The sequence below is a fragment of the Nicotiana tomentosiformis genome, chromosome 2 (genome assembly GCF_000390325.3).
Source record: "Nicotiana tomentosiformis chromosome 2, ASM39032v3, whole genome shotgun sequence".
NCBI classification, from domain to species: Eukaryota; Viridiplantae; Streptophyta; class Magnoliopsida; order Solanales; family Solanaceae; genus Nicotiana; species Nicotiana tomentosiformis.
The window spans coordinates 7,342,647-7,414,735 of NC_090813.1; the positions used below are offsets into that span (position 1 = coordinate 7,342,647).

Below are 72,089 nucleotides of genomic sequence, written 5' to 3' on the forward strand. Positions count from 1 at the left end.
CCAGAGTTGATTTGGGGTTCATTGGTAGGCCTAATTAGGATGTGTATTCTACACCGAGCCGGATTGGTTGGCTCCTTATTGCTACTGTTGAGGGATGTGCCATTCGGCTGTTGTTGAGCTTATTCGTGTTCTGAAATGATCTATGAGCTACTCTTTTATGCTACGAGGAGTTGTGATCCGTTGGTTATAAGCATGCTTGGTGCGGCTCTATTTGGGCTTTATAGCAGAATTTGAGTGAGATGAGTATTTGGGTATTGCGTGATTGATTGCGCGTTGGCTATGTTTTTTCAGATTGTGGTATTGTGTTATCTGCTCTCCGTGGTTACGGTAATGCACTTTGGGTACTTGATGTCGAATTTTGCGTGGTCATTGATTTTGAGCATGGTGGCTGAAGTATTTCATATGGACCAGTGTTTGGGCGGGGTCATGCATTGCAGCAAAGTTATGTTAAGATCTGATCCTTTGTGTTAGATTCGTGTGTGTTGGTTCTACCAGGTATGATGGGTTCGTAGAAATTCGGTTGTGGTGGTACTTGTTGAACTTGCAGGACGATTCTCTCGTTTGAGTCATTTTTCCATGATTTGAGTATATTTGAAATGTTGCTTATTGGTGCACGGATTGCACGGGTTATGGATTTAGATTGTATTGATGTGTCATGTCACTAGAGCATGTCGGGTTGGATGAGATGAGGTCATTTGACCTAGAAACGTTACTATCGGAATTTATTACAAAATAGTTGGAAGGATAATATCGAAAGTCGGCTTAGAAATTTTCTATAGTTCTTGTCGAAGGAGATGGAGCACCATGACTTGTCGATCTGATGAATGGTTATGAGTTCTGCATGTTTCTTTCATCATTGGCAGTGTATGAAGGTTTAGAACGAGGCTTTGTTTGATATGAGGTTGTTACCGATATTGGGTCGATTTGAACAACTACTGTGATTAGAAATCATTACTTCGAGCATTTAAGCTATGTGGTATTTGAGTTTCAATATTTGAGTTATGGTTACGGCTTTTGGTATAGCTTGTTCAGACTTATACAGTATGCAAATGAGAAATTCTGATCTTATAAGAAATTTCAGATGCTGGAAATTGGATTCGAAGGCTTGTGGGCTAGGTTGAATTGAGAAATTTCAGTTATGTTGTGTTATTGGACCTGTATGGGATAGGGTGACGTGGGATCACCCCCAGGTATGTCCATGGTAAGGTTATACAGCGGTTTGATGGCTTCGAGAACAACTCTGGACACGTTCGAGGACAAACGTATGTTTAAGTGGGGGAGGATGTAACGACCCGACCGGTCGTTTTGAGCATTTGCACTTCGCTTGGTAGTTTACGGGTGTGAATAGCTCCGTATGATATATTTTGACTTGTGTGAATTATCGTTTTTGGTTTTCAGGTTATTCGGGACTGATTTGGAAGAATGATTCTCAACTAGGGAGCTTTAAATTTGAAAGAGTTGACCAAGTTTGACTTTTAGCATCTGACCTTAGATTGGAATTTTGATGGTTTAGTTAGCCCCGTTGGATGATTTTGGACTTAGGAGCGCGTCCGGATTGTGATTTTGAGGTCCATGGCTGAATTTGGCTCGAAATGGTGAAAGTTGAACTTTTGGAAAGTGTCATGACCCAAAATCTCAACCTGTCGGAGATTGGAACTTAGAAATTTGGAAATAAGATTTGTAAATTTGAGGGTCGAGTTGAGGTCGGATTTTGGTAAAATTGGTATGGGTAGACTCATGGTTGAATGGGCTTTCTGATTTTATAACTTTTGTCGGGTTCCAAGATGTGGGCCCCACAGGCGAATTTTGAGATAAATTTAGGAATTTTATGAAAAATTAGTATTTTCTTATGAAATTAATTCCAATAAATTTTGTTGACTGAAACGAATTATTTGTGACTAGATTCGAGGCAAAGGCATAGCAGAGTAAAGAATATCACATTTTGAGGTAAGTAATAGTTTTAAATCTTGTCCTAATGGTATGAAACCCCAGAATTTGGTATCATGTGATTACTTTGGAGGTGACGCACATGCTAGGTGACGGACGTATGGGTATGCACCGAGGGGATTGTGACTTGATCCGTCTCGTGAGACTGTAAAGTTGAATAACTTGTTGTTAGCTATGTGCTATCTATGTGTTGTGGAAATTTGACTAGAAACCATGTTTAGGCTATATATTGGTACTGTTGGAACCAACAGAGGTCGTGTACATGTTGAACTATTTTCTTAATTGTTGTTTGTACTCAGTCATAGTTTACTTGATTATTTTATCTCAGTCTCTATTGTTCATTATTGATGCATCGTATCATTGTTGTTTGGGCTGATTTTCATGATTTTTGAGAGCCCGAGATACTGGAGAGATTTATGACTGAGCCAGGCCGAGGGCCTGATTGTGAAATATATTATTATAGCACATGAGTTGTCCGTACGGATCCTTATATTATACTATAGCACGTGAGGTGGCCGTGTAGCACGTGAGGTGGCCGTGCAAATCCATATATTCTACAATAGCACGTGAGTTGGCCGTGTATCACGTGAGTTGGTCGTGCGGATCCAGATATTTATATTATGGCACGTGAGTTGTCCGTGCAGATTATAGCACTTGGGCTGTAGGAGCCCCTCCGGAGTCTGTACACCCCCAGTGAGCGTGGGTACCCATTGAGTGTGAGTGCTGAGGGATGAGAGCCGAGTGGTTGAGCTGTTGTGATGAGTTGAGTGATTGTTGCCTGAGAGGCTATACTTGCTTTGCATTTGTTGTTGCACTTGGTTGCTATCTGTCATTGTTGTGAAATCTCTGAAAGATTTTATATCTGAATTACATGAACTTGAACTGTATAAAATTGATTTGACTTAAACTGCCGGATTTGAAAGCATGTCTATTCCTTGCTGGAATTACTGAAAGTGAACAATAAATGTGTAGCTCGTCATTATCTTCAGTTCCTTATTTATTATTGTTACTTGCTGAGTTGGTTATACTCATACTACATGTCACTCCCCAAACCTGGGGAGGCGTGGCTGGCACTCGGGGCCGTACTGGCCCGAGCGAACCACTCTACAACTATTGTTTTTCTTTGTAACTATCAGGGGCCAACATGGCCACAACTCGTAATGTATAACTATAAGTGGGCAAACACTGTATCAATGAACCATCTTTCATAAAATATGAATACATATGGGCCGTCAAGGCCTCTGACATACTGTACAAAATGAACCTCTGTCTACAAAGCCTCTAAGATTATTTGACATCAAATGGAACAGGGTACCGGCCTACCTATAAGTCTGTAGCAAAACCCTGACACGATGATTTATAGATTCGGCTGCACTCCAAATGAGGTGGAGTCTTTCCGATTCTTCGTTGATGCCAATCTCGTCTACTATGAGGGCTCGTCAAATTGATTATCTATACCTGCAGGCATGAATGCGGCGTCCCTAACAAAAGGACGTCAGTACGAATAATGTACTGACTATGTAAGGCAGAACTGAAACATAACCATAATTCAACATTAATTAAGGACATATAAGAATCAACCTGAATCTCTGAAGTGCCACCGTATATGCGTACTAATTATACTTATATATATATATATATCCACCGTATATGCATACTTATTATACTCATATATATATAATGATTCTCTTTGAGACTATTATCCATATCGTATGATGCATGACTGCCCAACTGATCAGTGGTAACTGCCCGACCGGCCGTAGCGCGGTGGTAAATGCATGACTGCCCGACCGGTCATAACTCGGTGGTAAATGAATATACATGACTGCCTAACCAGTGGTAAATAATGATACATAACTGCCCGACCGGCCGTAGCTCGGTGGTAAATGCATGACTTCCCGACTGGTCGTAGCTCGGTGGTAAAGGAACTAGAAACATACTTAGACATGCTTGAATATCGCTTTACAGGATGAATAACGTAGACATCCTTAACTGCTAAGAGTAGAAACACTTATGAAATAGCATTACGTTTACATCTCGTTACTTGGATCATGCCAAAAGAAAGAAGGATTAGCCTTAACATACCTGAGTCGATTCTCTTGAGAAAGATTACACTGTGCACTCTTAAAATTGCCTATCCCGTTTATATTACGCAATATAACTTCGTATAAAATTTTGTTGAAGCAAAATCATGTTTTCAAACATATATCCTGTAGTTGGGGCTTCTGGAGGAGCAATTCTTAGTCCTTGGCTTAGTATACCCACAACGTTTGCAGCAAAGTAAACTCCCTTCCCAAACTACAAGTAACTAATTTAACTAATTAATTCGAAGCTAAAGCGTGAAATTACGAAAAATGCCCAAAACGTCTCCCTGGGCCCACGACTCAGAATCGGGTAAAAATTACAGATTTTGAACACTCATTCACTCACGAGTCTAACCATATCAAATTTACTAAAATCCGACACCAAATAGTCCTCCAAATCCACATATCAAACTTCCAAATCCCTAGCCTCCAACTTCCAATTTTCCACCTTAAATACACACTAATTAGGTGGGAAAATACATGGCAAGGAAATATTATTGATCCAAAATAAACACAAGGGACTTACCTCAAGAAATGCCTCGAAAATGCTCTCAAACATCGCCCTAAACCGAGTTTGTAAAGTCAAAAATAACAACAATCGCGAAGCCCTTTGGTTTTAACCACTGCCCATGTATTTCCACACCTACAGAACCTGGGCTCGCACCTGCGGGTACACTTGTGTGGAAAAAGTGCGCATCTGCGCAATTCACTTGCCCCTCTACCTTCGCACCTGCGACGAAAGGGCCGCACCTGCGCGTGCGCGCCTGCGGAACTGCCTTCCGCTTCTGCGTAACTTGCGCACTTGCGAACAGTCTTGCGCATTTGTAGGCATCGCAGATGCGGCCTTTTCCCACGCACCTGCGACCCCTGACCAATCCACCCAGCACTGCTTCTGCGCCAATGTTCTCACACCTGTGGGCAGCCTTGAGCAGGTGCGATTACAACAGAACCAGCAAAAGCACCAGATTTTTCCTAAGTCCAAATTCAATCTGTTAAGCATTTGAAAAACACCCGAGGCCCCCGGGACCTCAACCAAACATACAAACCAATCCTAAAACATCATACAAACTTAGTCGAGCCTTCATACCACATCAAACAACAACAAAATCATGAATTAAGCACGGATTCAAGCCTAAGAATTTAAAATTTTCCAAATTCTACAAACGACGCCGAACCACATCAAATCTCGTTCGAATGACCTCAAATTTTACACACAAGTCACAAATGACATTACGAACCTATAGATACTTTCGGAATTCCATTCCGTGCTCGATATCAAAATTTCCACTATCGGCCGAAATTGCCGAAAAAACTAACTTTCTCCAATTCAAGCCTAAATCTACTGCATGCCTCCAAAACATATTCTGGACGCGCTCCTAACCCCAAAGTCACTCAATGGAGCTAAGTGTGTCAACGAAATTCCATTCTGGATTCGTCTTCTCACAGTTCTGACTACGGCCCAAATTCTAAGGCTTAAACTCAAAACTAGGAACTAAGTGTCCCAAAACACTCTGAAACTCAAAACCAATCATCCCGGCATGTCATAATAATAGAAATAGATATGGAGAAAGCAGTTAATACGAGTTCGGGGCTATAACTCTCAAAACGATCTGCCGGGTTGTTACATCCTCCCCCTCTTGAAATAATCGTTCGTCCTCGAACGAGTATAAAGACATACCTGAAACTGTGAAAAGATGAGGGTACTGGCTGCGCATATCCTGCTCGATCTCCCAAGTCGCCTCCTCGACCGGATTACCCCTCCACTGGACCTTTACTGAAGCAATATTCTTTGACCTGAGCTTTTTGATTTGCCTGTCGAAAATGGCTACTGGCTCCTCAACATAAGATAGATCCTTGTCCAACTAGACTGAGATGAAATCTAATACATGAGTCGGATCACCGTGATACTTTCGGAGCATAGACACGTGGAATACTGGGTGAACTCCTGCTTGGCTGGGAGGCAAGGCAAGCTCATAAGAAACCTCCCCAACTCGCCGCAATATCTCAAAGGGACCAATGAACCACAGGCTTAGCTTGCCCTTCTTCCCGAACCTCATGACGACCTTCATAGGAGACACCCGAAGCAAGACCCGCTCACCAACCATAAATGCTAAATCACGAACCTTACGGTCCGCATAACGATTTTGCCTGGACTGGGCTGGGCGAAGTCTATCCTGAATCACTTTCACCTTATCCAGGGCATCCTGAACCAAATCTATACCCAGAAATTGGGCCTTGCCCGGCTCAAACCATCCCACTGGGGACCGGCACTGCCTACCATACAAAGCCTCATACGGTGCCATCTGAATGCTGGACTAGTAACTGTTGTTGTAGGCAAACTCTGCAAGTGGCAAGTATTGGCCCCATGACCCTCCGAACTCTTAGTCGTGCGCTCAGACTGCCCATTCATCTGAGGGTGAAAGGTTGTGCTCAACTCCACCCTAGTACCCAACTCCTGTTGTACGGCTCTCCAAAACCGTGATGTGAACTGTGTATCTCTGTCTGAAATGATGGATACTGAAACACCATGAAGGCGGACAATCTCTATGATATAAATCTTAGCCAACCTCTCAGAATAATAAGTGGTCAATACTGGAATAAAATGAGCTGACTTGGCAAGCCGATCCACGATCACCTAAATAGCATCGAACCTTCTCAAAGTCCGTGGAAGTCCAACTACAAAGTCCATGGTGATCCGCTCCCACTTCCACTCTGGGATCTCTAACCATTGAAGTAATCCACCCAGTCTCTGATGCTCATATTTAACTTGTTGATAGTTGAGACACTTGGCCTCAAACCCAACTATATCCTTTTTCATTCTTCTCCACCAATAGTGTTGTCTCTAATCCTGGTACATCTTCGCGGCACCGGGATGAATGGAGTACCGCTAGATGTGGGCCTCCTCGAGAATCAACTCCTGAAGTACATCTACATTGGGAACATAGATCCGACCCTGCATCCTTATCACACCTTCATCACCAATAGTCACATCTCTAGCATCACCTCGCTGAACCCTATCCTGAAGAACTAGAATATGAGGATCATCATACAAGCGCTCTCTGATACAGTCATTAAGAGAAGACCGAGAAACCACACAAGCTAATACCCGGCTAGGCTCTGAAATATCCAATATCACGAATTGGCTGGCTAAGGCCTGAACATCTAAGGCCAAGGGCCTCTCGGCTACCGGAAGATATGCCAAACTCTCTGCTCGGCGACTCAAGGCGTCGGCCACTACATTGGCCTTCCCCGAGTGGTACAATATAGTGATATCATAGTCTTTATGTAGCTACAAGCACCTACGCTGACGCAAATTAAGGTCCTTCTGCCTGAACAAGTGCTGTAAACTCCGGTGATGAATGTAAATCTCACAAGGAACTCCGTACAAATAATGCCTCCAAATCTTCAAGGCATAAACAATAGCTGCTACCTCAAGGTCATGGACAGGATAGTTCTTTTCATGCACCTTCAGCTGTCTGGAAGCGTAGGCAATCACCCTACAGTCCTGCATCAATACTGCTCCAAGGCCAATCCTCGAAGCATCACAATAGACAGTGTAGGACCCCGAACCTGTAGGCAATACTAGTACTGGGGCTGTAGTCAAAGCTATCTTGAGCTTCTGGAAGCTCTCCTCACACTCCTCGGTTCACCTGAATGGAGAACCCTTCTAGATCAATCTGGTCATAGGTGCCGTAATAGATGGAAACTGCAGATCTCCATAGTTGATGACGGTCTAGACCAACTTTGCACTGCCTCCACCTTCTTCGGATCAACCTTGATCCCATCATGAGACATTATGTGGACAAAGAATGCCACTGAATCAAGCCAGAATTCACACTTAGAAAATTTTGCATACACTTTCTTTTCCCTCAAACTCTGAAGCACGGTCCTCAGGTGCTGCTCATGATCTTCCCAAGACCGGGAATATACCAGGATGTCGTCAATAAACACAATGACGAAGGAATCAAGATAAGGTCGTAACACACTGTGCATCAAATGCATAAAGGTTGTTGGGGCATTGGTCAACCCAAATCACATGACAAGAAACTCATAGTGACCATATCTGGTCCTGAAAGTAGTCTTCGGTATATCCGACTGCGGAATCTTCAACTGATGATAACCTGAACGTAAGTCAATCTTGGAAAACACTCTGGCACCCTGTAACCGATCAAATAATTCATCAATACGAGGCAATGGATACCTGTTCTTCACCGTAACCTTTTTCAACTACCGATAATCAATACACATACGCATAGAACCATCTTTTTTCTTTACAAATAAGACCGGAGCACCCCAAGGTGATACACTGGGCCTGATGAAACCCTTATCAAGCAACTCCTGCAACTGCTCCTTCAACTCAGGAGGAGCCATATGGTAGGGAGGAATAGAAATGGGCAGAGTGCCCGGCAACAAATCAATGCCAAAATCAATATCTCTGTCGGGCGGCACACCCGGAAGATCAGCTGGCAACACTTCTGGAAAGTCCCTCACTACTGGAACCGACTCGACTGTAGGGGTATCAATACTGATATCTCTCACATAGGCCAAATATTCATCACACCCCTTCTCAATCATTCGCTGAGCCTTAAGAAATGAAATGACCCTGAGGGGAGTATACTCTAAGGTACCTCTCCACTCTAATCTCGGCAAGCCTGGCATAGCCAACGTCATGGTTTTAGCGTGACAATCAAGAATAGAATAATGAGGCGACAACTAGTCCATACCTAAGATAACGTCAAATTCTACCATACTGAGTAATAAAAAATTGGATCTGGTCTCAAAACCACTAAGAGAAATCAAACACGACCGATATACGTGCTCCGCAACAAGAGAATCTCCCACGGGAGTAGATACATAAATAGGGGAACTCAAATAATCCTGAGATATCCCTAAATGTGGAGCAAAATAAGAAGACACATATGAATACGTAGAGCTTGGATCAAATAATACTGATGCATCCCTATGACAGACAGAGATGATACCTGTGATGACTGAATCTGAAGCAACGGCCTCTGAACGAGCTGGCTGAGAGGTGGGGTGGCAGCTGGTGCTGGGAGAATGGCCGGAGGTCCTGGTGGAACACGTGGAGGCTGATAAGTCTGTTGAGGTGCACCCCTCCTGGCTCTGGGGCAATCTCTAACCACGTGACGAGTGTCACCACACTCAAAATAATCTCTCGGAGGACCCAACGGTTGAGGCTGACTCGGACCTGGCCTACTAGACTGGCCTGTAATAACACCTCGAATAGGAGGCATGTTGGATACTAGCGGTGCATAATAGGGCTCCTGAGGTCTAGGAGGAGCTGGAACACCGCTGGCTGCTGGAAGAGTTGAATGAATAGGGCAACTCACAAAACCCCTACTATAGCGTGCTGCTGGTGCACGAGCTCCTGAATAATGACCAGTCTCTCGAGACCTCTTGGCCTCTCTCTCCTCTCTGTCCCGGGCAAACATGCCCTCCACTCTCCTGGCAGTGCTCACTGCCTGCTGATAAGTGATGTCGATCTCCAACTCCCTGGCCATGCTGGTCCGAATATTGGGGTGGAGTCTCTCAATGAAGCGATGAACCCTCTCTCTGACTATAGCAACCATAGCCGGTGCATGGCGAGCTAACTCACTGAAACGGAATGCATACTCTGACACAATCATAGCACCCTGACGCAGCAGCTCAAACTCTGAGCGCCAAGTGTCCCTGAGGCTCTAAGGAACATACTCACGCAATAACATCTCTAAAAGCTGAGTCCAAATTGAGTGAGGTTGCCTCGCCCAGACTACTCGGCTCATAGGCACGCCACCACTGATATGCTGCTCCCCTCAGTTGGAAAGCGGTGAAAGAAACCCCACTCGTATCCACAATGCCCATAGTGCGGAGAATGCGATGACACTTCTATAGAAAACCTAGAGCATTATCTGAAGCTAGTCCACTGAAAGTAGGTGGGTGGTACTTCTTGTACCTCTCAAGTCTGAGCTGCTCTGCCTCAGAAGAAGCTACCCTGGTCTCATGCTGAACCGGAGCCACTGGAGGCATAGGAATATACTCTGGGGCCTGATCAACCTGGACCCTCTGCTCAGGAGTGCGGGTTGCGGGAGACTATGCCCCTCCCCCGGCCTGAGATGTAGCGGGAGCTATCGGAAATAGTCCAGCCTGAGCCAGAGTGTTGAACATGCTCAAGAACTGAGCTAAAGTCTTCATGAGGGCTGGAGTAGTAATAGGGATCTCCGGTGCTGGCCCTCCAACTGGAGCTGCTGGGGGCTCCTCTGACGCAGCTCTCGTAGGTGCTCGGGTTGCACCGTGTGATTGTCCTCTACCTCGACCCCGGCCTCTGGCGGCTCTAGCAGGGGGCTCGGGTGCATGATCGTCGGTCCTGCCGGTACGGGTCCTCACCATCTGTGAGAAAGAATAGAATAGAATCTTAGAATTTATTTTTTGATATTAATAACTCGCAAGACAAGGAAATCAAAGAAGTATGATTGTTCTTAATAGTTACATAGCCTCCCGAAGATAAGTACGGACGTCTCCGCACCGATCCGCGAGACTCTAATAAACTGGCTTATGACTCGCGACTCCTATGAACCTAGTGCTCTGATACCAACTTGTCACGACCCAAATTAACCCTCCGTAAGGTGTCGTGATGGCACCTAGTCTTTACGACTAGGTAAGCCTAATATTACAAAAATATAAAGAAAATACAACATTTTAAAGATAAACAACATATTATAAATAGCCAAGAGTAGTACCACTTGGCATATACAAAATAATTTCCCAAGACCCGGAATATCACTAAGTCACAAGTTTCTATAATCTATGTAGCTCTATACAAAAGTCTAAAGATAATAAAGAAAGTCTCTAGGCGAGGGAGTAGAAGGGGACTCCGAAGATCTGTGGACGCAAGCAGTAGTACCTTGAAGTCTCCTAAAAGCAGAAGCACACACTAACCCCTAGGCAAGGGAGTAGAAGGGGACTCCGAAGATCTGCAGACGCAAGATCTGCTGTTTTCGTGTGCACCTAGATCTGCAAATGAAAACATGTGCAGGGAAGGGCATGAGTATACCACAATGGTACCCAGTAAGTGTCAAGCCTAATCTCAGTCGAGTAGTAACGAGGTCAGGTCAAGGCCCTACCGAAGTAAATATATTAAATTAAACAGTAAAAGATATAAGTAAAATTTTTGGTAACACAGTTAAAGAAATTCTCGAAAATTTAATAGTTAAGTGAGCCCTTGGCTCAGAACAAGGTAAATACAGTGGAAAATCTCCCGGGATACCGTCCCGTAGTTCCGAATGAATATGCAGCACAGGGGGATCTCTCGAAATATGCCTGTAGTCCCAAAGTAAATATGCAGTGCTGGGGGATCTCCCGGAATACGTCCGTAGTCCCAAAGTAAATATGCAGTGCTGGGGGATCTCCAGGAATACGTCCGTAGTCCCAATTTAAATATGCAACGCAAGATGAAACGACAGGTATGGCATCGAGTTATACAATTTATACTGAACACAGATAAGGAAAATAGGTATTTAACTAAGCATGGCGCACAGAATGTCAAATAGGCAGTTAAAACACGTAAGCATGCTTTTCTAGTCTAAACTAAACAACTAAACATATTAGTAAAATTTAATAAGAGAAACAATTTATGATTTAAAAAGGATAAATGGGATTTTTGCAATAACAGCCCATGTACGTACTTGTCACCTCACGTACACGGAACCCACACACCAAATAATATCGAAATATCCTAAGGGGAAAGTCCCCAACATAAGGTTAGTCAAGCCACTTACCTCAAACCGCTCAAATCAACTCGATATCACGTTCTAGCCACGAGTATCCGACTCCAAATGGCCCGAATCTATTCAAATTAATTGCATAATGTAAATATAACTACAAGTAACTAATTTAACTAATTAATTCGAAGCTAAAGCGTGAAATTAGGAAAAATGCCCAAAAGGTCTCCCCGGGCCCACATCTCGGAATAGGGTAAAAATTACAAATTTTGAACACCCATTCACTCACAAGTCTAACCATATCAAATTTACTAAAATCCGACACCAAATGGTCCTCCAAATCCACAAATCAAACTTCCAAATCCCTAGCCTCCAACTTCCAATTTTCCACATTAAATACACTCTAACTAGGTGGGAAAATACATGGCAAGGTAAGATTATTGATAAAAAATAAGCAGAAGGGACTTACCTCAAGAAATGCCTCGAAAATGCTCTCAAACATCGCCCTAAACCGAGTTTGCAAAGTCAAAAATGACAAAGCAAAGCCCTTCGGTTTTAACCACTGCCCAGGTATTTTCGCACCTACGAGTGCGCTTGTACGGAAAAAGTGTGCATCTGCGCAATTCACTTGCCCCCTCTGCCTTCACACCTGCGACGAAAGGGCTGCACCTGCGCGTGCACGCCTTCGAAAATGCCTTCCGCTTCTGCGTAACTTGCGCACTTGTGAACAGTCTTACACATTTGCGGGCATCACAGATGCGGCCTTTACCCACGCACATACGACCCCTGACCAATCCACCCAACTCTTCTTCTGCGCCAATTTTCTCGCACCTGCAGGCAGCCTTACACATGTGCGATTACAGCAGAACAAGCAAAAGCACCAGATTTTTCCTAACTCACAACTAGGGACTAAGTGTCCCAAAACACTCTAAAACTCAAAACCAATCATCCCGGCATGTCACAATAACAGAAATATATATGGGGAAAGCAGTTAATACGGGTTCGGGGCTCTTACTCTCAAAACAATCGGCCGGATTGTTACAATAACAACCCTTCTGAGGTCGCGACTGCTCGTACTGAGCCTGTGCTGGATAACTGGAATAACCACTTTGAGAATCTCGTGTCGGTGGTGCACTATAAACTAGAGCACCCCGAGTAATCTGATGTACGGACTGAGCTGACCGACTGCTCGAGCCTCCGCTATAATGGGTTTTAGCTGAAGAGTAAAATTCACTGAATCTTCCAGATCATCGAGACCCTTTGACCTCCTTAGACACCCTTTCCTTGCCTAAAACACCCTCAATCTTCCTTTCAATCTCCACTACTTGTTGAAATGGAGCATCAGTTTGCAACTCTTTAGCCATGCATATTTTAATATCATAATCGACCCCCTCAATGAATCTGCGGACATGTTCTCTGATTGTAGGAATTAAGATAGGTGCATAACGGGCTAACTCACTGAACCTGATAGTATATTCTGACACTGTCATAGTTCCTTGACACAATCGTTCAAACTCCGTGCACCACGCATCTCGGAGAGTCTGGGGAACAAACTCTTTCAAGAATATTTCCGAAAATTGAGTCCAAGTTGGTGGTGTTGCATCGGATGGTCTACCTTCTTCATAGATTTGCCACCACCAATATGCTGCGTCTGACCGTTGAAATGTAGTAAAGGAAACTCTGCTCACTTCCACAATACCCATGGTACGGAGAATACAGTGATAATTTTCTAGAAATCCTTGGGTATCCTCTGTAGCTATGCCACTGAAAGTTGGGGATCATATTTCTTAAACCTTTCAAGTCTCTTTTATTCTTCTTCTGATGCCTCGGGCCTGACCTCAGGCCGAGCCGGAATAACAGGTTGTACCGGTACTACACCCAAAACCTTACCAATGTGAACCTACTGCTCTGGAGTTGTGGTAGGAGTCTGAGCTACTCCCCCAATCTGCGAAATATTTGGTGCAACAGAGATCAATCCCGCCTGAAGTTCGGGGGTAACAACAGGTGCTTCTGGTACCTGTCCCCCAACTGGAGCAACTAGTGGCTCCTCAACTGTTATTCTGACAGGTGCTCTAGTCGCAGCATGTGCCCTTCCTCGATCTCTACCTCAACCACTACCTCGACCTCGGCCTCTTGCAGCCCTAGCAATATGTGTGGATGCCTGCTTAGCTAACCCAGTAGCACGTGTACTTACCATCTGTGAGAGAATGGAGAAACAAAGGTTCAAATTCCAAATTCAACAAATTCCGCACGACAGGAATGAAAGAAATGGAAATTTCCAAACAGTTCTGTAGCCTCTCGAAGATAAGTATAGACGTCTCTGTACCGATCCGCAAGACTCTACTAGACTCGTTCGTGACTCGTAGAACCTATGAACCTAGAGCTCCGATACCAACTTGTCACAACCCAAAATCCCACCACAGGCGTCATGATGGCACCTAGTCTCCAAGACTAGGTAAGCCGATTTCAAGTACATTTTGAAGCTATTTTATTTTTTTGAAACTAACAACGAAAATAATTACAATATACAACCTTCCATGACTGGTAGTACTGAGTCACGAACTCTAACTGAATACATAGAATGATCACGATGACCGAATATACATTACTATTTGATTACAAATTAACAGTACAATGAAGTAAAAAGACTCTAAGGGACTGCGACGACTAAGCAGCTCTATCTTGAATCCTTAAGATCCCGCTTTAACTCTGCTCAAGTCCGATGTATCCAATACCTGGCTCTTTACAAAAATGTGCAGAAGTGTAGTATGAGTACACCACGGTCGGTACCCAGTAAGTATCAAAACTAACCTCAGTGGAGTAGAGACGAGGTACAGTCAAGACACTCACTAGTCTAATAACCTGTGCAATATAATATACAAAATAATAGGAAACAAATAACAATAAGGGCAACATAAAACAACCAGTTATGTGCACAGTAAGACAATTAAATCACCATTAATATCGCTCAACAATTCATAAATACATTTACACCCAGTTAAATCAAGTACTTCAATTAAATATCTTTCACACATATTTCTTACGAATAAAACTCTTTTTCAAATATAATTTCCTCAAATAAACAACTTTCGAATATAAAATTCTTTCAATAAATATCTTCAAATATAATTTCCTTAAATAAATATCTTTCAAATACAATTCTTTCATATAATTCTTTTTGAATAAAAATCCTTCCAAATAAATATTTTGAATATAATTCTTTCAATTAAATGTCACCATGTGACACCTCATTCCAAAATCATAAAAATACGGGTCTCAGCCCATTTTTATATTTTTCGTAAACACGGGTCTCGGCCCATTTTTCATGTTTCCACAGCACCTCGTGCCCATAATTAAATCATCATATTTCTCTGGCACCTCGTGCCCTCATTTCATATCACAACTGCACGGACAACTCACGTGCCAAATATCATTATCATTTCATCACAGCACCTCGTGCCCACATTTCCTATCTCAATTGCACGAAAAATTCACGTGCCAAATATCCTCATTATTTACTCACGGCACCTCGTGCCCACATTTTATTTTATAATCCGCCTGGCCATAGCCACATGCTCTCAATTTCAACATAAATCAGATTGTTATCAATTTACCAACAACGAGACAAATTGCACAAGGTATAAAAATAAACATAAGAAAATCACAACATCACACGAAAATCATCAACACCACAACCCCACATCATCACATATCGTCCCTGACAATAGCCACCCTTATCGCTCCGCCCATACAATATCAATAGCCACCCCTATCGCTCCTATTGCCACCCTTATTGCTCCGCCCAAACAATATTCCAATAATCCAACAACAGTGAAATGCCACCCTTATCTCCTCAAAATAATAATTCACACAGCACAACAATTTACATGGCAAGTTATCACAACAACATAACAAAATCAATTCACATTACAGTTTGCTTAATGGCCAAAACAAATTCCAAGGATATAACAAAATCAATTAATTTCACAACAAATAGCGAAAAGCTCCACACAATGTGTACAACACCCAAAAACAACCTATAGAGATAGAAACTACTCAACATAAAGCAAAGTCTTCATTAAATTCAAATTTTTAATAATTATATAAACACCGCTTCTTAAGCTCATTTAATTAATTATGTGCTGAGGAAAAATCCATAATGAAATTCAATTCCAATAATTATCAAACCAACAAATTCACAGAATTACATAAATAATCAAGTAACAATCACATCAAATTGTCATATAACAACAGATTCAACAACAACAAGGATTTAGGCACGACAAATAGATGATTAAATATATACCAACAACTAACCAATTTACCACACAATATGCTCAAGACTTTAACTCAATAAACATTTATACATATAAGCCAAGTACGTACTCGTCACCTCGCGTACACGGCTTTTCACATTTCACAAATGGCACATAAGACTCGATGCCTAAGGGGTAATTCCCCCACTCGAGGTTAAGCAAGACACTTACCTCTTTGAAGTTATGCCGATATTCCAAAATCGCTTTCTTGCTAGAATTGACCTCTGGACCGCTCAAATCTATCCAAATTAATTGTTTAACTTCATTAAAATTCATTGGAAACAATTCCGGATGATAATACATCGACTTAAAATTTTATTCCAAAAAGTTAAGAAAAGTCAACGCGGGACTCGCATCTTGGAACCCGACATAATTTTCATCAAATCCGAACACCCATTCCGATACAAGTTCAACCATACTAATTTTATCGAATTCCAATAACAAATCGACCTCCAAATCTTAAATTTAAACCAAGAGAGTTTTCTAAATTTTTCAACCCAATTCACTAATTTAGTGATAAAAACAACAATAGATTCATGTAATTTAACCAAAATCAAGTTAGGAATCTTTACCCAAATGTTTTCCTTGAAACACTCTCAAAATATCGCCTCACCCGAGCTTCCTTGGTCCAAAAATGAAAAAATGACACAAATTTGGACTTTATTCTGCTGCCCAAGGGTTTGTTCTTCGCGTTCGCGATGAACAAATTTTTCAAAAGTCATTTTCAAACGCTTCTCAGACAGCCTCTAGTATAATGGTCATAACTTTTTGTACGAAACTCCAAATGATGAGTGGTTTGACTTTTGGAAAACTAGACTCAAATGGCTAAAACTTTTATTTATTTCTCATCTCCAATTCCTTATAGATTATGAGATATAAGCTTCCAATATCAGCCCTGTGCAACAGAGATTTTCAAACTCTTCCCGGACAGCCTATAGTGTATCTACCATAACCTTTTGTACACAACTCCTAATGACAAATGGTTTATCTTTAAGAAAACTAGACACAAAGGACTACAACTTACATTTTTGGATCAGCTCCAAATTCCTTATAGATTGCGAGATATGAGCCTATAAAATCAGACGACGAACAACAAAATTTCCTTCTTCGCGAACGCAAGAACCTCTTCGCGAATGCGAAGAACAAAGTCCTAACAGCAAAATCCTTCTTTGCGAACGCGAGAGGCTCCTCGCGAACGCGAAGAACAACACCAGAACCAGCAACCAGCATCATCAAAACACCCAAACTTGGTCCAGAACCACCCCGAATCAAACCCGAGGCCCCCGGGACCCCGTCCAATCGTACCAACCAGTCCCAATACATAACACGAACCTGCTCGAGGCCTCAAATCACATCAAACAATATCAAAGCCAATAATCATACCCCAATTCAAGCCTAATAAACTTTGAAATTTTAAATTCTATATCTTGTGCCGAAATACATCAAATTAATCTGGAATGACTTCAAATTTTCCACACAAGTCATAATTGACATAACGAAGCTATTCCAATTTCTAAAATCGAATTCTGGCCCCGATATCAAAAAGTCAACCCCCCGGTCAAACTTTTCAAAAATTTATCTTTTGCCATTTCAAGCCAAATTCCTCTACAGACCGGCAAATAATTTTTCGGACACGCTCCTAAGACCATAATCACCATACGCAGCTATTGACATTATCAAAATTTTATTCCGGAGTCGTCTTCACACAGTTTCGACTATGGTAAAAATTCTAAGACTTAAGCTTCTATTTTGGGGACCAAGTGTCCCAAATCACTCATAATCATCCGGTAACTGAATTTAACCACGCACGCAAGTCAATACACATAATAAGAAGCTGCTCAGGGTCTTATGCCGCCAGACGGGACTTAAATTCTTAGAACGACAAGTCGGGTCATTACAATGAGGTTATGGGTAACATTTATCTTCAAAAATTTTCGAAATTTGGGCACGTGGACTCGGCGGTGAATTTTCGCAATCTTCTAATTTAGGTTGGTTAATTACTCTAATAGCTAAATTATGAACTTGTGAGTGTATATTGATTAATTTATATAATATTTGGCTACTTTCAGATTTATTAGCACCAAGTTGAGGCTTTAGAGCGAATTTGTGGACCGAAAGTGAGCTTGAGAACGAGGTAAGTCTCTTACCTAACCTTGTAAGAGGGAACTCATCTCCTTAGGTGTATCTTGTTGTGTATTAGTTGTGTGGGGAGATACGTACGCACTAGGTAACGAAAGTTTATGCGTAGCTACATTCCATGAGATGTCCGGGTAGATTTAGATCCATATCATACCTTTAATTGTACTATTATGTGTATTATGCATATTTATTGTCTTGAAATAGAGCTGAGACTAGGGATTTTAAAGTTGCAAATTTTCGATTTAGATTTCTTATTTTTGGAAGAATTGAGGAATACATAATAACTCTGAGAAATCCACATCTTCTCGCGTCGCAAGTACTTCCGCGAGCGAGGTAAACTTCTCTACTCTCATGGGAGTGGACCATTCGCCTCGACAGTATAATAGATGCATCTATGGTTCGTGCCGTTCGACCCTCAACAGTACACACATTATTTTGGATCGGGTCATACTACCTCGCCATAAATCGCGCGTGATGATACTCGGAGCCCGATTACACTTGATATTATTTTATGGCTTGAGAGGTTATAATTTATTTAATGGCCGAAATTGTGGAAGTTATTAGGTGTCAATTGGAGACTTTTAAGTTGATTATCAGTTAAAGAATCATTTATTTACTACTTGCTATTGTGTTATTATTATTATTATTATTATTATTATTATTATTATTATTATTATTATTATTATTATTATTATTATTATTATTATTATTATTATTCACGTATTCCCTGACTATTTAGAGTTTCTGTATTTTAAATTCGTTGGCCAATAGTAAGTGTCGATGTCGGCGCCTCGTCACTACTTCTTCGAGGTTAGACTGAATACTTACTGTGTACATATTGTTTATGTACTCACGCTACACTTCTGCACTAATTGTGCAGGATCTGAGGTAGGTGCATCTAGCGTTTATTCAGGCGCGCACCTTCGTTACCCCGATGCATAGTGGTGAGCTGCTCTTTGAGGCCGTTCTGCAGCACCCATAATCTCTCTTTCGTATTTACTTTCTGTCTATCTTATTTCAGATAGTAGCATAGGTGTTTGTATATTCTACTAGTTGCTCGTACACTTGTGACACTGAATTTTAATTTGAAAACATGCTAGTAGACACTTTATGGTTTTGAGTATTTATTTCACCGTATTTACTCTTTCATTAGCTTACGCTTTACTTTACTATAAGTTTCCACTTCTCTCCTATTTAATAAATAAGAATCAACCACTTTGAAATTATTAAAAAGTAATAAATACATGACCAGTTCATCGTTGATTGCCTAGAGGCGACGTTGGACGCCATCACGACCTATAGAAAAAATTGGATCGTGACAATAATAGTGTGTATGGAGATCTTCACAAGCTGTTTCGGATAAACTCTCAAGGATTTCAATCTGTGCGTAGGGCCAACAGATCTGGCGCTTGTCTGTATTATATTAACTTCTCCTATAAGGCAGCAACTACCTTATCTTGAGGTGTAAAGGCATATCTGTGGGCCATTTTATGCCGACGTTGAACACACCACGTACGCATGACAAATGATTTGAAATTTTTGAGTAATGTTTCGTAATTGGACAAACTTTTGCCTTTGGACGACAATACTTTGAAGAATCTAAAGAAACAAAAAGTATTTAAAGATGAACTATATGCACAAAAAAATAATTATATTTTCTGATGCATTTTCATACGCTTCTTACGGCATATATAATTAAATACTTAGTTAATTTAAAAGTATTTTTATTGTTTTGTCATGTGTTTGGATCTGGTTTTCCGAATTATGTTTTATCCAACAAGCTAGTTGGTCAAACTTCTGTCTAAAAATGAGTTCCTCAAAACTTAAAATTAATATGAAATAAACCAATATTATGTTCAAAACTAGGATAGAGATACATAAGCGTCCCAGGAAATAGTTATTAATTCATGATTTAATAGATCTTATAATTATTTATTTTCTACTATGGGGGCTTGGGGGAATATAAGTCCCCTGTTCTCTTATGTCACTACAGATATATACATGCGAACATGCATAACCAATATGGATTGTGATAGGGTAGTAAATACTCATTTATCCTTAAATCGAAGGTCGAATTTTGCGTGTGGAGTCGCTTATGTTAGGGAGTACTTTATCCCCAAATGTAATACCGTTTGATGCAAATTCAACTTTTAATAGAGCGTCAATACAATATCGAACATCGTAAGGAAATAATATATATAGAGAGAGAGTTATGCTCCGATACGAATATTGATTGAGTTGAGGTTGCAGTCTAATTATCACAATTTTATTGTGTTTGTTAAGCCTCTCTACCCCAGGGTAGGGGTAAGGTCTGCGTACATACTATCCTCCCAGATTTACTAGTGGGATTATACTGAGTTGTTGTTATTGTTGTTGTTATTGTGTTTGTTAACATTTTACTAAGGATATTACAACAAAGTTGTTTTCTTTGGGAGAGACAACCCCGTTATTTTCAAATTGTCTCCTTTTCATCATTTGAGAATCTTAGATGATAGATGATAGATGCATCATTTTTTATTCAATAATGTGTTATCGTCTTTAGTTTCCTCTTTCTTTTCTTTGTTCCTTTCTCGTCTCAATGGATTACAAAAAACAATCAAGAAACGAACAATATAAAAAGCGGAAGTTACACAATTGATAGGATATGTACGGTCAAACCTCTATGACAACATCCCTATATAATAGTTATTCACTATAAAAGTCGAATTTTTCTCGTAACCTATTATTGTATTATGTTATAATATATGTCCTCTATAACAACACTTCACTATAGGAGCCAAAAACTTTGGAAACAAACGAAACTGTTATAGAAATATTTTGACTGTAATCCTATTCAAGAATGTCGAGAGGCAAAATTCAAACTTATCTTCTACAACTAATTGCAAGTACTCCTGTGATGGTTTCTTCACATTCTCACTTACTTGCTTTGTCACTACAGAAGGCAGTTTTCTCGGAAGAAACAAAGAGTGAAGGCTTGCAATGAGAGGCAGAGTTAGAATTTAAAGTTTATGGGTTTGAAAATCTAGTATGTTTAAGTTACTGGGTTGTATATTAATAATTTGTACATATTCAATAGATTTCTTAAGATAAATATAGGGTTTATATTAAAGTTACTAGGTTTGGCCAAACACGTAACTTGTATTCTAGTTCTGCCCCTGCCTGCAATTGGACATATTGTTGTTGATAAGTAGCATTGAGAAGCCTAACAATATGCCACTCGGATATATTATAGTGTTACGAGAACATAATGCATTTCAGAGGGAAGAGCAATATAATACCACTTTAATATTACAACTTTGTAGTGTCAAGAGACTACTACAATTTTAAAAGAAATAATACTCTTTATTTTAAACACCTCAGTATAATATTAATCACACTCACTATTTATCTCACACACTACAATTTATAAATTACTCTCTCTAACTTCTATTGTTTTTCTCTGTTTTTGGTGAGAGACTCCCTCTTATAGGGAAAGTTGCCGTCCCAAACAGCCAATGAAATTTGGCCTTTGCAATTGCTCACAACTTGTTTCAAGTTAGGCACCCACAATTGCTTTTACTAATTCGACACATAAATATATTTTTGTTTAGAATCATAAAACCATTAGCATAACTAATTCATCACAAAAACAACAAAAGATAATCAGTTTATATGTCTATTGATATTACATAACATCATAATATTACTTAACCAAAAAAATAATTTAACTTGTAATTGTCCTGAAGCATAGTCCTTTTAGCTTTCAGTTTGGACTGTAGATCGGCATCACACCTTTTCCACATGTGTATTAGTTTTTTAATATAGACCAATTGAGGTTCTCGGACTCAAATACCCCCATAATTAAAAATCACGTCCACGTTTTCTTGCATTCTTCAGAGCCAGCACATGCAAGTCAAAAAAAAAAGTAAATATGTACCACATCAGAAACAGATATTAAATACTCTTACCTAATAAAAAGGCAAAACAAAGAAAAACAACAAAGCCAAGAAAATAATGTTTGATCTGATTCCTCTTTTAAATTTGAAGGCCAAATCTCATCATTCAGGAGAAGCAAGAGAACCAACGAAAGAAGAAACGGCCAAACCAAAAAAGGTCATTTTTTTTGCAATTTTCTCGTTATATGCTAAACATATAAATAAAGTATATTCTTTGCTACTTCAAGTTGAATGACATGACACATAGATATATTGTTTGGTCAAGTTTTTTAAAGGCCAAAAATATTTTTTTATTAATTTTTAAAAGCACTTACTATAGAGAATGAAAGTGTTTGGCCAAGTTTATGGCAAATAAATAAGTGTTTTTAAGTAGTAACAAATTCTTCTCTCATTATTGGACACAATATTTTGTGTTGAAAGGCCAAAACAAGATATCACATATAAGATATTTTCAATTATCTATATTATATAATATGAATATTTGATTTAATTCCTCTTATAAATTTGCAGGCAGCTCTCATCATTCAGGAGAAGCAAGAGAACCAACGAAAGAAGAAACAGCCAAACAAAAAAAGGTCATTTTTTTGCAGTTTTCTCGTTATATGCTAAACATATAAATAAAGTATATTCTTTGTTACTTCAAGTTGAATGACATGACACATAGATATATTGTTTCGTCAATTTTTTTAAAAGCCAGAAGTATTTTTTTATTAATTTAAAAAAGCACTTACTTTAGAGAATGAAAGTGTTTGGCCAAGTTTATGACGAATAAATAAGTGTTTTTAAGTAGTAACAAATTGTTTTTAGTTTTTAAGCATAAGCGAAAATAGCTTGTCCAACATAGGTGTTTTTTTTGATTTATTTTTAGAACAAGATTACCCATATGAAAAATACATCATTACTAAATTAATTAGTAGTAACTTCCTTTTTCATAATTTCGGGTTGCACTTTTCCTTTTCATACTTCGACGATTAAAATTACTTTTGAAAATATTGGCCAAACACTTACTACTAATGAAAGTATTTCTAAAATGATTTATCCAAATACAAGCTACTACTCTCAAATCACTTTTTTGACATGCATTTTTGATTAAAAATACTTCTCAAAATAAGTCGATTGGCAGCTTAGTCAAACAAGCCACTAATAGATATATTTCAGTCTAATAATTTTATTTTTGGATTTGAGACTCTTATTCATTGTTATTCATCAATCGATTTGAGACTTCCTGATGTTTTTTATTTCATAGAACAGTTAAGGGCCCGTTTGGCCATAAGAAAGTTTTTACTTTTTTCGAATTGTTTTTACTTTTTTCAGAATTAGTTAGTGTTTGGCCATAAAAATTTTATATTTCAGGGCACATCACTGTAAAACATGATAAACTATCTTAAAATATGTTCACAAAATACCATATTTTAAACATTGGATACTATTTAAAAAGAATTAAAAAGTGGGTACATATTAAATAAGGAGGACCAAATAGGACGCTCCGTAAAATTTTTACGTACGAATTACATGTCAAGAACGTTAAGTAAGAGGGATGCCACACTTTATTGAGATTACCCCCCAATAAATCACCGAACTCCACTGCTTCATCAAACTACAGAACGTGGTTTTTCTCTCTCTCTCTCTCTCCCTCCCTTCCTCACTCTCTCTCTCTCCAACTCTATCTCCCTCTCTCTCCCTCAACACGTACAAGCAATACCTTTTCATTTTACTTTATATTTGTGAAGGAAAATCTTGAAACAATTGTAAAGTTATCTCTATGTGACATGTCACAGGTTCGAGTTATGAAAGTAGCCACTAAGACTAGCGTTAGGGTAGGTTGTCTATATCACACTCCTTAGGGTGCGGCCATTTACCGCACCAGCATGAGTTTGGAATACCTTGTGCACCGAGCTGCCCTTTTTATTTTTGTCTGTTTTTTCGAACAAAAAGAAACAAAGGTAGGAAGTGTTTAGGAATTTTATTTTTTACGGATAATGCATAAAATCCTCCCCGGTCTATTACCATATTACCAACTCTCTTAAGGGCAAGTGAAAGTTACAAAAATAATTTTAAAATTAATTAACATGTACAAGTGTCATCTTTTGATTGGACATTACACAATTAATTATATCTAATTAATTAGTCTTCTAAATCACTTCTCGCACGAACAAGGGGGACATCGTTTCAACGGCGAAATGCCTGAGCTAAAATCCAATACAATGCAAATCAACCCAAAAATCAAAAGCAGATATGTTTAATAACAAAAACAGAGCTACAACTAGAAGGAGCAACGAGCATGATTCAGTGAAGAACCTACGAATAGTCAAAACGGTCAACAACAATGGAGTTTCGCCGGAGCAAGGGTCTTCGTCGGAGTTTCGTTCTCCGTCCAGATCTGACAATATCAAATAAGTATATATAAAACCCATCAAAAACTCAGTTCACCGGAGAATAAAGATCTCGTTGTATACGGCAAGTCGTGATAAAAACATAGATCGGGATGGACATCTAGCGTTTAACAAGTTCTGCCCATTGAAATAAAAAATGATTGAGAAATTAGGAAAGAGAAAAAAAGAATGTTTTAAGAAATACTTTATGTTAGACATATCGAAGTCCATGTCTAGCGAGATGTGTTGATACCATGAGTGGAAGGACTACACATATTTTGGTTTAATCATTAGTTGTTCCATTAGCAAAGTTACTGAATTTACAATTCATACTTAACAAAAAGCCATAATGCAAAGAAAAACTGGTGACGTCCAGACTGTCAATCTTTTGGAGTTGCAGCTCAGATGAGGCTTCTGCCTTTTGGCCGGATATGTTAATGAAGGTTTGCAAATAGGAAAATAAGGAAGAAGGAGATAAAAGGTGAAAAACGTTTTTAAGTAAGAAATACACGTTTTAGGCGCGTGTATTTCACCACTTCGCACATATCTGGTTGTAGCTTTTCAAGGGGTAAATAATTTTACTTTAAAATAGTTTAGGGGATAATAGGACCCCCGAAAATAAAAGGTGTGCAGTTGGTAATATGGTCATAGGTCGAGAAGAATTTTATGCATTATCCCATTTTTTTAATTTTGATTTGGTTTATAGATATAGCCAACAAACATAATACGTTGGTTTGATAAATGAAAAAACATCACCAAACCGACTTATGTACGCCCTCCTCTATCCTATTGTTATCATGAAGTTTTGCTTATACTTACTTTTCAACCAGTTTCATAGCCTGTTTGGCCAAGCGGTAAAAATCAGCTTATTTTGAAAAGTATTTTTTCTCAAAAGTACTTTTGGTGAGAAGCAGTTGGTGTTTGATTAATTAATTTGAAAAACACTTCTGAGCAACAATTAGTGTTTGGCCAAGCTTTTAAAATTGCTTCAAGTATATTTTTCTCAAAAGTATTTTTCAAAAAAGTGATTTTGGAGAGAAACTACTTTTTTTTTTTTTTTCTGTTTCTCCAAAACTGTTTCTGCTTCTGCTTCTCCTCAAAAGTACTTTTTTTCTTCCAAAAGCTTGGTCAAACACTTCAATTTTGAAAAAGAAAGTACTTCTAGGATTAAAGAAGCTTGGGCAAATAGGCTATCAGCCTCAAACTTTTGTAATTTAGCTTGAAACTCCTATTGCAAACAATTATGGCTCTTTTTCATTAATTACAGATAGAAGAAGGGAGGAATGTAGATCAATTAATCGAGACAAATCAAATTCTTGATTAAATATAGTTAGATTTGTACCATTCATCTACCAAATCTTGTACCATATTTAGAGTAAGTGTCACGACCCAAAATCCCACCACATGTGTCGTGATGGCACCTAATTTCTAAGACTAGGTAAGCCGATTTCTATTACATTTTAAAGCTATTTTTAAAATAAAAAAATAAATAAGTAACCAAAACTAACAGCGGAATAAATATGAGTATACAACCTCCCAAGACTGGTAGTACTGAGTCACGAACTCTAACTGAATACATAGAATGATCATGAGGACCGAATATACAATACTATTTGATTACAAGTTAATAGTACAATGAAATGAAAGGACTCCAAGGGACTGCGACGACCAAGCAGCTCTACCTTGAATCCTTACAATCCCGATTTAACTCTGCTCAAGTTCGTTATCTTTAATACCTGGCTCTGCACAAAATGTGCAGAAGTATAGAGTGAGCACACCACAGCGGTTCCCAGTAAGTATCAAGACTAACCTCAATGGAGTAGAGACGAGGTACAGTCAAGACACTCACTAGTCTAATAACCTGTGCAATATAATATACAAAAATAATAGAAAATAAATAATAATAAAGGTAGGATAAAACAACTAGTGATATGCACAACAGAAAATAAGAATACCATTAATATCACTCAACAATTAATAAACACAATTACACCCAATTAAATCAATCCCTTCAAATAAATGTCTTTCACATAGTTCTTTCAGATAACTCTCTTTCAAATATAATTTTCTCAAATAATTATTTTTCAAATATAATTCTTTCAATAAATCTTTTCAAATACAATTTTCTCAAATAAATATCATTCAAAATACAATTCTTTTATATAATACTTTCTAAGTAAAAATCCTTCCAAATAAATATTTGAATATAATTCTTTCAATTAAAAAGTCACCATATGACAACTCATTTCAAAATCATAAAAATATGGGTCTCGCCCCTTTTTCATATTTCCACGGCACCTCGTGCCCATAATTAAATCATCATATTTCCCCGGTAGCTCATGCCCTCATTTCATATCACAACTGCACGGACAACTCACATGCCAAATATCATTATCATTTCATCACAGCACCTCGTGCCCACATTTCCTATCTCAATTGCACGGAAAATTCACATGCCAAATATCCTCATTATTTACTCACGGCACCTCGTGCACACATTTTATTTTATAATCCGCCTAGCCATAGCCAAAGGCTCTCAATTTCAACATAAATCAGATTGTTATCAATTTACCAACAACAAGATAAATTTCACAAGGTATAAAAATAAACACAAGAAAATCGCAACATCACACGAAAATCATCAACACCACAACCCCACATCATCACACATCGTCCATGACAATAGCCATCCTTATCGCTCCTATTACCACCCTTATCGTTCTGCCCATACAATATCAATAGCCACCCCTATCGCTCCTATTACTACCCTTATCACTCTGCCCATACAATATTCCAACAACACAACAACAGTGAAAGGCCACTCTTATACCCACATAATATCAACAGTGAAATGCCACCCTTATGTAACGACCCGGCCAGTCGTTCCGATAGTTGTAGCCCAGTTTTCCCCATTTTTACTTATTTATGTGTTGTTCAGCTGTGTTGAGTTGTATCGAGTTGGTAGGTTTGGGTTCAGAGTAGTTTTGGAGTGAAATGAGACACTTAGTCTCTTAGTTAGAAAATTAAGTTAGAAAAGTCAACCAAAAGTTGACTTATGAGTAAACAAGTTCGGACTTGGATTTTTATGATTTGGTTAGCTTCGTTGAGTGATTTTAGACTTAGGAGTGTGTACGGATTGTGATTTGGAGGTCCATGGTAAAATTAGGCTTGAATTGGCAAAATTAAAAATTTGGCGATTTCGGTCGGCAGTTGAAAATTTTGATATCGGGGTCGGAATGAAATTCTAAAAGTTGGAGTAGGTTCGTACTGTCATTTGTGATGTGTTTAAAAAATTTGAGGTCATTTGGACGTGGTTTGGTTGGTTTCGGCATCGGGTGCCGAATTTGAAAATTTAGAAGTTCTTAGGCTTGAACTCGAGGGTAATTTGATGTCTGGATGTTGTTTTGAGTGATTCAAAGGTTCTACTAAGTTTATATGTTGATATATGACTTTTGGGAAATATTGGTTGAGGCCCCGAGGGGCTCGAGATAATTTTGGATGGTTAACGAGAGGTTTGGAAGTTGGAAATTTCATAATAGACTAAAGTTCGAGTGAGTTCGCACTAGACCTAATTTCAAATGAGTATAACTATCATGATACTAAGTGTTATATGGTGTATTATCTATCAAATGAAAGATATTTGAGTCTAGTTTCTAACCCTTCAAACCGTTCACCATTTGGACATTCCTACAAAAGGTTATGACCAAATTCACAAAGGCTGGAAAAAAGCAATTCTGCGACCAATTATGCGAACGCAAAACAGTTATGCGATCGCAAAACTGCTTCTGCGACCGCAAAACAGGTCGCAGAATGGACCAGAAGAGCCTAGTTTTGGGCACCAATTTTGCGATCAGTTTTGCGGCCCGCATACCCATTCTGCGGTCCGTTATGCGACCGCAGTCCTGCTTTCGGAGGGTTAATTTTTTTATTTTTATCACCCGACCCCATTTTGATAAATGGGCTTTGGGACTCATTTTGGAGCAAATATCTGACATTTTTTAGAGAGAAGGGAGAGTGTTCTAGAGAGAGGAAGAAGCTCAAGTATTTTGTTCATCAAGATCTTGTTCAAGCTTTGAAATCCAACAAGGAAATATCACAAGATCTTCACCCAAGACTACGGTTCTAACCCCTAGTCTTCAATTTCGAGTTTGGGTAAAGATGGGTGATTAAGAGTATAATTCTTGGGTGTAATAGTATCATTTATACATATCAATAAGATTTATGGAAAGATTGTTGAGTTCAAATGGGTATAGATTGGGTTGAAAATGGTAGAAATCTTCAAAGACTTTAATTGAAGATTTGAGGGTCGAGTTGATGTCGGAATTTGGTGAAATTTATATGGTTAGACTCGGGAGAGGAAGAGGATTATTATTCTGCCATTTTTGACTGGTTTCGAGACGTGGCCCCGGGGGCCGGGTTTTGGCCGATTTCGGAATTTGGCCTATTTATGTAGTTTTTCCGTTGGAATTCGATTCTTTAGCCTATGTTGATAGTATTATTCTGATTGTGGATAGCTTCGGAGCTTTTGAAGACTGAGTCCAGAGACGAGGGCATCCCGGAGTAGAATTTTTACGCTGTTAAGGTAAGTAACAGTTTTAACTCTATCTTTGAGGATATAAACCCGGAGATTTGACATCACGTGATTGTTTGGAAGTGATACCCACACTAGGTGACGAGCGTGTGGGTGTACACCACAAGGGATTGAGACTTGGTCCGTTCTGTAAGGCCTAATGACTATTATCTATGGTTATGTGTTTATTTGTTGATTGAACTTGTTTGCCTTCATGTTAGAGATCATGCTTAGGCTTTATTCATGCTCACATTATTTGTACTCAGTCGTAGAAATTATTATACATGTTTACCTCAGTCTCTATTAATTGCTAATATGCGGTGATACTTGATGTGGGATGTGTTCCTTTATTGTTGATTTTGGTGAGGCTAATGAGGTACATGATTGAGTGAGGCCGAGAGCCTGGTTGTGAGGATATTAATACCATAGCGCGTAAGTTGTCCGCGTAGCACGTGAGTTGACCGTGCGGCTCCAGGTTTTGATACCATAGCGCATGAGTTGTCCGCGTAGCACGTGAGTTGACCGTGCGGATCCGGGTATTGATATTGATTGAGTGAGGCCGAGGGCCTGGTTGGGAGCATATTAATACCATAGCGCGTGAGTTGTCCGCGTAGCACGTGAGTTGACCATGCAGATCCAGGTTTTGATACCATAGCGCATGAGTTATCCGCGTAGCACGTGAGTTCACCGTGCAGATCCAAGTATTGATATGATGGAACGTGATTTGTCCGTGCTTAGCTCTTGGGCTTTGGGAGCCCCTCCGGAGTCTGTACATACCCCTAGTGAGCGCTGAGTGTTGAGTGTTTTGAGTATTGAGTGCTGAGTACAAGTGATGAGTGATGGAGTGACACTGCTGTGAGGTTGTATTTATTTGTGTTGTTGCATTTATTTTTTAAACTTCTTTGTGGAATTTACTCAGTTATGGAATTTACCTATTTATTTCTGTTTATTTTTAAATTGGGAAAAATAAATAATTGGACTGGTTTACTTAGCTCGTCACTATTGCTCAGTTCCTTAGTTATTTCTGTTACTTGCTGAGGTGGTTGTACTCATACTACACCCTACACTTTATGTGCAGATTCAGGTGAGTTAGAGTGCGGTGATCGTTGAGTTCAGACCGGCTATCTGTGGAGATTGCAAGGTAGCTGCTAGCGTCCGCAGGACCTTGTTACTCCTTTTATCGTTTCTTCTTTTGGATTGTATTGACAGTTAGACAGTTTCATTTCTTAGTTCATAGATTTAGATGCTCATGACTTAGTGACACCCCGATGTTTGGGGCTCGTTTCCGTATTTCAAAAATTATATTTAAAGTTTATTTAGTTTATGAGAAACTCAAATGTTGGAATGTTTTATTAAATTCTTATAATCAGTTTAGTAGAAATATTTTGGGAAGTAGGCTTGCCTTGTAACACGATAGGCGTCATCACGACCATGGTCAGATTTTGGGTCGTGACAAGTTAGTATCAAATATCTAGGTTACATAGGTCTCACGAGTCATGAGCGGGTTTAGTAGAGTCTTGCGGATAGGTACAGAGACGTCTGTACTTATCTTCGAGAGGCTGCAGAACTTTTAGGAAAATTTCACATTCTTACATTCCTTTCGTGCGGTATTAATTCAGCTTGAAGTGTAACTCTTTGATTGCTTTCCACGCATTCGTATGTGCACATGGGCGCTCGGTATCAGTTGTGCATCGATGTCTTGTGATTCCCTGGATGAAGTGCGGGATGTGATTTTTGTGTGTTGATATCGAGCCAGTCTGGAGGACATGAGGCCGGGTTTTGACTGTAGCTTGAGCACTGAGGTGTTGATTGTGTGAGTGCGTGCTTGTGGTACTTTTGGGGATATTTAAGAGAGTATTCAGCGGCTTATGAGCCTTAGGGCGGTGTGGTTTTATGCTTGGGTCTCGTGTGGTGAGTCTGGGTTGAGGATTGTGGTGTTATGGTGGGGAAAAGTATCAATTGGAAGGTAATTCAGAAGGAACTCGGATATATAGGACATCTTAGTAGTAGGTTGGATCGGCATGGCAATGAGTATGATTAGTTCTTTGGGTGTGTATGAGGTAATGAGTTCTACATGTGTTTTGTGGCAATGTCCTTGGATTTTTAGTGGTCTGCGTAGCTTGGTTGAGTTAGAAGGATTCAGTCCTGACGGATTGGTTTTGATCCATTGGGGTTCAGAGAGAGTTCTTGATGGTTTTGAGAATAACTTTTGGCACGTTCGAGGACGAACGTTTATTTAAGAGGAGAAGGATGTAACGACCCGGCCAGTCGTTCCGAGAGTTGTAGCCCCGTTTTCTCCATTTTTGCTTATTTATGTGTTGTTCAGCTGTGTTGAGTTGTATCGAGTTGGTAGGTTCTGCTTCAGAGTAATTTTGGAGTGAAATGAGACACTTAGTCTCTTAGTTAGAAAGTTAAGTTAGAAAAGTCAACCGGAAGTTGACTTATGAGTAAACGAGTTCAGACTTGGATTTTTATGATTCGGTTAGCTTTGTTGAGTGATTTTAGACTTAGGAGTATGTCCGGATTGTAATTTGGAGGTCCGTGGTAAAATTAGGCTTGAATTGGCGAAATTGAAAATTTGGCGATTTCGGTCGGCAGTGAAAAATTTGATATCGGGGTCGGAATGGAATTCTGGAAGTTGGAGTAGGTTCATAGTATCATTTGTGATGTGTGTGCACAATTTGAGGTCATTTGGACTTGGTTTGGTTGGTTTCGGCATCGGTGCCGAATTTGAAAATTTAGAAGTTCTTAGGCTTGAACTCGAGGGTAATTTGGTGTTTGGATGTTGTTTTGAGTGATTCGAAGGTTCAACTAAGTTTGTATGTTGATATATGACTTGAGGGAAATATTGGTTGAGGTCCCGAGGGGCTCGGGATGATTTTGGATGATTAACAAGATGTTTGGAAGTTGGAAATTTCATAATAGACTAAAGTTCGAGTGAGTTCGCACTAGACCTAACTTCAAATGAGTATAACTATCATGATACGAAGTGTTTTATGGTGTATTATCTATCAAATGAAAGATCTTTGAGTCTATTTACAAACTCTTTAAACCGTTCGTCATTTGGACATTCCTACAAAAGGTTATGACCAAATTACCAAAGGCTGGAAAAATGGAATTCTGCGACCAATTATGCGATCGCAAAACAGTTATGCGATCGCAAAACTGCTTCTGCGACCGCAAAACTGGTTGCAGAATGGACCAGAAGAGCCCAGTTTTGGGCGCCGATTTTGCGGCCGGCATACCCATTCTGTGGTCCATTTTGCGACCGCATACCTACTTTCGGAGGGTTATTTTTTCTATTTTCATAACCCGACCCCATTTTGATAAATAGGCTTTGGGACTCATTTTGGAGCAAATATCTGACATTTTTTAGAGAGAAGGGAGAGTGTTCTAGAGAGAGGAAGAAGGGAGAGTTTTTTTTTCATCAAGATCTTGTTCAAGCTTTGAAATCCAATAAGGAAATATCACAAGATCTTCACCCAAGAGGTAAGGTTCTAACCCCTAGTCTTCGATTTCGAGTTTGGGTAAAGATGGGTGATTAAGAGTATAATTCTTGGGTGTAATAGTATCATTTATAGATATCAATAAGGTTTATGGAAAGACTGTTGAGTTCAAATGGGTATAGATTGGGTTGAAAATGGTAGAAATCCTAAAAGACTTTAATTGAAGATTTGAGGGTCGAGTTGATGTCAAAATTTGGTGAAATTTATATGGTTAGACTCGGGAGAGGACGAGGATTATTATTCTGTCATTTTTGATTGGTTTCGAGACGTGGGCCTGGGGCCCGGGTTTTGGCCGATTTAGGAATTTGGCCTATTTATGTAGTTTTTCCGTTGGAATTCGATTCTTTAACCTATGTTGATAGTATTATTCTGATTATGGATAGATTCGGAGCTTTTGGAGACTGAGTCCAGAGACGAGGGCATCCCGGAGTAGGTTATTTACGCTGTTAAGGTAAGTAACAGTTTTAACTCTGGCTTTGAGGATATAAACCCGGAGATTTGACATCACGTGATTGTTTGTAAGTGATACCCATGCTAGGTGACGAGTGTGTGAGTGTGCACCGTGAGGGATTGAGACTTGGTCCGTCCTATGAGGCTGTGAGGCCTAATAACTATTATCTGTGGTTACGTGTTTATTTGTTGATTGAACTTGTTTGCCTTCATGTTAAACATAATGCTTAGGCTTTATTCATGCTCATATTATTTGTACTCAGTCATAAAAATTATTGTACATGTTTACCTCAGTCTCTATTAATTGCTAATATGCGGTGATATTTTATGTGGGCTGTATTCCCTTATTGTTGATGATGGTGAGGCTAGTGAGGTACATGATTGAGTGAGGCCAAGGGCCTGGTTGTGAGGATATTAATACCATAGCGCATGAGTTATCCGTGTAGCACGTGAGTTGACCGTGCGGATCCAGGTATTGATACCATAGCGCGTGAGTTGTCCACGTAGCACGTGAGTTGACCGTGCGGATCCAGGTATTTATATTGATTGAGTGAGGCCGAGGGCCTTGTTGTGAGGATATTAATACCATAGCGCGTGAGTTATCCGCGTAGCACGTGAGTTGACCGTGCGGGTCCAGGTATTGATATAATGGCATGTGAGTTGTCCGTGCTTAGCGCTTGGGCTTTGGGAGCCCCTCCGGAGTCTGTACACACCCTAGTGAGCGCAGAGTGTTGAGTGTTGAGTACGAGTGATGAGTGATGGAGTGACACTGCTGTGAGGTTGTATTTATTTGTGTTGTTGCTGCATTTATCTGTTAAACTTCTTTGTGGCATTTATTGAGTTATGAAATTTACCCGTTTATTTCTGTTTAATTTTAAATTGTGTAAAATAAATAATTGGACTGTTTTACTTAGCTCGTCACTATTGCTTAGTTCCTTAGTTATTTCTGTTACTTGCTGAGGTGGTTGTACTCATGCTACACCCCGCACTTTATGTGCAGATTCAGATGAGTTAGAGTGCGGCGATCGTTGAGTTCAAGCCGGCTATCTGTGGAGATTGCAAGGTAGTTGCTAGCGTCCGCAGGACCTTGTTACTCCTTTTATCGTTTCTTCTTTTGGATTGTATTGACAGTTAGACAGTTTCATTTTTTAGTTCATAGATTTAGACGTTCATGACTTAGTGACACCCTGATATTTGGGGCTCGTTTCCGTATTTCAAAAATTATATTTAAAGTTTATTTAGTTTATGAGAAACTCAAATGTTGAAAAGTTTTATTAAATTCTTATAATCGGTTTAGTAGAAATATTTTGGGAAGTAGACTTGCCTTGTAACACGATAGGCGCCATCACGACCATGGTCAGATTTTGGGTCGTGACACCTTATCTCCCCAAATTAATTACTCACACAATAATTTACACGGAAAATTATCACAGCAACATAATAAAATCAATTCATATCATAATTTGCCCAATGGCCACAACCAAATTCCAAAGATATAACAAAATTAATTAATTTCACAACAAATAGCCCAAGGCTCCACACAATATATATAACACCCAAAAATAATCAATAGAGATAGAAATTACTCAACATAAAACAAAGTCTTCAATAAATTCAAATTTTCAATAATTATATAAACGCATTTTCTTTAGCTCATTTAATTAATTATTTGCAGAGGAAAATGCATATTGGAATAAATTTCCAAGAAATATTAAACCAACAATACTCACGAAATTTCATAAATATTTCAAGTAACAATCACATCAAATTATCATATAAAAACAAATTCAACAATAATGATTTAGGCATGGCAAACAGATGATTTAATAATTTTTCGCAATTTCCCAATTTACTACACAAAAATGACTAAGACTTTAATTCAATGAATTTTTGCATGTATAATCCCGAGTACGTACTCTTTACCTCGCATATACGGCTTTTCACATTTCACAAATGGCAAATAAAACTCAATGCCTAAGGGGTAATTTTTCCACTTGAGGTTAAGCAAAGCACTTACCTTTTTGAAGTTATGCCGATATTCCAAAATCATCTTCTTGCTTGAATTGACCTCCGGGCCGCTCAAATATAACCAAATTAATTGTATAACTTCATTAAAATTCATCGGAAATAATTTCGGATAATAATATGTCGACTTGAAAATTTATTCCAAAACGTCAACAAAAGTCAACGCAGGGCCTGCCCCTCGGAACTCGATATAATTTTCATGAAATCCGAATACCCATTCCGATACGAGTTTAACCATACTAATTTTATTGAATTCCAATAACAACTCGACCTCGAAATCTTAATTTTTTGATTTTGGATGATTTTACAAAAATCTTGATTTCTTCCATTTAAATCCGAATTAAATGATGAATATAATCATGGATTCATGAAATATAAACACTTTAGGATATAGAAGACTTACCCCAACCAAGCTTGTGAAACATCCCTCCAGAATCGTCCAAATCCGAGCTCCAAAAATCTAAAAACGAAAATGGCAAAATGACCAGTTTATGGTCCTTAACATTCTGCCCAGATTCGCACCTACGGTTACTGTTCACGCACCTGCGAATCACTGTTTATGTTGCTGCCCAGAAAATTCCAGCAGCTTATCTTCATGTCCGAATTGATCCGTTAACCTTCTGTCCCAAAATACAATACGAACTTAGTTGAGGCTTCAAACCATGTCAAACAATATCGAAATTACGAATCGCGTATCGAATCGAATTATAAGTATTCATATCTTCCAACTTCTATATTTTGCGCCGAAACGTATCAAATCAATTCGGAATAACTTTAAATTTTACACACAAGTCATAATTAACTTAATGGAGCTATTCCCATTTCCGGAATCGAAATTCGACCTCATTATCAAAAATTCACCCTTCGGTCGGACTTTTCCAAAATCTTATATTTTTCAACTTTCGCCAAAATGTGTCGAATTATCCTACGGACTTTCAAATCCAAATCCGAACATACGCCTAAGTCCAAAATCGTTATACGAAGCAATTTCCATCCTCGAAATTCTATTGCGAGGTCGTTTGCTCAAAAGTCAACTCTACGGTCAACTCTTTCCATTTAAGCTTCTAATTAAGAATTGCTCTTTTAATTAAATTCTGAATCTTCAGTAAATCAAACTCGACCACACACGCAGGTCATAATACATATTACGAAACTTTTCGAGATCTTAATCCACTGAACGAGTCATAAATTTTTAAAACGACAAGTCGGGTCGTTACAGTAAGTGTGGGGCTAAATGAATCAAATCCATATGCTTATAAGCCAATGTTGGTCTCTGTTGGTCCTTAAGATTAGAAGAATTCACAACTACGCTCGATGGAGAACTATAATTGCGTTACCTACAACGGTTTCTCAAGAGTTAAAACTTGCATTTGTGAATTGGAGAAATTGAAAGATGAGGCACTAAAGTATTATGATGATATAGTGGATATTTATAGTGATAACAATATTGTTCAAGTCCACGCCAACATCATGAATTTGTGGGACCATCAGAAATGATATAATGAACAATATTGACTGTTCCTCATTTTTTGGCACTTTAGAACCATAAAACAAGAATTTGGGATGATTTTTAATTTTTTGTGTGCTAAATACACATCATCATCATGATTTGAAGTGACGAGCTTTGAATCGCCTGAAATTTTGTGGCCAATAGAAGAAGACATTATTATCCCCTACAGTCGTATAGATGGTCAAGTACGTCAATATTTGTTATTACAAGAAAACCAACTTTCTTTCTTTGTCCTTACTATGCTTCACGACATGACTACGGATCCAATAGTACCATTCATAAAATTGGTGAAGGCGACCTTTAATTCGTCATTCCTGAAGATAAGCCCTGCATCCTTTCTTGAGACTGAAACTGATGCCAAAAACATCAAAAATTTACTTCAACTAATACACATGTCATGTCACCCTTTGGAGAAGAAAACTAGACTTACTCTTGAAAACCCTAGTTTGGAAATGGAACATTGCAGGAAAAGCTTATGTTGAAATCCTTTACATATGGTTAGGTTGAAAAATACGCCAAATGATAAGGACTACCAAACATGGGATGGTAACATGCTCAATGCAGCAGAGCTTCGCGAAGCTAGAGTTACATTTTCAAAAATTGGAAATATTTATGGAAGATTGGAGGAAGATTGCGACCTTGGAGATAACACAAGTTTATTTGACACTAAATTTGAGAATGGAGTGATGACAATTCCTTATTTTGAAGTCTTTGACTATACGGAGGCGAGAAATTAAATTTTATAGCATACGAGCAACAATCATCCGGTGAATATCCTAGATATTTCAGTGATTTTTCCATTTTCATGGATTATCTTATCAACTCAGATAAAATTGGGAAAGGGGTTGCAATTTCATATTACTTCTATTACAAAGAAGAATACATGATGTCAGTTCAACTGCAATTATGTGCACTGCAATCCCAAGATAACTAGAATCAACTATATAAATCGTCACTATCTATCTATTATGACATGTCAATCCTTTGTGTTTCCATTTCTTAAAATGTATTGTATTTTTTTTTTTTGGCAAAAGAGTAGAAGTTATACAACTGCAAATTTTAATTACTTTGGGTTGATACAATAAAGTCTTAACCCATCTCCCTGTCTCTCTCCGTTGTAGGAATTGCAGTTTCAAGAAGAATGGCACATCATATTGAGATTACCCAAATGGATCATCAAATTCCACATCTTGATCAAACTTCTGTAAATGAGGTCTCTCTCTCTCACACACACACCACGCTATACTTCTTTAATTCAAAAATAAATGAAGTCATATATGGTGTACTTCACTCTCCGGTCCATAATACTGATTTTTTGGCCTTTTTATTTTGGTCCAAAATAACTGTCCTTTTTACATAATCAAGAATGAATTAGCTATAGCTTTTCAAATTTGCCCGTATTTACATATCACAATGCTTCACGTTAACAATATGCAAAATTAATTAAGGATAATTTAGTTAAAATATTTATTTATTTTCTAAGAGTTTGTATTATTAAAGGGTGTGTCAAAGACAAAATATCACTTATTGTGGACGGGAGAGAATAAGTAATATAACCAAAAAAATAAATTCATCTTTATTACTTTTGGGTAACGATAGCTCTGCTCTGGTCCAGACGGCTCTGTTTGTCCTTCGTGTTACACTTCTTGAGGCACTATAGACTTTCTATTTTCTCTACTGACTGCTTATTTTTAGTAAATTAATTTTTTTAATTTTTTAATTGCCTTTTCGGAATTGCATTTTTTTGTTTCTTTTTGTTTGTTTTTATTTTTTGTTACTTATTATTTTAATTGTTTTTCTTTTCTTTTAGTTTTTGACTTTGATATAACTTAATCAAATGGTCTGTTTGGAAAGTCATCCAGTAATTAAAATTGGTGTAATTACTAGGGTAGTATTTATACAGCCTAGTCATTACGATGACATGTTTGTTTGTCATAACATAATTACAATATAATTACAAGTGTGTTGTTTGGTTGCACAAGTGTAATTACATAGTTAGATTAAATTTCAAATGAAGTAATTATCAACATTTAAAAGTTAACATAATAAATATATGCCTATAAATAATTTTTTTAGAAGTATAAATGATATTAGATTTTGTATTTAAGATGCATATTTTATCTTGAATATGCACTAATTAGTAATCATATATTTATAACTAATATTGTAAAAATAATTGATATATATTTTTCAAATGAATAATATTTAGTTTAACTAATTATAAAACTAAAAACATACGTTATGTAACAATATCATGGAATGCATGTTCGATAAAATAAATTAATATTTATAAATATAATGTCATAACATTATGCAAATGTTTGAAAAAACTAATCTATCAATTCTAACTAAAATATTACCAACATGCAATGTGAAATAACAAGCCAATACTACTAAAATAAGTAAATTGGAACTATAAATATAACACAATTTCAAAATCTCATAAAAGAATACGTTAACATATGTCAAATTTCAACATAATAAAAATATGTTCCAATACAACTTAAGAATAGGAAACATATATAATAAGTTTATAACCTCATTCAATAATTTCTACTTTAATTATATGCCATGTTTGTTAATGATTCAATATTTCTAATATTAAGAGGTGTAGTTTCAACAACTAGAATAATAACGCAGTTACACAAAATGAAGAAAATAAAATAAATAAAAAATAAAATATACGAGCAATTAAATAGAATCACAAGAAGTAAAGGTAGAGAAATAAAAGATAAATAATGTACAAAGAAAATATATTTTAGAATTTAAAAATAAATTAAAATTAATAAACAAAATAAAAAGAAATTAAAATAATGAAAATAAAAAGTTATAAAGAAAATAAACTAAAATTAAAATAAAAAGGAAAGAAATTTAAAAGTAACCTTGTAATTATGCAGTGTAATTACCACCAATTCTCACCTTCCCCTTGAGAATTGGAGAGTGTAATTACACCTCTCCAATTACACCCAATTCCATGTTGACCAGGTAATTACTTGGTCAAGCAAACATGCCAAACTTGTAATTACACTCAATTACACCCAAATCCAATTTTTAGGTGGCTTTCCAAACACACTCTAAGTGAAAAGTTAAGAAAATAAAAAACTAGAATTTTATATGTGCGTAGACTTCTGGAACTCACCCATGCATTTTTTCTTTATTTAAGCATTAATAATTAATAGAATAAATAAAAAGGAAAAAAGAGTAGTAAAAGATGTTTATAAAATTAATTAAACAAAAGAGAATATTAGTAAGGGCAAGTTAGTCAAGCTATAATTGTTTATATTAATGATAAATGGGTTACAAATATATAAAAATCAAAGTGAGAGAGGTAATCGAAATATCGCAAAATACAAGGGAGGTTAGTGTAATAAAGCAAATGTGAGGAGAAATCTCTTAAATAATTTCAATTTTATTTTGGACAATTTTCAGTCTTGATTGGAAAAGGATGAGCCTTGACGTAACCGGTAAAGTTGTTGTCATGTGACCAGGAGGTCACAGGTTCAAGCCGTGGAAACATCCTCTTGCAGAAAGGCAGGGTAAAGCTGCGTACAATAGACCCTTGTGGTTCAGCTCTTTCTCGTACCCCGCGCATAGCGGGAGCTTAGTGTATCAAGTTCGGAAAACGAGGAGAAAATCTTTCTTCATATTTTTATTTTATCTGATCATTATTTATTGACAATTTATGTGGAGAAAATAAACACAATACAAGGAAATGATATGACTTATTTCCATTAATTACAGATAGAAGAAGGGAGGAAAGTGGATCATTTAATTGAGATAAGGGAAATAAATGGTGAAGATCGATCAGGAATGACAACAAATAAACCTGCGAATCAAATTATTGATGAAATATTTGCGGATATCAAGGATTCATCTAGCAAATGTTGTACTATATTCAAAGTATGTGTGGGGTTGAATGAATCAAATCCAGATGCTTATAAGCCAAAGGTGATCTCCATTGGTTCTTACCATAAACACAATCCTGAACTTCGCTTCATGGAAAAGTACAAATTACGTTACCTACAACGGTTCCTCTGCAGGAAAGTGGGGATTGATGTGGAAAGTTGCATAAGAGAATTGGAGGATGAAGCATTAAAGTGTTATGATGATATAGAAAACCTTGACAGTGATATTGTTGCCAAATTTTCAAAAATATTGTTACTTGATGGTTGTTTTCTAATTGAATTCATTCGAGAGAGTTGTGAAATGTGTCCAGAAGGAGAAGGTTGGATTATCCCCGGAGGTTGCCTAGATAATCAAATACGCCGTGACTTGTTGTTACTAGAAAATCAACTTCCTTTCTTTGTCCTCACAAAACTTCATCACATGACTAAAGATGAGGAAGATAAAATACCATTCACAAAAATGGTGAAGAAGACCTTTTTACCTTGCTTCCCGAAGATGACCCCTGCATCCTTTAATGAGAGTGAAGGTAATGCCGCAGAAATCAAACATCTACTTCAAGTTCTACACATGTCATGTCACCCTTCAGTTATTAAAACTACGAGCCTAACGAATCCTAGCATGGAAACAGAACATTCCTGGAAAAGCTTATGTTGTAATCCTTTGCAAATAATTAGGTCAAATGATAAGCCAATAGATAAGGACCACCTAACGGGGCATAACGTCATGCCAAATGCAACGGAGTTTTCCGAATCTGGAGTTAGCTTCATAAAAGTCGGATATATTAATGATTACTTGGAGAAAGAAAACCGTGGAGATAACACAAGTTTATTTGATATCAAATTTGAGAATGGGCTATTGAAAATTCCTAGTTTTAGAGTCACTGATGAAACGGAGACTCTCCTGCGGAATCTGATAGCGTATGAGCAACAGTCGTCTCATGTATGTCCTAGATATTTCAGTGATTTTACAATTTTCATGGATTATCTAATCGACTCAGACAAAGATGTGAGTTTGCTTAGCCGGAAGGGAATAGGAGAGGACAAAGAAATAGCTACCCTTTTTAACAAGATCGGGAAGGCGGTCAATATTTCATCAGACTTCCATTACAAAGAAGAATGCAGAAAATTAGTTCATCACTGTGAACAACCACGGAACTTAATGAAGGCAAGTTTGAGGCACAATTATTTTAATACTCCGTGGGTAGGAGCTTCAACTTTGGCAGCTGTCGTACTCCTCATACTCACAGCTATGCAGACTGTTCTAGCTTTCACAGGTGGTGTTTAAATAGTTATTGTTCTAATTATACATCATGGTTGATTCATTTTGTTAATCCTTCCAGTCTGGTTTTCCTTACTATTATTATTTGTGTATCCAATACAAGTTTAAAATGTCTTCTACATATATAAATACGTCTATAAGGAATCTTCTAAATCGTCAGGCGTATAAATTAAATAGAGGTGGAATGAAAAATGAAAATTAACCTAACAAGTTTTCCAAGTTGGAAGTAATTGACATGGTTCTAAGAGTTTAGATAGATGATAAGCCAATTTCTACATCAGAGCCAACTTCCTGCAAGGCACTCAGATTTGAATGTATAGTAGGATTGCATATAGATGTTCATAACATGCAGCGGAAGACAATAACAATCCTAGGAAGATCTTTTCGTATTTAGAATTTATTTACATGTCAAAAATCGGATCTAAGACGTACCTGGTGGAGAGAGTCTCGTTTCAAAGATTCTTCGATAGTGCGAAGACTCTATGCGTATCCATACCGAGACTGGCCGTGAATAAATTGAATAAAAATATTGTGTTGAACTTTTTCTCAAAAATCTCAACTCAAAGGTAGAAGAACAAGAAATAATTTTCTCGTGATAGTATTTTCTCTCTTGGCTTTGTATTACATTCTCACTTTCACATAGTGATTTTTTTGCGGCTCATCCGAAGGTATGACTTGCTCACGTTATTTGGTGATGTGTGTATATATATACTCGAGCACCAAACTGTTTCTTTAGGTTAAGAAAACCCGTGAAGACCAATTCATAAATTGGACTTTCATAATTTTATATAGAAAACTACTAATCCCATTACTCATGGGATTTTGAGAGCCACACGTCCATTATGGACTGTAACGACTCGCCCAGTCGTTTTGATAATTTGAGCCCCGATCCTCTAATAACTATTTTTCTCATGTTTGTTTCCGCTATTAGAATTTGCCGGAGTGATTGGTTATGAAATTCAGAGAGTTTTGGGACACTTAGTCCCTAGTTGTGAGTTTAAGCCTTAGAGTTTAGACCGTAGTCTGAACTATATGAAGACGGATCCGTAATAGAATTCCGTCGACTCCGTTAGTTCTGTTGAGTGATTTTGGGATTAGGAGCATGACCAGAATGTGGTTTGGGGGTCTATAGTAGATTTAGGCTTGAATTGGCGAAAATTAGTGTTTTTGGCGATTTCGGCCGATAGTGAAAATTTTGATATCGATATCGGAATGAAATTCTGAAAGTGGCAGTAGGTTCGTAATGTCATTTGTGACATGTGTGTAAAATTTGAGGTCATTCGGACTAGATTTGATGTGGTTCGACGTCGTTTGTAGAATTTGGAAAACTTTAAATTCTTAGGCTTGAATCCGTGCTTAATTCCTGATTTTGGTGTTGTTCGTAGTTGTTTAAAGGCTCAACTAAGTTTGTATGGTGTTTTAGGATTGGTTGGTATGTTTGGTTGATGTCCCGGGGGCCTCGGGTGTGTTTCGGATGCTTAACGGGATGAAATTTGGACTTAGGAGAAATCTGGTGCCTTTGCTGGTTCTGGTGTTTCGCACCTGTGGAAAAGAGACCACAGGTACGTGAGCCGCACATGCGGAGATGGAAGCGCAGATGTGAGAAGTCGAGAGTTGGCCTGGGGTTGCAGGTGCGAGGAAGTTCCGCATATGCGATGCCCACAAATGCGCAAGGCTGTTCGCAAATGTGCAAGATGCGCATAAGCGAAAGGGATGTCCGTAGGCGCGAGTGCGCAAGTACGGCCCTTTCATCGCAGGTGCGAAGGCAGATGGGGCAAGTGAGTTGCGCAGATGCGCACGTTTTCCGCACAAGCTCACCCGCAGGTGCGGAAATACCTGAGCAGTGATTAAAATCGAAGGGCTTCGCGATTTTTATCATTTTTGGCTTTGGAAACTCGGGTTAGGGCAATTTTTGAGAGCATTTTCAAGGCATTTCTTGAGGTAAGTTCCTTGTGCTTATTTTTTGTCAATAATCTTTCCTTGCCATGTATTTTTTCACCTAGTTAATGTGTATTTAAGGTAGAAATTGAAAGTTGGAAGCTAGAGATTTGGAAGTTTGAATTGTGGATTGGAGGACCATTTGGTGTTGGATTTTAGTAAATTTGACATGGGTAGACTCGTGAGTGAGTGAGCTTTCTAGTTTCGTGAATTTTGTCGGGTTTCGAGACGTGGGCCCAGGGGCCGGATTTGAGCCAATTTCGAATTTTGGCCTAATATTTGTAGTTTTTCTTATGGGATTCATTCCATTAGCGCGTATTGATGGTATTGTACTGTTTTGAATAGATTCGGGCCATTTGGAGTCGGATACTTGTGGCAAGAACGTGATATCGAGTTGATTTGAGCGGTCGAGGTAAGTGGCTTGCCTAACCCTATATCGGTGACTTCCCCCTTAGGATATCTTGATGTTATTTGGTGTGTGGGCGCCGTGTACGTGAGGTGACGAGTACGTACATGGTCTATTATTGTAAAAATCCTGTTTTTCCTTTCTAAATCATAAATTATTTTTCCTTATTAAATTGCACTAATACGTTTAATTGTGAAACTTAGACTAGAGAAACATGCGTACGTGTTTTAACTGCCTAATTGACATTATGTGCGTCATTTTTAGTTAAGTCCTTATTTGCCTTATCTGAGTCATGTATAAACTGTATAACTCGATGCCATACCTGCCATTTCATCTTACGTTGCATATTTAAATTGGGACTACAAACGTATTCTGGGAGATCCCCATGCACTGCATATTTACTTTGGAACTACGAACGTATTCCGGGAGATCCCCCTGTACTGCATATTTACTTTGGGACTACGGTGTATTCCGGGAGATCCCCCAGCACTGCATATTTACTTTGGGACTACAGACGTATTCCGGGAGATCCCCCCTGTACTGCATATTCATTTAAAACTACGGGACGGTATCCCAAGAGATTCCCCACTGTGTTTACCTTGTTCTGAGCTGAGGGCTCCCTCAACTGTTAAATTTTTGAGATTTTCTTTAACTGTGTTACCGTAAAGTTTACTTATATCTTTTACTGTTTAATTTATTATATTTACTCCGGTAGGGCCTTGACCTAACCTCGTAACTACTCGACCGAGGTTAGGCTTGGCACTTACTGGATACTATTGTGGTGTACTCATGCCCTTTCCTGCACATGTTTTCGTGTGCAGATTTAGATACGAGCTATCATCCTTGGGGTTAGTGCGTGCTGCTGATTCTAGGAGACTTCAAGGTACTTCTGCTTGCTTCCGCAGATCTTTGGAGTCCCCTTCTACTCCCTCGCATATAGATTTTCTTTATTATCTCCAGACTTTAGTATAAAGCTACATAGATTATAGCACCTTGTGACTTAGTGAAATTTCGGGTCTTGGGAAATTATTTTGTATATGCCGAGTGGTACTACTCTTGGCTATTTACAAATATGCTGTTTATCTTTAAAATGCTGTGTTTTCTTTATATTTTCTGCAATATTAAGCTTACCTAGTCTTAACGACTAGGTGCCATCACGACACCTTACGGAGGGTTAATTTGGGTCATGACATGGACTTTCTAGTTAATCCAACTCAAAGTTAGTTTTAACTTATGAGCCTTTTAATCAATATTTTCCTACTGAAAATATAATCCCATTCCAAATGGGTTTGATTTGCCAACAATTCCTTTTGTTGACTTTACACGTGGATTCAATTCTAAATTGAATTCCACAACTTAGTCAAAATTATATTCATAGACATAAATATTAATTATAATTACCAAGTACATATATATATATATATATCAACCAAGAGATTTAATTTAATTTTCCTATTCAAAATTGAAAACTTTAATTTGTTCACAATCCTCTCTGCTAGCAAAGAATATAATAATATTTCATTTGGACTAATAACTAAATTTATTTGACTAATTGTCACGACCCCAAATTCCCTCTGTAGGAGGTCGTGATGACACCTAGTCTCTAAGACTAGGTAAGCCTATAAATACGGAATAATAATAAATATCTGAAATAAATAAACTACAATTCAAATAATTACAACTCCTAAAACCCGGTAGAAATAAGTCACAAGCTTCTAAAAATTTATTCTCAATGTTTCTATGTATCAAGGTCTAAAGAAAAATAAGGAAGCAACATAAAATGATAGAAGGGGACTCCGGAGTCTGCGGACACTGGCAGATGTACCTCGAAGTCTCCGTGCGCAAGTAACTCACTGACAATCTAACCCAAATAAGGCTTGAAAACCCGATTCATCTTCATAAATGTGGTTGGAGCATTTGTCAACCCAAATGACATCACTAGGAACTCGTAATGCCTATACCGAGTCTAAAAAGCTGTCTTAGGGACATCAAATGCCCTAATCTTCAACTGATGGTAACCAGATCTCAAATCAATGTTCGAAAATACCTTGGCACCCTGAAGCTGATCAAATAAGTGTCCTTGTTAAACTGTCGATAGTCTATACACATCCGCATAGAGCCATCTTTCTTCTTTACAAATAATACTTGTGCACCCCAGGGCGAGACACTGGGTCTAATGAATCCCTGGTCAAGCAAGTCTTGTAACTGCTCTTTCAATTCTTTCAACTCTGGCGGGGCCATACGGTATGGCGGAATAGAAATGGGCTGAGTGCCCGGAACCAAATCAATATAAAAGTTAATATCTCTGTCGGGTGGCATACCCGACAGATCTGTAGGAAATACTTCTGAAAATTCACGAACAACTGATACTGAGTCCATAGAAGGGACATCCGCACTGGGATTGCAAATATAAGCCAAATAGGCTAGACACCCTTTCTCTACCATACGCCGAGCTTTCATATAAGAAATAACCCTACTGGCAGAATGGCCAGGAGTTCCTTTCCACTTTAACCGAGGTAACCCTGGCATAGCTAGGGTCACTATCTTGGTATGACAATCCAATATAGCATGTAAGGATAGAGCCAATCCATACCCAAGATGACATCAAAATCTACCATATCAAGAAGTAGAAGATCCATACTAGTCTCAAGATTACCAATAGTAACCACACACGAATGATAGACATGATCTACTACAACAGAGTCTCCCACCGGTGTAGATACACACACAGAAGCACTTAGAGAATCACAAGGCACAACCAAATATGAAGCAAAATAGGAGGACACATAGGAATAAGTAGATCATGGAGAAAATAGAACTGAAGCATCTCTATGGAAAACTAGAATAATACCTGTGATCACTGCATCAGATGACTCAGCCTCAGGCCTAGCTGGAAAAGCATAAAATCGAGGCTGGGCCCCACCACTCTGAACTGCATCTCTGGGACGGCCTCTAACTGGCTGGCCTCCACCTCTAGTGGTCTGACCTCCACCTCTAATGGCCTGACCTCCACCTCTAGCTGTCTGACCCCTACCTCTAGCTGGATGAGCAGGCGGTAAAGCAACCAGTGCCGGTATGATGGCACGAGAATCCTGCCAAGATCTATTACTCACCAATCTAGGGCAATACCTCCTGATGTGACCAATCTTCCCACACTCATAACACCCATCCTGATGCCGTGGCTGCTGAAGCTAAAGTTGAAGCTGACCCAAATGGGTCGGATAACCACTGTAATAACTCTGGAGTGGTGGTGAACTGATAGGAGCTGAATGTGCACTGAATACTGGCTGCCCAGAGTAAGGCATAATAGGACTGTGACTCCCTGAAGCACCGGGAGATACATGGAGTGTTGAATGAAACGGTCTGGGAGGATGACCCCTACCAAAATTACCTCTGCCTCCAGACGAGGCACCACTGTAACTACCGAACTGACGAGGCCTCTTATCAGACCCTTGCCCTCTTTCTTGTTCAAGAACCATCTCAATCCTCCTTGCGACATTAGCAGCCGCCTGAAAAGAAATCTCACTTCTGGTCTCCTTGGCCATCTAAAGTCTGATAGGGTGAGTGAGTTCCTCAATAAACCTCCTCACTCTCTCTCCCTCCGTAGGTGGTAAAAGGAGAGCATGACGGGCCAAATCCACAAAACGGGACTCATACTGAGCAACAGTCATACTGCCTTGTTGTAGACACTCAAATTACTTGCGGAATTCCTCTCTTAGTGTGATAGGGAGGAATTTCTCCAGAAATAGCCGAGAGAACTACTCCCAGGTAAGTGCAGGTGATCCGACTGTTCGGGTCAATATGTAATCTCTCCACCACCTCTTGGCGGAACCCGTCATCCGGAATACAGCAAAATAAACTCCATTGATCTCAACTATACCCATGTTCCGCAGCACCTCATGGCAGCGTTCAAGATAATCTTATGGGTCCTCAGAAGGTGTACCACTGAAGTAAATTGGAAAGAGCTTAGTAAACTTATCCAGTCTCAATAAGGCCTCAAAATACATGGCGGGCCTATCACCGGTCTGTGCCGCAACAACAGGCTGAACTACCCTCACTAGCGGGGTTGCTGGAGCCTGATTCTAGGGAGCCATCTGCTCCAGAGCGGGAGTAGTGGGAGTTTGTGCTCCTCCCCTAGCCTGTGAGACGACTGGTGCCAATGGAAATGTACCATTCTGGGCGTCCTGAAGTACTGGAGTGGCTATGAATCTTTCCGGGACCTGAACTGGTCCAATTGGTACATTCTGAACTGGAACCTCCTCCTGAATGTCTACCTGAGGTTCTAATATTTCATTCGACATTCGACATCCGACATCCGGTCACTATTTGAACTTAAACTTTTAATTTTTCATCAAAATTCCATATCTCGGGCTAGGGACCTCGGAATTTAATTCCGGGCATATGCCCAAGTCCCAATTCACGATACGGACCTACCGGAACAGTCCAAACACTGATCTGAGTCCGTTTGCTCAAAATGTTGACCAAAGTCAACTCAATTGAGTTTTAAAGCTCTAATTCATACTTTAATCACATAAAAACATTCTACAAAATTGTACGGACTGCGCACGCAAGTTGAGGAATGATAAATAGTGCTTTTCGAGGTCTTAGAACACAAAATTAATTATTAAATTTAAAGACGATATTTTGGGTCATCACATTCTACACCTCTAAAACAAACGTTCGTCCTCGAACGAAATTAGAAAAAGTATCTTCTGGTGAATAAGTGTGGATAACGGCTGCTTATATAATGCTCGGTCTCCCAAGTCACCTCCTCGACCGGATGACCCCTCCACTGATCCTTCACAAAAGAAATGTTCTTTGACCTCAGCTTTCGAACCTGCCTATCTAAAATAGTCATTGGTTCCTCAACATAAGATAGATCCTTGTCCAACTGAACCAAATGGAAGTCTAACATATGAGACGGATCGTCGTGATATTTCCGAAGCGTAGAAACATGGAATACTGGATGAACTGCAAAGAGACTAGGTTGTCACAACCCAACTGGAGGGTCATGACTAGTACCTGGATACCAAGTTTATCACGACCCAACTGGAGGGTCATGACTAGCACCCGGGCCATACTTGCCGAGCACCAACGTACATTTTATCTAACCTTCCTTATTATCTTTAAGGGCCGACAAGATCAATATAAATGGTAGACATGGATCATGAACATCCAACAATGAAAGATAATGTCATGAACATACATAACATGGGACGACAAGACTGTCAAGAAACTATATATAAGGTACGAGCTACCATGAGTCGACACCTGTCTATGAGCCTCTAAAGGAACATAAGTTCTACAACATTGCCGGAACAGGGCCCCGACATACCCATAATGTCTATATAAAAAATGCATACCAAAACCACGGCAAGTCCGGAGAAGGGATCTCGCCAATAACCGCTGAACTGGACAGCCTACTGTGGTGGGGGAGCTGCGTCTACCCGTCTATCAGGACCTGCAGCACGACATGCAGCGTCCACAAATAAAAGGGACGTCAATACGAATAAAGTACTAAGTATGTAAGGCAGGAAAGCATAAGTAAGAACAATAATGTAAACAGGGATAGGGAATATACAACCTGTGACATCTGGGTACCTTTGAGGGCTACTGACATGAAATACATGATACATACATATATATACATAAACTTTTAAAACATACGCCTTTGTGGGCATCACCATCATCATATCATACCCGGCCGTAATAGGCTCGGTAAAACGTACCCGGCCTTCATAGGGCTCGGTAGAATCATACCCGGCCACGTGGAGCTCGGTAAAACCCAACTGATCAGTGGTTGCACAATAGGTGCCATACCCGGCCGACTATAGCGCGGCTCGGTAGAGTAAAATAGATACATATATATGATGCATGCTGGACTCATTGGAATCACATTTTGAACCTTTCGGAGTGACGTAAGGTCGGTATCCTTCGTACACATTATTAGGATTAACTCTTCATCAAGAATCTTATAAGAATCAGGAACTACCAACAACATTGATAATATAAGAATAAGAGAAGTAACATCAATATCAATCGTTTCATAAGAAGGGCAGCAATGTAAGTACTGCTAGCTTCTAAGAGTAGAGTATCTTTGGGAGCTCGTTCATTACATTATGTACAATTGGAGTCGTGCAAAAGAATGAAGGGGATAGCCTCACATACCTTGTATATACTGCCCAACCTCAAGCTATGCAAATGTCACGACTCCTTAGTCTACAATAAGAGAAATGACACTATCATTATCGTTTAAGCGTCGTAACTATTATGTATCGACCGCAACCTATTTTACGATGAAACGGACAGCACCTTCCCTATTTATATGACTTCACACAAGTCAATACAATCACCAAACAGCCCAAACAACATCATTAATAATCATATTGAGCCTCCCAAAATAGTCCACCAACCAACAACATTACTACCAAGCCTTTCGATATATATTTCACAAGTTCTAGCTTCAACGACTTAGCCGCAACTTGGATAATCTTAAATATATATATATATATATATATATATATATATATAGAGTAAGAGGTTCCTTACCTTTAAACAGAAATAACAACTCCAATTTGACCTTAATTTTCCAAGGAATATCTCTCCAATTCTGCCACAAGTACAAGGAAGCGAAACTAGCAATCAATTCGGGTTTTTCGGCACTAGAATTACTTTAGAAGACTTGAAATCACCTAGGGTTGATATTAAAAACTTGAAGGAGTATTTACAGAACATAAAACACTTAAAACAACCTCCCACACGAGCTGGAACAACACAAAAATCAGCAACAACAAGAAGAACAAGAAACTTACTAGCGCCACGGGATTCCCGACACTTGATTTGTGTTGTTTGCCCTTTGTTTGGGTCTTGGATCATGAGAGAACCTTGAGAGAGTGTTTTTAGGGTTCTAAGGTCTGAATATACTGAAAAATAATGACTTAAAACGGGGTTGAGGTATCTTATATATATCCATATGTCTTAAACCGCCTATGTGGGCCCCATAGAGAGCTGCTTGGCGCACTCTCACGAAAGCGCAAATATCTCTCTATTCCGAGATCGTATCGACAAACGGTTTAATGAATTGGAAACTAGACTCATAGATATTCAATTTGATAGGTAGATCACCCAATAATTCCAAGTATATTGGGAGAAAAATGTAGTAACATTTGACCTAATGTTTAAGTAAAATTATAAACGTAAGTTGCGACAACTTTTATCGACTTTGTTTCATAACTCGCTTGACTTCAAGACTTATGATACGGATATTATATGATTCAAATACATTAAAACATAACCTCTTGGGACAATTAATCACCTCTAGTGTTACCCGAAAATACGGGTTACAACATCCTTGATTCGTTTAATTTCTAATACTTGTTAACCACTCTTATACACCCTTGTATCGTTTAAGACCAATAGGATTAACTTCTTATCATCTCAAAGATAATCTCTTCTTGAATTTACGTCGACTAACTTATGGCGTGATCTAAGGTACGCAAATTTAGGTTGTAACACCCTCTTCCCCTTAGGAATATTCGTCCTCGAATGTAAGGGTTTATGGGGTGTCTAACTCATCGTGGATTCCGACGGAAATTTCCGGCTGAGCTTCCCCTATAAAATGGACACTAGCCAAACTTGCAAGCAGTTAAACCCAACCTATGGCCTTACAAGACTATACAAAGCATTATGGATATGTACATTATCTGCATATCCCCATTTTGTATTTTAAAAAAAGTATTCACAAGCTATTGCTTATCTCATAGAGCCGTTCCACCTTATAATGCGTCCTTCTTTCCCCTGGCATCCTCGTTATCTTCACTCTGGAATAGGTAAGGGTATTTAGACTTCATCTCCTCTTCTGCTTCCCATGTCATTTCTTCTATATTCTTGTTCCTCCATAATACTTTGACAGAAGCTATGTCCTTTATTCTCAGCTTGCGGACTTGTCGATCTAATATAGCCACTGGCACTTCATCATATGATAGATCCTCTGTAACTTGTACATCTTTGATAGGGACGACCCGAGAAGGGTCTCCAATACATTTCCTCAACATAGATACATGGAATACCAGGTGTACAAATTCCAATTCGGATGGCAATTCTAACTCATAAGCAACCTGTCCAATTCGTCGAAGAATTTTGTACGGCCCAATATACCGCGGACTCAACTTACCCTTCTTCCCAAAATGCATAACACCCTTCATCGGCGAGATCTTCAGGAAAACCCAATCACCAACCTCAAATTCCAGATCACGACGTCGGACATCGGAATAAGACTTTTGCCTGCTTTGTGCCGTCCTCAGTCGCTCTTGTATCACTTTCACCTTCTCAATGGCTTGGTGAATCAAATCTTGCCCATATAATTCTGTCTCACCGACTTCAAATCATCCAACTGGTGATCTATATCTCCTCACGTACAGTGCCTCATACGGGGCCATTTTAATACTGGAATGGTAGCTATTATTGTAGGCGAATTCTATAAGTGCCAGATGGTCATCCCAATTCCCCTTGAAATCTAGAACATATGCTCGTAGCATATCTTCAAGCGTCTGAATGGTACGTTCAGCCTGTCCGTCAGTCTGCGGATGGAATGCAGTGCTGAGATTTACTTGTGTGCCTAAACCCTTCTGAAAAGACCTCCAAAAGTTAGCCGTAAATTGAGCTCCTCGGTCTGATATAATAGATACCGGCACACCATGAAGCCTAACAATCTCCTTGATATACAACTTCGCATAATCTTCAGCCGTGTAAGTTGTCTTAACTGGCAGAAAATGGGCAGATTTTGTAAGTCGATGAACTATCACCCAGATGGAGTCAAACTTATGATAAGATCGAGGTAATCCAATAATGAAGTCCATATTAATAACCTCCCATTTCTAGGTCGGAATCTCTATATTCTGAATCAATCCACTAGGTTTCTGATGCTCGATCTTTACTTGTTGACAATTAGGACACTGAGCTACAAATTCTGCAATAGACTCCTTCATGTTATCTCACAAATACTGCTCCTTAACGTCATGATACATCTTTGTCAAGCCGGGATGGATAGAATATCGGGACTGATGAATATCAATCATAATCTTCTCTCGTAACCCTGCCACACTAGGCACACATAATCGGCCCTGGTATCTCAGTGTCCCATCTCCTCCGATCTTGAAAGTTGTAATCTTACACTGCTGAATTCCCTCTCTCAATCTTACTAAGGTAGGATCTTCATATTGTCGTGCTTTTACCTCGGTTACCAAAGATGATTCTGCTGTATTCTGTACAGTAACACCTCCGTCATCAGAGTCCAACAATCTGATTCTCATATTGGTCAGCTGGTGAAGCTCTTTGGTCAACCCTTGTCTACCTGCCTCAATATGTATTAAGCTTCCCATTGACTTATGGCTGAGAGCATCTGCCACAACATTGGCTTTACCGGGATGGTACAATATCTCGACGTCGTAGTTTTTTAGTAATTCAAGCCACCTACGTTACCTCAAATTCAACTCCTTCTGCTTGAAGATGTATTGTAAACTCATGTGATCCGTGTAGATGTCAATATGGACACCGTATAAGTAGTGTCACCATATCTTCAAATCATATATTACTGCAGCCAATTCCAAATCATGAGTCGGGTAATTCTTTTCATGCTTCTCTAATTGTCTTGACGCGTAAGCAATCACCTTCCCACGTTGCATCAATACGCACCCCAAACCTATACCTGAGGCATCACAATATACCACATAACCTTCTGTTCCTTCTGGGAGAGTGAGCACTGGCGCGAATGTCAATCGATTCTTTAGATCCTGAAAACTATGTTCACAAGCATCAGACCACTGGAACTTGGTAGTTTTCTGTGTTAACTTAGTCAATGGTGCCGATATAGAGGAAAACCCTTCTACAAACTGCCTATAATATCCTGCTAGCCCCAGGAAGCTGCGGACTTCTGACGGTGTTGTAGGTCTCGGCCAATTCTTCACTGTATCGATCTTCTGAGTGTCGACACTAATACCCTTATCAGATATCACATGGCCAAGGAATGCTACTGAATTCAGCAAGAATTCATATTTAGAGAGCTTAGCATATAACTAATGATCCTGAAGGGTCTGGGCATAAGCCTGAATACGGGAAATATCCATGCCCTCTACCAAGGAGGCTGTTGTGCACTCATTTATCAGATGTGGTCCCAACCCGTTCACGAACAGTGCACCCTATCACTCATCTCTACCACCATATAGGGAGTATACCTTGCTAAAGAATCAAACTGTATACTATACTCTCGTACACTCATATTACCCTGTCGAAGGTTCAAGAACTTATCAGCTCTAGCTCGTCGTATCTCAGCTGGCAAGTAGTGATGAAGAAAGGCCTCAGAAAATTCCTTCCACACGGCTGGAGGAGCGTTCGAACCCCTAGATCTCTCCTAACTATCATACCATAAAATTGCTAAATCCCGTAACCGATAAGAAGCCAACTCTACTGCCTCCGTATCACTAGCATGCATAACCCGCAATGTACAATGAACCTGATCAATAAATGTTTGCGGGTCCTCCTTGGGGTCTGATCCGGTAAACACTGGAGGGTCTAGATTAATAAAATCACGAACTCTCGCACTAACCGGTTTATCAGCAGCACCGGTATTCTGCCTCTGAGCCTGAGCAGCTACCAAGCTAGTCAACAATTGAACCGCACTGCGCATATCGTGGTCTGTAGTGCCAGACGGAGGAACTAGATGTACTGGGTGCCTCCTAATATCCTCTGGAGGAGACAGAGAGGTATGAGATGGCATCTCACTCTGAGGCTCACTTTGGCCTGCTATGGCTGGAGGCACCTGAATGTTACCCTCTCCCACAGCTGTATCAAGCCGTTTACTAATCGCTTGCTTCCTAGTCGAAGGCATCGCTAAAAGAAAACAAGGTGAATATTAGATATGAACACTTACGACTCAACTCTACGCACGATCTAGATTCAGGAAGAAGGTAACAACCCTAGATGTCACGTAGCCTCCTGATTATAAATGTGGCGCGCTACACATCCATAATCAAAACTCTACTAGACACGGCTCATAGACAACCCCTAGGACAGACTTGCTCTGATACCAAGTTTGTCACGACCCAACTGGAGGGTCATGACTAGCACCCGGGCCATACTTGCCGAGCACCAACGTACATTTTATCTAACCTTCCTTATTATCTTTAAGGGCCGACAAGATCAATATAAATGGTAGACATGGATCATGAACATCCAACAATGAAAGATAATGTCATGAACATACATAACATGGGACGACAAGACTGTCAAGAAACTATATATAAGGTACGAGCTACCATGAGTCGACACCTGTCTATGAGCCTCTAAAAGAACATAAGTGCTACAACATTGCCGGAACAGGGCCCCGACATACCCATAAGGTCTATAACAAAAATGCATACCAAGACCACGGCAAGTCCGGAGAAGGGATCTCGCCAATAACCGCTGAACTGGACAGCCTACTGTGGTGGGGAGCTGCGTCTACCCGTCTATCAGGACCTGCAGCACGACATGCAGCGTCCGCAAATAAAAGGGATGTCAGTACGAATAAAGTACTGAGTATGTAAGGCAGGAAAGTATAAGTAAGAACAGTAATGTAAACAGGGATAGGGAATATACAACCTGTGACATCTGGGTACCTCTGAGGGCTACTGACATGAAACACATGATACATACATATATATACATAAACTTTTAAAACATACGCCTTTGTGGGCATCACCATCATCATATCGTACCCGGCCGTAATAGGCTCGGTAAAACGTACCCGGCCATCATAGGGCTCGGTAGAATCATACCCGGCCACGTGAAGCTCGGTAAAACCCAACTGATCAGTGGTTGCACAATAGGTGCCATACCCGGCCGACTATAGCGCAGCTCGGTAGAGTAAAATAGATACATATATATGATGCATGCTGGACTCATTGGAATCACATTTTGAACCTTTCGGAGTGACGTAAGGTCGGTATCCTTCGTACACGTTATTAAGATTAACTCTTCATCAAGAATCTTATAAGAATCAGGAACTACCAACAACATTGATAATATAAGAATAAGAGAAGTAACATCAATATCAATCGTTTCATAAGAAGGGCAACAATGTAAGTACTGCTAGCTTCTAAGAGTAGAGTATCTTTGGGAGCTCGTTCATTACATTATGTACAATTGGAGTCGTGCAAAAGAATGAAGGGGATAGCCTCACATACCTTGTATATACTAACCAACCTCAAGCTATGCAAATGTCACGACTCCTTAGTCTAAAATAAGAGAAATGACACTATCATTATCGTTTAAGCGTCGTAACTATTATGTATCGACCGCAACCTATTTTACGATGAAACGGACAGCACCTTCCCTATTTATATGACTTCACACAAGTCAATACAATCACCAAACAGCCCAAACAACATCATTAATAATCATATTGAGCCTCCCAAAATAGTCCACCAACCAACAACATTACTACCAAGCCTTTCGATATATATTTCACAAGTTCTAGCTTCAACGACTTAGCCGCAACTTGGATAATCTTAAATATATATATATATATATATATATATATATATAGAGTAAGAGGTTACTTACCTTTAAACAGAAATAACAACTCCAATTTGACCTTAATTTTCCAAGGAATATCTCTCCAATTCTGCCACAAGTACAAGGAAGCGAAACTAGCAATCAATTCGGGTTTTTCGGCACTAGAATTACTTTAGAAGACTTGAAATCACCTAGGGTTGATATTAAAAACTTGAAGGAGTATTTACAGAACATAAAACACTTAAAACAACCTCCCACACGAGCTGGAACAACACAAAAATCAGCAACAACAAGAAGAACAAGAAACTTACTAGCGCCACGGGATTCCCGATACTTGATTTGTGTTGTTTGCCCTTTGTTTGGGTCTTGGATCATGAGAGAACCTTGAGAGAGTGTTTTTAGGGTTCTAAGGTCTGAATATACTGAAAAATAATGACTTAAAACGGGGTTGAGGTATCTTATATATATCCATATGTCTTAAACCGCCTATGTGGGCCCCATAGAGAGCTGCTTGGCGCACTCTCACGAAAGCGCGAATATCTCTCTATTCCGAGATCGTATCGACAAACGGTTTAATGCATTGGAAACTAGACTCATAGATATTCAATTTGATAGGTAGATCACCCAATAATTCCAAGTATATTGGGAGAAAAATATAGTAACATTTTACCTAAAGTTTAAGTAAAATTATAAACGTAAGTTGCGACAACTTTTATCGACTTTGTTTCATAACTCGCTTGACTTCAAGACTTATGATACGGATATTATATGATTCAAATACATTAAAACATGACCTCTCGGGACAATTAATCACCTCTAGTGTTACCCGAAAATACGGGTTACAACATCCTTGATTCGTTTAACTTCTAATACTTGTTAACCACTCTTATACACCCTTGTATCGTTTAAGACCAATAGGATTAACTTCTTATCATCTCAAAGATAATATCTTCTTGGATTTACGTCGACTAACTTACGGCGTGATCTAAGGTATGTGAATTTAGGTTGTAACATAGGTGGTAGTGCAAGTTTATAATCCACCTCTCCAACTCTTTCAAGAATCTCAAAAGGCCCAATATTCCTAGGGCTCAACTTGCCATTCTTACCGAACCTCATCACACCCTTCATAGGCGAAACCCGGAGCAATACCCGCTCACCAGCCATGAATGCAACATCACGAACCTTCCGATTCGCATAATTCTTCTATCTAGATTGTGTTGTACGAAGTCGATCCTGAATCAACTTAACCTTTTCCAAGGCATCCTGAACTAAGTGTATACCCAATAGAAAAGCCTCGCCCGGTTCGAACCAACCCACTGGAGACCGGCACCGCCTACCATACAAAGCCTCACACAGAGCCATCTGAATGCTTGGGAACAAATGCTATTGATGAGACAGGTAGTTCCAGGTCTAGGGAATTCCTCAACATCAAACCTCCAGTTTTCATAAGGTCCAAAATGGCTGAGGATCCGCAAAACTTGATTGATGATGTTCAGAAGATATTTCAAGAGATGCATGCTACAAACACTAAGGCAGCAGAGCTTGCTATGTACCAGCTGAAGGTTGTTGCTAACACTTGGTATGAAACATTGGAAGAGTCCCGAGGGGAGGATGCGACAGGTGTGACTAGGAAGGAGTTTGCAGACGCATTTCTTGGGCATATCTACTCATTGAGGTCTTGAAAGCTAAGGCTTTAGTGTTTGAGATACTCAAACAAAATGAGATGAGTGTGAACGAGTACTACCTCAAGTTCGTCTCTCTGGCCAAGTATGCTCAGGAAATGGTACGTGATATGAGTGCCAGAGTTGTGTTGGGGCTTTCAGATGACTTATTTACTGATGCTAATATAGCTGCTCATAACAATGACATGACCATTACTAAGATGGTTGCCTTTGTTCAAGGGAAAAAAGACAGGTTGAAGGAAGAAGTGCGGCTAAAGAGAGAGAAGGACATGGAATTCAGCAAGAGAGCTAAGACTGCAGGAAATTTCAGCCAAGGGGGGATCTCAAGGATTTAGTAATCGCCAGTTCTTTAGGAAACCAAAATCAGGACTTGCTCCATCTTCAACTAGTGCACCAGTTCAGTGGTCCATGTTTAGCAAAAATAACCAGAATATCAGAGCCGCAGACTCACAGTCACATGCTAGTGTGGGCTACAGAGTCCCTGATTACCCTATTTGCATCACGTGTGGTAAAAGGCACCTAGGGGTGTGTCATTTAGGCATAAATGGTTGCATTGGGTATGGTCAGTAGAGCCACTTCTTGAGGGATTATCCATCAGCAAGGCAGAATAATAAAGACAATGATTAAGATTGAGATAATGATTTGATTGTGGTTGATTTCATTGGGTGAGATGGCCTAGCCGATTGGGCTGTGATCGGACTCTGTACTAAAATCACGGTGTTATGTCGGTGCTAATGATCTCCCAACCAAAAATATATATATTATATCCGTATTTTGAAAATTGTTAAGTTTTAAACTTTGCATTTGGATGTTGTTGATTGTTACTTGTTGTTTCCATAGTTTTCCTCCCTTCTTTTATTGGCGTTCTATTTCGAATTGGGACATTTAGCTATACATACTAGTACTATTCCACATGTACTAACATCCCTTTTGTCGGGGGTGCTGCATCTTCAACGGATGCATGTGGTTCATCATTGAGCGGTCTTGATCCTCGATAGCAGTTACTCCCTACTCAGTAGGTTTTGGTGAGCCCTACTCTGTTCCGGGCTTTATGTCATTTGACGTTGTATATTGTACTTTGAGGTATAGCCGAGGCCTTATCGCCGGCACTTTCATTCTTCACTTCTATTGTACTTAGAGCCTCCGTAGACAGCTTGTGGGTGGTGTCCTGTGTTGGGAATGGAACTAGAAGTGTTGGTATTAGGAAAATCTATTTTTCATCATATCTAGAAACTTGTAATATTTTGGAAATCATAAATGAATATCATTTGAGTAATGGAAAAGAAATGTGGAACACTTGACTCTTCTCAGGTCTATCAATTGTACTGATTCTTATATTGTTAATGGGCAAGGTTGGGTCGAAGGCATCTAGTAGGCTTGCACGGCCAGGTTATCTCGGTTGAGCGGCAGTCGTGCTCCCTGAGGTCAAGGCATGACAAACTTGGTATCTGAGCCTAAGGTTTTAAGGTGTCCTAGGATGTTTCGGAGCCGTGTGTAGTAGAGTCCTTCTTATCGGTGTGTTGTTACCACTTCTATAATTAGGAGGCTACTTGGACGTTTAGGAATTTCACACTTCTTTGATACTCCAGATCGTGTGATAGAGCTCAAGATAGAAATTTAATTTCCTCGCCATGTCTCATTTTCCAGATGAGTAATCCACGAGTTCGAATCAGCTAGGAGGGTATGACCTCGCCATTGAATTTCGGGGAGATTCCACGAGAGTTCATTGGGAGAATGTGTCGAGCCGTGGAGGGATCGGAAGAACTTGTTGCCAAGGGAAGTGTCCTTGTTCCTATCAATATCACCGTACCACCGGATCATGTGGTGAGAGGACCTAAGAAACGAAAGAGCGCTGTTGGTACCAATGACCAAATTATTTTATTTGTAAGAAGCGTCACTTGGGGAGATGTTGGACGTCTCTTGAAATAAGTTATGGATGTGGAAAGAGGGGGTACAAGAAGAACAAATTCCCTAGGTTAGGTACACCCATCCTGGTCCACCCGATATGAGGGAAGGAACATTTGACGTCGTGTTGCGAGTATGCTCATGAGCGTGTTAGGGGTGGTAGGCTTGGGAAATCCCAAAAGCTCATACAAAAAGCTGGTACATAGATTGTTAATCCTGTCATAGGATCTTGGAGGAAGGATAAGGGGGATGCTTATGATGTATGCAAAAAGGGTAAATATCATGTCAGTGGGGCGAGTCAGTTTAGTAGACCTCATACTCGTTGTGTGAAGTATAGGAGATGTCATTCGGGGGTATGTCACTATGGTACTAATGTATGTTATAGATGTGGAGTCGAGGGGCATGTCTTAAGGCACTGCCCGGTTAACCTAAAGTAACCAAGTAAGTCACTCCTTAGTACATCACCATGTATGAACACCGCATAATTCTCCTTGTTGTATATGTGCATCTATATTGAAGAGCCTACATAAATATGGCCTTAACAAGAAACTGAATCACAAAACATTGCATGTACCTACTCTTTGAGCGAGACACATTATTCGTGAAGCCTTTTTATCACAATTCTCTTATTTATGTTGTAAGCAAACTCCGCAGGTGGTAAGAACTGATCCCAAGCACCCCCAAAATCTATCACACACGCACGAAACATATCCTTCAGTATCTGAATAGTGCATACGGGCTGCCCGTCTGTCTGAGGGTGAAATGATGTACTCAACTCTACCCGTGTACCCAACTCACGATGTACTGCCCTCCAAAATCATGAGGTAAACTGTGTACCCCAGTCAGAGATGATAGATACCGGTACACCGTGAAGTCTGACAATCTCGCGAATATATACCTGAGCTAGCTGCTCTGAAGAGTAAGTAGTAATCACAGGAATGAAATGAATTGATTTGGTCAGCCTATCCACAATCACCCAAACTGTATCAAACTTCCGTTGAGTCCGTGGGATCCCAACAACGAAATCCATAGTGATCCGCTCCCATTTCCATTCGGGAATCTCTAACTTCTGAAGTAATCCACCCGGTCGATGATGCTCATATTTCACCTGTTGACAATTTAGACACCGAGATACATACCCCACTATGTCTTTCTTCATCTGCCTCCACCAATAGTGCTATCTCAAGTCCTGTTACGTCTTTGTAGCACCTGGATGAATGGAGTACCGCAAACTGTGAGCCTCCTGGAGAATCAACTCACACAAACCGTCCACATTAGGCACACATAGCCTTCCCTATATCCGTAATATATCATCATCTCCAATAGTGACTTCCTTGGCATCACCGTACTGAACTGTATCCTTAAGGACACGCAAATGGGGGTCATCATACGGACATTCCCAGATACGATCATAAAGAGAAGACTGAGAAACCACGCAAGCCAAAACTCGACTCAGCTCAGAAATATCCAGTCTAACAAACTGGTTGGCCAAGGCCTGAACCTCCAAGGCTAAAGGCCTCTCTACTATCGGTAAATATACTAAGCTGCCCAAACCCTCCGACTTACGACTCAAGGCATTGGCCACCACATTAGCCTTCCCAGGATGATAGAGAATTATGATATCATAATCCTTAATCAACTCCAACCATCTTCGCTGTCGCAAATTAAGATCCTTCTGTTTAAACGTATGTTGTAGACTCCGGTGATCAGTGTAGATCTCACAATGGACACCGTAAAAATAATGCCGCCAAACTTTTAAGGAATGAACAATAGTTGCTAACTCCAGGTCATGTATAGGATAATTCTTCTCATGCACCTTTAACTGTCTGGACGCGTAGGCAATCACCCTACCATCTTGCATCAACATTGCACCGAGACCAATACGCGACGCGTCACAATACACAGTATAAGATCCTGTACCTATAGGTAATACCAATACTGGGGCTGTAGTCAAAGCTGTCTTGAGCTTTTGGAAGCTCTTCTCACATTCCTCGGTCCACCTGAACGGAGCACCTTTCTGGATCAATTGGGTTATAGATGTAGCAATAGAAGAGAAACCTTTTACAAATCGGCGATAATACCCAGCCAAACCAAGGAAACTCCGGATTTCCGTAACTAAGGATGGTCTGGACCAACTCTGCACTGCTTCAATCTTCTTTGGATCTACCTTGATCCCCTCTTACGAAACTATATGACCCAAAAATCCCACTGAATCAAGCTAGAATTTACACTTTGAAAATTTTGCATATAACTTTCTTTCTCTCAAAATCTGAAGCACAATCCTCCCCGGGAATACACCAGAATGTCGTAATAAACACAATGATGAAGAATACAAAATAGGGCTGAAATACACTATTCATTAAGTTCATAAATGTTGTTGGGGCATTGGTCAGCCCAAAAGACATCACAAAGAACTCGTAATGACCGTACCGAGTCCTGAAAGTAGTATTCGGGATATCTGGCTCCCGAATCTTCAATTGATGATAACCTGAACGTAAGTAGATCTTAGAGAATACTCTGGCACCCTGAAGCTGATCAAATAAGTCATCAATACGTGATAATAGATACCTGTTGTTCACGGTAACCTTGTTCAGCTGGCGGTAATCATTACACAACCGCATAGAACCATCATTCTTCTTTACAAATAAGACAGGAGCACCCCAAGGCGATACACTGGGCCGAATGAAACCCTTATCAAGCAACTCCTGTAACTGTTCTTTTAATTCTTTCAACTCTATTGGGGCCATACAATATAGTGGAATAGAAATAGGCTGAGTGCCGGGTAACAAATCAATGCCAAAAGTCAACATCCCTGTCGGGTGGCATACCCGGAAGATCCGCTGGAAATACATCAGGAAAATCCCTTACTACAGGAACTGACTCTAAAGTAGGAGTATCAATACTAATATCTCTCACATAGACTAGATACGCATCACACCCCTTCTCAACCATTCGTTGAGCTTTAAGAAATGAAACAACCCTGCTAGGAACATGATCCGAGGTACCTCTCCACTCTAGCCGCGGTAGACCTAGCATAGCCAACATCACCGTCTTGGCATAACAATCAAGAATAGAATGATAGGGCGACAACCAGTCCATGCCCAAAATAATATCAAAATCCACCATACTGAGCAATAATAAATCAGCTCTGGTCTCAAAACCACTGATAACAGTTTAACACGACTGATACACACGGTCCACAATAATAGATTCACCCACGGGTGTAGATACATAAATAGAAGAACTCAAGGAATCACGTGATACGCCCAAATACGGGGCAAAATAAGATGACAAATTAGAATAAGTGGATCTTGGATCAAATAAGACTGACACATCTCTATGACAGACCGGAATAATACCTGTAATAACAGAATCAGATACAACAACATCTATCCTAGCAGGAAGGGCATAATATCTGGCATGGCCTCCCCCTCCAGGGCAACCTCTACCTGTCCGACCTCCACCTCTAGCTGGATGTGCAGGTGGATTGGCAACTGGTGCAGTAATCATGGCCTAAGAAGCTTGAGGACCCTACTGAATAGATGGGGCTTGAGAAATCCATGGACGTGAACCCCTCCTAAGTATGGGGCAATCCCTCATGATATGACGAGTGTCACCACACTCAAAACAAGCCCTTGGAGTATGTGGCAACTGGGACTGGCTCGGGCCTGATCGACTAGACTGTCCGCTGAAATCACCCCGTACAGGAAGTACAGAAGACACTAGTGGTGTATAATACGGAACCTGAGGTCTGGGAGTAGTCGAAATACTACTGGAAGTTGGAAGTGCTGAATAAATAGGACAGCTCACATAACCTCTACCATGACGGGCTGTAACTAGGGCACGAGAATTATTATATGTGCCAGAACCCCGCAGTCTCTTAGCTTCCCTCTCTTCCCTCTCCCGAGTCTGCATACCTTCCAATCTCCTAGCAATTAACACCACCTGTTGGAATGTGATGTCCATCTCTAGCTCTCGGGCCATACTGAATCTGATACTAGGGTGAAGACCCTCAATAAATCTGCGAACCCGCTCTCGAACAGTAGCAACTAAGGCTGGTGCATGCCTAGCCAAATTACTGAATCAGACCGCATACTCTGACATGATCATAGAACCTTGGTGCAACTGCTCAAACTCTGTGCGCCATCAATCCCTAAGACTCTGAGGAATATACTCCCTTAAGAACATATCTGAAACTTGAGTCCAAGTGAGTGAAGATGCCTCAACGGGACTATCTAACTCATATGCCCGCCACCACTGGTAGGCTGCTCCTCTAAACTGGAATGCCGTGAAAGAAACCCCACTAGAATCCACAATACCCATAGTACGAAGGATACAGTGACATTCCTCCAGAAAACCATGAGCATCCTCTGAAGCTAAACCGCTGAAAGTGGGAGGGCGGTACTTCTTATACCTCTCGAGCCTGAGCTGCTCCCCCTCTGAAACTATTGTCCTAATCTAAGGCTGAACTGGGACAACTGGCTGCACTCATATAACCTCTGGGGCATGGTCAACTTGGGCCCGTGGTTCTGGAGTACGGGCGGCGGGAGTCTGTGCTCCTCCTCCGGCCTGAGATGTGGCAGGAGCAAGTGGAATTAACCCTTCCTGAGCTAGAGTGCCAAACATGCTCAAAATCAGGACAAGAGTCTCCTGAAGTGCAGGAGTAGCAACAAGCGTCTCAGGTGCTTGTTCTCCAACTGAAGCTATCGGTGGCTCTGGTGCAGCAGCTTGTGCAGGTACTCTGGCTGCACTACGTGGTCTTCCTCGACCTCTAGCTCGGCCTCTTGTGGCTCCAACAATGGGCGCGGATGTCTGATCATCAGATCCAGTTGTGCGTGTCCTCACCATCTGTGAGAGAATAGAAAGACAATTGTTTAGAACTTTGAAATCAACAAAGGCGTACGATAAGGAATCGAAGAAGTGAATATTTCCTACCAGTTCCATAGCCTCTCGAATATAAGTACAGACGTCTCCGTACCAATCCGCAAGACTATACTAAACCTGCTTGTGACTCATAACACCTATGGACCTAGTGCTCTGATACCAACTTGTCATGACCCCAAATTCCCTCCGTAGGAGGTCATGATGGCACCTAGTCTCTAAGACTAGGTAAGCCTATCAATGTGGAATAATCATAAATATCTGAAATAAATAAACTACAATTCAAATAATTACAACTCCCAAAACCTGGTAGAAATAAGTCACAAACTTCTAAAAATTTATTCTCAATGTTTCTATGTATTAAGGTCTAAAGAAAAATAAGGAAGCAACATAAAATGATAGAAGGAGACTCCGGAGTCTGCGGACGCTGGCAGATATATCTCAAAGTCTTCGTGCGCAGGTAACTCACTGACGTCTGGACTGGTAAGATGTACCTGGATTTGCACAAAAAAGTTGTGCAGAAGCGTAGTATGAGTACACCACAGCGGTACCCAGTAAGTGCCAAGCCTAACCTCGGTAGAGTAGTGACGAGGTCAGGTCAGGTCAGGCCCTACTGGAGAATAGATAATGACATGGAAAAAAAATATTTAAACAATTTAATAAGATAAAATGACTATGGAAATGAATCAAATAGTATGTCACATTTAATGACACCAAATAAATGCAAATAATATCTCGTGGAATCAAAATAAAATTCCTTTCAACCTTATGAAAATCACGACAATTAATCGAAGGCAACTATGGCCATAAATCAATATCAACAAGGACAGTACCGAGGTACCGTCTCGTAGTCCTAAATCATAAATAAATTCACAATATCTCATTTCCTTATCTCACCGCGGGAGCCTTCACAATTTATTTTAAAGAAAACATATTTCCCGAAATAGCATTTCGCGTTTTAGCCATCCTTATCACACTGCATGACTTCTAGTAGTTCCCCCTACTAGCCACGTGTATCAAGCCACCCTTATCTCACCGCATGTGTTTCAATCCCCAGACTTTATACCACCGCATGCGTATCAATATCACAATATATCACAATTTGCACCTCAAGTGCCCAAATATTTCAATTTGCCAAAATAAATTAACGATATTTTCCACAAAAAAGAGCTCACGGTTCATGCCAACATAAATTATCAATAATATTTTGAAATAATAAAGAGCCCACTGCTCCATCACAATGAGTACGAAAATCTTACAAAAGCATATTTAGGAATAAATAATTTAGCAAAATAATATTTCAAAATCTTTAATACGTTGCTTCAATACCAAATTTAAAATGTCAAATACTTCATATTAATAATATTTAATTTTAAAAAAAAAAATTTCAAATAATGCACAGAATAAAAAAAACCAAGTTTCAACCAAACAGGTAAAACAATTAGCAGGAAAAGGTCAAGCAAATATAAAGTATACAAATTAAATCAATGATGGAGAATATAACAAGATTTAATAAATTAATTTATATGCAACAGTTATCTTCACAATTTAAAAACATAATCCTTCACATTTAGTCTGTGTACACACTCGTCACCTCGTGTACACGACTTTCATCATATTACAATTAATACCAATCCTAGGAAAAATTTTCCCCACACAAAGTTAGACAAGTCACTTACCTCGACTTGCTCCAATTTAACCAAGTAGTATGCTTTTTCCTCGATTTTTCGATTCCGGTCGACTCATATCTAGTCATAATTAATTTGATACATTCAACAAAAATTATAGAATTAATTCTGAAAGAAAATACTATATTTTTCAATAAAAATCCCAAATTAACTCAAAAATGGCCCGTGGGGCCCACATCTCGGAACTCGACAAAAGTTACAAAATCCGAAAGCCCATTCAACCACGAGTCTAACCATACCAATTTTATCAAAATCCGACCCCAACTCGACCCTCAAAGCTTCAAATCTTATTTTCAAATCCCTAAGTTCCAACCCCGATTTACACCTCAAAAACATGTAATCTAGTTGGATTATTTGATGATAATTCAATATTATGGAGTAGAAATGATCACAAGGGATTTACCTCAAGTTTTCCCATGAAAACCTTGCTCAAAATCGCCCAACCCGAACTTGAAATGTCCAAAACATGAAAAAACCTCGGAACCCCTCTGTTTTTGTACTGTCCAGGGATTTTCGCATCTGCGGCAACTTGGTCGCTTCTGCGCCAACCGCATATGCGGTAAAAGTTTCGCATCTGCGCCTTTGCCCGCATCTGCACTCCTGTTTGCGCTCATGCGCATCTGCGCTCACGCAGGTGCGAAATTTCCCTTGCACCTGTGACCATTGCCGCAGGTGCGAAAGCAGCAGAGGGCAGAAACTTCAGCTATTTCTTCTAAGTCCGAATTTGATCCGTTAACCATCCGAAACTCACCCGAGGCCCCCGGTACCTCAATCAAATATATCGACAAGTCATAAAATATCATACGAACTTAGTCGAGCCTTCAAATCACATCCAACACCACTAAAACACGAATCACACATATATTCAAGCCTAATGAACTTTGAAATTTTTAATTCCTACAAATGACTCTGGAACCTATCAAATCACATTCGATTTACCTCGAATTTTGCACACAAGTCATAAATAACATAACAGAGGTACTCAAATTTTTAAAATCAGATTTCTATCCCGATATCAAAAAGTCAACCCCTCGGTCAAACTTCCCAAAAATTCAACTTTCGGCATTTCAAGCCTAATCCTACTACGGACTTCCAAATAAAATTTCGATCACACTCCTAAGTCCAAAATCACCATACGGAGCTGTTGGAATCATCAAAATTCTATTCCGGGGTCGTTTGCACATAATTCGACATCCGGTCACTAATTAAACTTAAACTTTTAATTTTTCATTAAAATTCCATATCTCAGGCTAGGGACCTCAGAATTTGATTTCGGGTATACGCCCAAGTCCCAATTCATGATAGGGACCTACCGAAACTGTCAAAATACTGATTCGAGTCTGTTTGCTCAAAATATTGAGCAAAGTTAACTCAGTTGAGTTTTAAAGCTCTAATTCATATTTTAATCCATTTTTCACATAAAAACTTTTCAAAATATTTTACGGACTGTGCATGCAAGTCGAGGAATGATAAATAGTGCTTTTCGATGTCTTAAAATACAAAATTAATTATTAAATTTAAAGATAACATTTTGGGTCATCACACTAATTAAATTCTTTAATTTAATTATCAAATAATAAAGTAATTAATCATTTAGCAAAGACCAGAACACTAGTTAGTATGTGACCCCATAGGTTCAATACTAAGCTGGTAGTAAATTGATCATATCAATATACTAATTAAGGGTGTCGTCTAGCAACACTCCTTAACGACCAGATAACATGAAGTATATAATTTACTCTCAAAAACCCGTAGAAGAATAATGTAGTAATTCCTTCTGTCCTTATAGCTTTGGGTCACCCTAGGATATGGTTCAACTGTCAAATCTTAATAAGCGATCAACTATGTGTTCATATCAAATATAATCTACCATTGAATGACCTATAAAACTCTTTTCTTCTTTCATTCAATTGCCCTGGCCAAGGTCTTAGTTTGGTCATTTATAATTTATGACAACATGGAGCTTAAACTCATTACCAAAAGTTGATAGATTCCATCTTGATCAATCACTAATTCTACAAGCATTTAATCATACCCAATATCCTTTCAACTATCGCCCTAGGGCCATAGGTGTCTAGTATCAAAGCACAATAAATAACTTGTCAATTACTATGACGATCTGAGGTCAAAGGAAATTCTTATATTACATTCATAAAGAGAATATTCTATTGACAGTTTATGCTAATTCTAACCATTAGGAATTATCCAATGTGGGTTCAATGATCATATCTCTATATGCACCATCTATCTATGTAATTTAGTTAATGAGATCAACTAATCTTTATCCCATGAAGACAAACTCATAAATATTGATCTAACCGGATTACTAATGTCCAAATTAATAATCCTACGATCAAGAACAAATTTAGATTAAATTATAAGAAACTTCACTCTCATTATCATGATCTCCATCATGATGGCAAGTTTCAAAATTTAATCAAGGACTTTATCAAGTTAATCAAACAATTAATAATAACTATGATAAAAGAATATCAAATACCATATATTTTATATCAAATACCGTTCACAAAAATATGTTCAACTCATTACTTATGAGATTGGATCTAGGGCATATCTACTATATCTCTAACATGTACAGTCCTCTGCCTTTTCTTCCTTCTAACTTTTGTTCTAAGTTAAAACTCATACGAATTTATGGTAATATTCAGACATTTTATTTATTGAACACAATTCACTTGTGTCTCCTAGTTCTTTAATTTTCTCAAGATGAACATAGCTAGGCGCGTTGTCTATCTTGGCCTTCTGACTAAAATCAAGTGATCTTCGGTATGTTATGTATACATTATGCAAAATCTTATATACATATATATCTATGACAGAATATTATGAAACGTTTTTATGACTGTGATGAGGAAATTTGGCTTCTCTGAGGACGGGATTGATATCATTTGAAGATTGGTGGTTGCTGTATGGTACTCCACCATCATCAATGGAGAAAGAAAGGACTTTTTTATATCTAGTTAAGGTCTCAAGCAAAGGAATCCACTCTTCCCATCTCTTTTTATTTTAGGGGCGGAGGTGCTTTTCAGACTCCTTAAAAAATTAAAGGACAATGACAAATACTATAAGGAGTAGTCATTAACTTTTATAATGGCAAAAATAGGACACCATAAGGGGTGGTCTTTAACTTTTAATTTGGCTTTTGGGGCAGGTCACCTAATCAATATTGAGCAAAATATTAAGATCAAAAGTTAACCTGCCCCAAAGGTCAAAAGTTCAAGGCCAGGGAAAATTTTACTGACGGTCATTTAAGTTTAGTTCTCTAACTCAAAAGCTACTTTGTTTTTGTAAAACACAAAATCATCTTTCTAAAGCCTAGTTAATAAAAATATAAAAGTGGCTGGAAGATGCTATTTTTGGCCTGAAACTGACGTGGCTATCTTAATTTGATTAATAAAAAGAATTAATTTCAGAGACCCCCCTTCAGGTTTTGATTTGTAACACTGACTTCCGTTGTGGCTAACGATATTTACGCTTATCTCACTTATTTTAATTTTTTTAAATAATTATCTTAGCCTATTAACAAAAACATATTTAAAAAATTAAAATTTAACTAGTTTACTCTCATAATATACTCTTTTGTTAAATAGATTGTATTAATAATTTTAAATTCCTGTAAAATAAAGACAACGAAAAAGTGAAAATCAAAGAAATCAAGAATTGAACATGGAGAAGAAGCGGACTGAAAATAAAGATAAAAATATAGAAGAAAAAAACGAATCAGAATAGCAAAAAACAAGTGAAAAAAGAAAACATCTAATATCTGAAGTATATGAGTTAAAGTTGATCATGCCTAAAATTTTCATACGTGAAGAATTAAAGATTGCAAAGAGCCTTTTAGGAGAATTTATGATTCACCGAACAATCATGATTCAAATGCTGACTATGATGATGATCAGGATCAATATCCTTCTAGTGATACTTAATCGCATTGTTACTTCAATTCCAAACAAAAATTCATGAATGAGATGGTAAGTTTAGAATAATTATCGTTTAGGAACTAGATAGAGACTCTTTTGATGTCCCGCATATTGATTGAGAAAAATTATTGTGAAATGTGATTATGAAGGAATTCTTCTAAATAAAAATATATTTATAAAATTAATTCAACTGAAGTATATATCAGTAAGGTAACTTAGTCAAGTTAGTAGTTTTTATAAATAGGTTAAGACAATTGCAACAACAAAAATATATGTGAGATAAGCATAATATCATAAACTACAAGAGAACTCATTGTTACGAGGCGAAATCTGGAGCGACTTCTGTGAAATTAACTGTCACGATCCAAAATCCATTAAAGGCCGTAATGGCGCTTAACACCGCTGTCAGACAAGTCCACCATAATTAATTAACTAAATTGCCCATTTTAGTATTTTTAAAAATCAAAATTTCTTCAATTAAATAGTAAAGATAGAACTCATAGTGTAAGTGATAAATATTTTAGCAACTAAATTTCTAAACAACCCATAACCACTCTCAAAACCCGGTGTCACAAGTGCATGAGCATTTACTTGGGAGTTAAAATAAAATACTGCATCTGTCCGGAATACAAATTAGACAGAAAAAAATAAATAATTCTGAAGGAGACTCTGTTGGCTGCGGATTTTAATATAGAATGCAACTCACCTAGGTCGCCGCATTTTAACCACACCTCTGCGCCCACAAGGCCGCTAGACATATCTGTACATGCACAATAAAATGTGCAGAAAGTGTAGCATGAGTACGTAAACAACGTGTACCCAGTAAGTATCAAGCCTAATCTCGAAGAGGTAGAGACGAGATTGTCGACTTTGACACTCACTAAGGGTCAATAATAGCAATTGGAATAAATGTAGAAATAGCTAAATCAACATGTTTCATAGAGTTACAATAATTTTATTTAATCAACAGGAATAATTAAATTCCTTCAAATGCAATAATTCCTAATCTATTAATTAAATTCACAAGCTGCAATTAAAATGACAAAGTATCGTGTAGTTATTATTATTATTATTAGGCACGATTTCTGCCGAGGTCGTACGACCCGATCCAGAGTGTCGTGTACATTGCCGAGGGACGTGCGGCGCGATCCATAAATGCATCTATATAGTCGAGGCATTCGGCCCGCTCCACAAGAAAGGATGACATTTTCTTATGTACCTCCGGAAGGAGAGAATATTTATTATAAGATTAATTCGAGAGGATGAATAATTTCTTTTAATAATTAAATAATTTATACAGAAAAATTAAGTATATTAGATTTCCATCTCACTATATTTCC

General features: G+C 39.1%; 2 protein-coding genes across 2 annotated transcripts; both read left to right on the top strand.

Moving 5' to 3' along the window:
- The first annotated feature begins 22,653 nt into the window (after nucleotides 1-22,653).
- On the top strand, nucleotides 22,654-41,762 carry LOC104099790 (UPF0481 protein At3g47200-like). The gene is made up of 3 exons (XM_033657069.2): nucleotides 22,654-22,714; nucleotides 37,694-37,785; nucleotides 40,314-41,762. Exons 2-3 carry the CDS (start codon nucleotides 37,714-37,716, stop codon nucleotides 41,760-41,762), a joined length of 1,521 nt encoding a protein of 506 aa, XP_033512960.1. The 5' UTR covers nucleotides 22,654-22,714; nucleotides 37,694-37,713.
- Nucleotides 41,763-58,109: 16,347 nt separating this feature from the next.
- Nucleotides 58,110-58,669, top strand: LOC138904294 (uncharacterized). The gene is made up of 2 exons (XM_070192795.1): nucleotides 58,110-58,272; nucleotides 58,338-58,669. Exons 1-2 carry the CDS (start codon nucleotides 58,110-58,112, stop codon nucleotides 58,667-58,669), a joined length of 495 nt encoding a protein of 164 aa, XP_070048896.1.
- Nucleotides 58,670-72,089: the final 13,420 nt, after the last annotated feature.

What these genes read in the sequence shown, in the direction of transcription:
- LOC104099790 (XM_033657069.2), top strand. Translation starts at nt 37,714, where the DNA reads ATGGCACATCATATTGAGATTACCCAAATGGATCATCAAATTCCACAT. An exon ending in ATCAAACTTCTGTAAATGAG is followed by an intron (nt 37,786 to 40,313) that starts GTCTCTCTCTCT and finishes CATTAATTACAG; the next exon opens with ATAGAAGAAGGGAGGAAAGT.
- LOC138904294 (XM_070192795.1), top strand. Translation starts at nt 58,110, where the DNA reads ATGGCTGAGGATCCGCAAAACTTGATTGATGATGTTCAGAAGATATTT. An exon ending in CCGAGGGGAGGATGCGACAG is followed by an intron (nt 58,273 to 58,337) that starts GTGTGACTAGGA and finishes AGGTCTTGAAAG; the next exon opens with CTAAGGCTTTAGTGTTTGAG.